At 43.8% G+C, this 72089-nt stretch overlaps 1 protein-coding gene across 6 annotated transcripts; it reads right to left on the bottom strand.

Moving 5' to 3' along the window:
* Positions 1-14100: 14100 nt before the first annotated feature.
* Positions 14101-58019, bottom strand: MYB (MYB proto-oncogene, transcription factor). 6 transcript variants are annotated; one of them, XM_084827595.1, is made up of 16 exons: positions 57655-58019; positions 50318-50435; positions 46060-46131; positions 43115-43207; positions 41251-41471; positions 39040-39274; positions 36581-36661; positions 35670-35774; positions 33685-33909; positions 32217-32579; positions 30824-30966; positions 29580-29694; positions 29339-29464; positions 28435-28545; positions 26840-26947; positions 14101-15565 (listed from the first exon to the last, which is right to left on the bottom strand). In XM_084827595.1, the coding sequence occupies exons 1-16, from the start codon at positions 57675-57677 to the stop codon at positions 15449-15451; spliced, it is 2256 nt and encodes a 751-aa protein (XP_084683721.1). In that variant the 5' UTR covers positions 57678-58019; the 3' UTR covers positions 14101-15448. The 6 variants fall into 6 exon arrangements, with proteins under 6 accessions (XP_084683721.1, XP_084683722.1, XP_084683723.1 ...); XM_084827596.1 differs by lacking the exon at positions 57655-58019 and adding an exon at positions 57101-57475; XM_084827597.1 differs by lacking the exon at positions 57655-58019 and adding an exon at positions 56818-57253.
* Between the last annotated feature and the right edge of the window lie 14070 nt (positions 58020-72089).

Here is a 72089-nt window from a genome sequence, read left to right as displayed (position 1 = left end):
CACTCTGCAGGGAGTTCCAAAACCTAGGAGCAGCCCCCGAGAAGACCCTCTCTCATGTCCCTATAGAGATGGAAGGCAGGAGCTCTGAATAAATCCTGGCTGTGTAAGGCAGAGTTTGCTGTAGGATAAACTGGCACATTTCAAATGTTCCCATAGCTGAGGATTTCAGGATAACTTGAGACTCTAAAGCAAAACAAACAAAAAGGCAACATCTTAGCTCCTTGTAACTTACAAAATTTTGATGTGAAATTGTGTACATGTGCCTCAACCAAAACACTAAGCTGTGCATCTAAGTGAGGATCTCTTACCCCCATGAAACTTTCCCATTCATTTCAGGGGCTTGTCTGCGAGCACAAAGTAAATGTACGTATATTCAGATTGATCCCCCCACAGAATGCCATTCTGGCTGGAGAGCTCTGTGCATGTGCTGGAGCTCTTGCATCCACAACAGATGGCTAAACTGGGACAATATTTTGAGGGTAATAATTTGCAGACTCATCCATGTTTTTTTGTGAACATCAGCCCCATGGACACATTGTAAAATTAATCTGAAGATGCAGCGACTTGATTTCCTTGTCATGGACATGTTACATGATTGGACTAGCATCATAATGGCTTAATGTGGTGTGTCGTTTCTCCAGGGCAACTAAAACATTGAGGGATTAAAAAATGGCTGATGTAATGCTGGGAGCATAAGCACATACTTGACAGAGGGCTCTGTAAAAGCATGCCTGATTAAGATTAATCATCACGCATACATATGGAAAGTAGTGACATCACTTTCTGCACATGCTAATGTTCTCCACAGGCATAGACCCACAAATGTTTACCTAGATGATTCACCATGAACTACGGAGATCAAGTACCTCCTTTACTACAAATGCACCTTACTGCGGTGTGTTGTTGTGCAGTAGCCCTATATGTGATCCGCAGAAGCACTACAATATGTGATACGCACCTCCTCTTCTGTGGGAGAAGCCAGAAGGAAGAGTCCCTGGTGCTCAGACAGGAAGACAGGTAGGTGGCCCTTAATGAAATCTGCAGGCTCGTCCTCCTGACCCCTCCCTCACCAATTTTAGCCAAATCATGGCCTCCCTTTAGCTAATGGGTGCTATCTCAAGGGCTGGGACTCTTCTGTCCCTCCTGTAATTTGTGAGGTGGGTCACAGGCACACACTGTATCTCATAAAGAGTGTGGTATGGGATGATCAACAGGGAGCATCGTCCAGTGCAAAAAGGGTGCCTACGTATTCATCCTCAAACAGGAGGACAAAAGAGGGCACATGTTTGCATAACATTTGCATATGTAAAATTTATATGTATAGACACACATTTTAAGAATAATTACTGTAATTTAAGCAGAAATAAAATACATCTTACCAGTGTCTGACCAGGTGACCTACGTGCCTGCTCAGTCTGCTGTCCAGGTGCTAGGTTTTGATGGGCAACTTCAAGGCTCCTGCTGCTCTCCCTTCATAGGGTCATCTTTAAACCGGACTTGGACTGGACAGCCAGAACTGTCCTCTGTAAAGCATACCACATGGCTACGCTAATTGCAAATATGAATATTTGTGTATTAACACATATGTAAAATAATACCAAAGCACACATTTGTACTCAGGGTGGCACAGCTCTATTTCTGGCAAAGCAGGAGAGGATAGCATTAATAGGGCCTCTAGCTAGATCTCTCAAATCCTACTTTGGGTGGTTATGAATTAGTGACAGGGATCCCCAACTTTGGTATTCACAGATCTGTTTTTACCTAGAACCACTTTTCCAAAATTCTTATGCAACGCTAGTGGTATGGGAGCCACAACGGCACTGCTATTTACCATATTGCTGGGTGTGCAGAACCATGTGGTAGGAGCCCATGTTGTGACTCCTCCCACCAGCATTAAGGCTACTAGTCCGGATGACTATATGGTATATCCAGTACCTGAGGCCTATGTACACCAGTTGCAGGGGAACACATGCGGGGGGGCACTCTTGCACTCATGTCCTACTTGTGGGTTTCCCACAGCCAACTGCTTAGCCACTCTGTGAACAGAATGCTGGACTAGATGGACCCTTGATTTGATTCAGCATGGCTGCTCTTATGTTCTTAAGTTAACCAAGTTACCTGAGGTTTCACACTGGTGTGGGAAAGCATTGGAGTATTGGCTTCTCCAACATACTATGGGGTTTCTCATATTACTCTGGACAACATAGGAAGGAGTGGCCTTCCATGGTGCTGGGGTAATATGAGTAATGGGCCTTAATGTTGCTAAACTATCGCTGCTGAGGACTGTTCTTCAGCTTAGTCCCAGGATAACCTCTCATATATTCCCTAAACTTTTTTGGTCAGTGGGCACATTTGTAATGTTGTCCATTCACAAAATGGCTGTCATGGTGGCCATGGCTGGTCACAAAACAGTGAAAACACCCATTTCCCAGAAGGCCAACTGGAGAGACTAAAAGAAAAGTAACATGCCTACAAACCTAACTACAAGGCAGAGGTGGGGTCTGAATGTCTAAACACAAAACCACTCTTTTGACTCCACATTTTTCTGCTCCAACAGTCATTTGACAGACAACAAACTGTTGAGGCTCAGAGACACGGGACTCAAAGGCTTTTGGGTACTGGAGGCTGATACTTAACCTTGCAGCTTGTGGGTCCCTGTCACACATCTGACTATTTATGAAAGCCCTGTGCAGACGACTATGGGAATAACCAGTGTATTGGGGGTGGGGGAATGGTGCCCACTGCTCCCACCCTTGATTTCCACATGTTGATCAGCTCTTCAGCAAACTGACTAGTAGATTTAATCTGGCTTCCTCTTCCATGTGTTATCCCCCCTCCCCCTGCAATGTAGTTGTTTCCTTAGAACTCAAAACACTCATCTATCACTATTTCCAGGTAGCTATCTCTACACATATAACTGGAGTACATGGAGAGAAACATAAAATAAGCAATCCTGACAGAAATAAACTGGCTAGCTAGCTGTGAGTGTGATAGGTAACCCTCTGATGGATGACAAGCCAGAGAACACTGATTTCTGCCAGGTTCTCTGAGTGTGCCTGGGAGCCAACCAGGAAGCAGATGTTCTAATGCCCGGCGTCCATGCTCTTAAAAAAAAGAAAAAAAAAGTCTGATGGAAGACTACTTTGGTCCTTCAGGATCTGGAAGGAGCCTCTTAAAAGTTTCCTGACAGGCCCAATGTAGCCTGGGAGGGAGGCCAAGGAAGTAGCCTGTCTGCCATTTGGGGACTTCTGTGGGACTGAAAAACAACACCTCTAAACTGAATGTTAGAGAGCCTTAAGGCGGGATGGATAAAGCAACATTTCCAAGTTCTCTAGGGAAAGGAGGGAAGTTAGGGAAAGCTGTGAAAGCAAAGACATGTTTATATGGGATGTGAAATGGAAATCAATGAACTGAAGAGCAACTGAACATGGTGACTGTCTAGTAAAGTGAATAGCAGTCAGGACTTTATGCCTTTCAAGTCCTGGCTGTTTTTGGCCATTTATGAAGGCTCCTCCTCCCTCAACTGTAACCACCAGCAGCCATTCCAGGCCAGCAGGCTGAATTGAGGGAGATGAGAAGAATAGGGTCATTCCAACAGCCCTGCTGAATTGTTTCCTTTTTCTCTTGTGTGCCATGTCTTTTTAGATTGTAAGCCTGCTGGCAGGGACTAGCTTGTTTAATTGATACGTACGCTGTTCTCCCCTTCATGGATCACTGCCTTGTTGTGGCGAAGGGGCTTACGTAACTCAGTGAAGCCATAAGCTATGCCGTGCAGGGCCACCCAAGATGGACAGGTCATGGCAGAGAGTTCGGACAAAATGTGGTTCACTGGAGAAGGAAATGGCAACCCACTCCAGTATTCTTGCCAAGAAAACCCCATGGAATGTATCATTAGGCTAAAAGATATGACGCTGGAAGATGAGACCCTCAGGTCGGAAGGTGTCCAATATACTACTAGGGAAGAGCAGAAGGTATTTCCAAGTAGCGCCAGAAAGAGTGAAGCGGCTGGGCCAAAGCCGAAAGGACACTCAGCTGTGGATGTGTCTGATCATAGAATCATAGAATCATAGAATAGTAGGGTTGGAAGGGGCCTACAAGGCCATCGAGTCCAACCCCCTGCTCAATGCAGGAATCCAAGTCAGAGCATCCCTGACAAATGGCTGTCCAGCCTCGTCTTGAAGGCCTCCAGTGTGGGAGAGCCCACCACCTCCCCAGGTAATTGGTTCCATTGCCGTATTGCTCTGACACTCAGGAAGTTTTTCCTGATGTTCAGTCGGAATCTGGCTTCCTGTAACTTGAGCCCATTATTCCGTGTCCTGCACTCTGGGATGATCAAGAAGAGATCCTGGCCTTCTTCTCTGTGACAACCTTTCAAGTACTTGAAGAGTGCTATCATATCTCCCCTCAGTCTTCTCTTCTCAAGGCTAAACATGCCCAGTTCTTTCAGTCTCTCTTCATAGGGCTTTGTTTCCAGTCCCCTGATCATCTTTGTTGCCCTCCTTTGAACCCTCTCCAGCTTGTCTGCATCCTTCTTAAAGTGTGGTGCCCAGAACTGGACACAGTACTCCAGATGAGGCCTAACCAGTGCTGAGTAGAGGGGAACTAGTACTTCCCGGGATTTGGAAGCGATGCTTCTATGAATGCAGCCCAAAATAGCATTTGCCTTTTTTGCAGCCACATCACACTGTTGGCTCATATTCAGCTTGTGATCGACGACAATTCCAAGATCCTTCTCGCTCGTAGTGTGGTTGAGCCACGTATCCCCCATCTTGTAACTGTGCATTTGGTTTCTTTTTCCTAGGTGCAGAACTTGGCATTTGTCCCTATTAAATGCCATTCTGTTGTTTTCTGCCCAGCACTCCAGTCTATCCAGATCACTTTGAATTTTGTTTCTGTCTTCCAAAGTATTAGCTATCCCTCCCAATTTTGTGTCATCTGCAAATTTGATCAGCATTCCCTGCACCTCCTCCTCCAAGTCATTAATAAAAATGTTGAAGAGCACTGGGCCCAGGACTGAGCCCTGCGGTACCCCACTCGTTACCTCTCCCCAGCTTGAGAAGGTCCCATTGATAAGCACTCTTTGAGTCCGATTCTGTAGCCAACTGTGGATCCACCGGATCGTTGTTTCATCTAGCCCACTTCGAGCTAGTTTGCTCATCAGGATATCATGGGGCACTTTGTCGAAAGCTTTGCTGAAGTCGAGGTATATGATGTCTACAGCATTCCCACGGTCTACAAGGGAGGTGACTTGATCAAAAAATGAGATCAGATTTGTCTGGCAGGACTTGTTTTTGACAAATCCATGTTGGCTTCGAGTAATCACGGCATTGTTGTCAAGGTGCTTCCAGATGGATTGCTTTATGATCTGCTCCAGAATTTTCCCAGGGATTGATGTCAGACTGACTGGTCTGTAGTTCCCAGGTTCCTCCTTTTTACCCTTTTTGAAGATAGGGACAACGTTAGCCCTCCTCCAGTCATCTGGCACTTCCCCTGTCCTCCATGATTTCTCAAAGAGAATAGACAGCGGTTCTGAGAGTTCTTCTGCCAGTTCCTTTATGACTCTAGGATGCAGTTCATCTGGCCCTGGAGATTTGAACTCATTCAAAGTAATGAGGTGTTCCTTGACCATATGCCTGTCGATCTCAAGCTGCAATCCTGCCCCTTCAGCCTGTACTTCGCCTTTGCCAGGGGGGTGATAGACCCTCTTTTGGGAGAAGACTGAGCCAAAGTAGGAATTGAGCACCTCTGCCTTTTCTTTGTCCTCTGTTATCATTTTGCCATCCTTATTTAATAGCTGAACAACCATTTCTTTCCTCTGCCTTTTACTATGCACGTAGCTGAAGAAAGCCTTTTTGTTGTTTTTAGCATCCCTCGCTAACCTCACCTCGTTCTCCGCTTTAGCCTTCCTGACGCCATCCCTGCAATTCTGTGCTACCTGCCTGTACTCTTCCTTTGTTACTTGGCCTTCTTTCCACTTCCTATATGTGTCCTTTTTTGTTTTCAGGTCATCCCTAAGCTTTTTATGAAGCCACATTGGCTTCTTCTGTTGTCTTCCACCTTTTCTTCTTGTTGGAATTGTTTGTGATTGTGCATTGAGAATTTCCTTTTTTAAAAGTTCCCACCCATCTTGGACTCCTTTTCTCGCTAGCATTGCTTGCCATGGGACCTTACTGATCATTGTTCTGAGTTTATTAAAATCAGCTTTCCTAAAATCCAGGGTACGCGTTTGAGTACACTCGGCTTTTGCTTCCCTTAGAACCAAAAACTCAAGTACAACATGGTCGCTTTCCCCCAGAGTTCCTGTAACTGCTACTTTATCCACTAAGTCATCTCTGTTGGTTAGGATCAAGTCAAGGATAGCCGATCCTCTAGTTCCTTCCTCTACTTTCTGTAGGAGGAAGTTATCCGCCACACAAGTCAGGAATTTCCTGGAGGGGCCATGTTTTGCAGAATTTGTCTCCCAACAAATATCGGGGAAATTGAAGTCCCCCATTACTACTACATCATGCTTCCTTAAAACATTGGCTATTTGCTTTTCAAAAGTTTCATCCTTGTCTTCTCCTTGATTGGGTGGCCGGTAGTAGACTCCGACCACCAGGTTCCTTTTATTCTTTGCTCCATTTATTTCAACCCAGATGCTCTCGATGGGGCTACCAAGCTCCTCCTCCTGTATTTCTGTGCAGAGATATGTATTTTTCACATACAGTGCAACCCCGCCTCCCTTTCTGTTCCTCCTGTTCTTTTTGAACAAGTTATATCCTTCAACTGCTGTATTCCAGTCATGAGAGTCATCCCACCAAGTCTCAGTTATACCTATCAAGTCATAATTTCCCTCCTGTATTAAGAGTTCAAGTTCGTTCTGTTTGTTTCCCATACTCTGGGCATTAGTATATAGACATCGAAGACCATGTGCTTCATAGTCTGGCTTTCTTCCTACCTGTGTCTGAAAACTATTATTGGACGCTATCAGAGCTGTTCTCTCCATTGCAGTGCATGCGCCTACGTCCATTGTTACCCCCAACATTACATCTCCCTTCCCCGTAGGATTCAGTTTAAAGCCCTCCTGATGAAGTTCTTCATGCTGTGGCCAAACACATTCTTCCCAGCCTTTGTGAGGTGCAACCCATCCCTAGCCAACAGCCCATCTTCCAGGAAGTATAGCCCGTGGTCCCAGAATCCAAATCTCTCTCGTCGGCACCACCTTCGTAGCCAGTCATTCACCCGGAGTATTTTTCGTTCCCTTTCTATCCCTCTTCTAACTACTGGAAGGATGGATGAGAAAACTATCTGGGCCCCAAAGTTCTTGAGTTTCCTTCCCAAAGCTTCAAAGTCTGACGTGATCTCTTCGTAGCTCCGCTTGATGGTGAAAAGAAAACCCGATGCTGTAAAGAACAATATTGTTTAGGAACCTGGAATGTAAGATCAATGAATCAAGGTAAACTGGAGGTGGTCAAACATGAGATGGCAAGATTGAACATCGACATCTTGGGAATCAGCGAATTAAAATGGACAAGCATGGGCGAATTTAATTCAGGTGACCATCATATCTACTACAGTGGGCAAGAATCCCATAGAAGAAATGGAGTAGCACTCATAGTCAACAAAAGGGTGGGAAAAGCAGTACTGGGGTACAATCTCAAAAACGATAGAATGATCTCAGTACGAATCTAAGGCAAACCATTCAACATCACAGTAATTCAAGTCTATGCCCCAACCACTGAGGCCGAAGAAGCTGAGGTTGATCGGTTCTATGAAGACCTACAACACCTTCTAGAACTAACACCAAAAAAAGATGTCCTCTTCATCATAGGGGATTGGAATGCTAAAGCAGAAAGTCAAGAAGTCACCGGGATAACAGGCAAGCATGGCCTTGGTGTACCAAATGAAGCAGGACAAAGGCTAATCGAGTTTTGCCAAGAGAACACGCTGATCATAGCAAACACTCTTTTCCAACAGCACAAGAGGCAACTCTACACATGGAGATGTAGATATGGGCAATATCGAAATCAGATTGATTATGTCCTTTGCAGCCAAAGATGGAGAAGCTCTATACAGTCAGTAAAAACAAGACCTGGAGCTGACTGTGGCTCAGATCATGAGCTGCTTCTTGCAAAATTTCGGCTTAAATTGAAGACTGTAGGGAAAACCACTAAACCATTCAGGTATGACCTAAATCATATCCCTTATGAATATACAGTGGAGGTGAGGAATAGATTTAAGGGATTAGACCTGATAGACAGAGTGCCTGAGGAACTATGGACAGAGGTCTGTAACATTGTTCAGGAGGCAGCAACTCAATCCATCCCGAAGAAAAAGAAATGCAAGAAAGCAAAGTGGCTGTCTGATGAGGCTTTACAAGTAGCTGAGGAAAGAAGGGTAGCGAAAAGCAAGGGAGAAAGGGGAAGATATATCCAACTGAATGCAGAGTTCCAGAGAATAGCAAGGAGAGACAAGAAGGCCTTCTTAAATGAACAATGCAAAGAAATCGAGGAAAACAACAGAATGGGAAAGACTAGAGATCTCTTCAAGAAAATCGGAGATCTCAAGGGAACGTTTTGTGCAAAGACAGGCATGATAAAGGACAAAGAAGGCAGGGACCTAACAGAAGCAGATGAGATTAAGAAGAGGTGGAAAGAATACACAGAAGAACTATACAGGAAAGATCTTAATGTCCCTGATAGCCATGATAGTGCGGTCACTGAACTTGAGCCGGACATCCTCGAGAGTGAAGTCAAGTGGGCCTTAGCAAGCATTACTAACAACAAAGCTAGCGGAGATGACAGTATCCCAGCTGAGCTATTTAAAATCCTAAAAGATGATGCTGTTAAAGTGCTGCACTCAATATGCCAACAAATTTGGAACACTCAACAGTGGCCACAAGACTGGAAAAGGTCAGTTTACATTCCTATTCCAATTCCAAAGGACAATGCCAAAGAGTGTTCAAACTACCGTACAATTGCGCTCATTTCACATGCCAGCAAGGTGATGCTCAAAATCCTACAAGCTAGGCTTCAGCAGTATGCGAACCGAGAACTACCAGAAGTACAAGCTGGGTTTCGAAGAGGCAGAGGAACTAGAGATCAAATCGCCAACTTTTGCTGGATCATGGAGAAAGCAAGAGAATTCCAGAAAAACGTCTCTTTCTGCTTCATTGACGCTAAAGCCTTTGATTGTGTGGATCACAACAAACTCTGGCAAATTCTTAAAGAGATGGGGGTCCCAGACCACCTTACCTGTCTCCTGAGAAACCTGTACGAGGGTCAAGAAGCAACAGTAAGAACCAGACATGGAACAACCGAGTGGTTCAAAATTGGGAAAGGAGTACGACAAGGCTGCATATTGTCGTCCTGCTTATTTAACTTATATGCAGAGTACATCATGAGAAACGCTGGGTTGGATGAATCACAGGTCAGAATTAAGATTGCCGGGAGAATTATCAACAACCTCAGATACGCAGATGATACCACCCTAATGGCAGAAAGGGAAGAGGATCTAAAGAGCCTCTTGTTGAGGGTGAAAGAGGAGAGTGCAAAAGCTGGTTTGAAACTCAACATTAAAAAACTAAGATCATGGCATCTGGCCCAATAATTTCCTGGCATATGGAAGCAGAAGAAATGGAAGCAGTGACAGATTTTATTTTCTTGGGCTCCAAGATCACCGCAGACGGTGACTGTAGCCATGAAATTAAAAGATGCTTGCTCCTTGGGAGGAAAGCTATGGCAAACCTAGACAGCATAGTAAGAAGCAGAGACATCACCTTGCCGACAAAGGTCCGTCTAATCAAAGCTATGGTTTTCCCAGTAGTAACGTATGGCTGTGAGAGCTGGAATATAAGGAAGGCTGAGCAACGAAGGATTGATGCTTTCGAACTGTGGTGCTGGAGAAGACTGTTACGAGTCCCCTGGACTGCAAGGAGGTCAAATCAGTCCATCCTAAAAGAAATCAACCCTGAGTGCTCATTGGAAGGACAGATACTGAAGCTGAAGCTCAAATATTTTGGCCACCTAATGCGAAGAGAAAACTCTCTGGAAAAGACCCTGATGCTGGGAAAGACTGAAGGCAAAAGGAGAAGGGGATGGCAGAGGATGAGATGGCTAGATAGCATCACTGATGCAATTAATATGGTCTTGAGCACGCTCCGGGAGAAAGCGCAGGACAGGAAGGCCTGGTGTGCTATGGTCTATGGGGTCACGAAGAGTCGGACATGACTGTACGACTGAACAACAACAACAATGCTGTTCTAGGAGCCTTTCTGGCTGAGGAGCAGCAAAAAATACATCAAATAAATAAAATCCCACCACTCAGGGAGCAATCCTATGGCCACTAGACAGTGGCTAGACGGCCATAGGATATGCCATTTTCTGGGAACCGACCTCAGAGCCCACACTCCGAGGTCGGTTCCCAGAAAACCGACCTTCCTCCATGTCCGCACTGCCTTGCAGGCAGCACGGAGAAGCCCTGTGTTACACGCTTGGAAGAGGAGCTCGGAGTGGCTGAAAAGGGGTGGGGCTGGGGCGTTCTGGGCCGCGGAAAACAGATCTGCATGTATAACACATCCTATGTGTCGTACAGCAGCCTCCTCTCCCGCTCAGCCCCCCTGCGTCTAGACAGCCAAAATCAGCTGTCTAGCAGAAATAGCAGGGCAGGAGAGGTGTGAAGGGAACGATCCCCCTGTGCTTCTCCTGCCTTGCTTTGGACAGGTGGTCGCCTCCGAGTTCGGAGGCGGCAATCTATCTAGATAGGATTGCGCCCTTAGTGACTGTTGCCATGTGACAGTACTTCACCATGTAAGACATCCCAGTTCCTGGCCACCAAATATGATGAAACTTGAGGCAAAGCCTCCTCATGTGATCCTAACTGCGCGGTAGATTCCCATGAGACAACATTTTGGAAGAGTATGCCCTAGCTGGCATTATCTGTTGTGGGGAAATATCAGCCAGCACAGCTTTTGTGACAGAGGTCGATGGCCATGCTGTGTCATTGGCACCTGTTGGGTGAAAGCAACGTTCTCCCTGTCACCAAAAATTGTTTTTGGTTTTGGTCTTTTGTGGTGACATGGAGAAAGCTGTCCTTTCCCAGGTGCTTTTCCCAAGCTAGGAATGCCCTTCTACAGGGTGTGGGGTTTGGCTGCATGTTTTGAATGTTTTGGGTGGTTAACTGAGTAAGAGACAAAAGTGGTATATAAATTTTGTAAATAAAAATAAGATAAATACAATCATGTGAATGGCTGCTACGTAATCCCTGCACAAGCTTATTACTGTATAATCAGAGCAGGGGTGTTGAACCTTTCAGTCCAGGGGCCACATTCAATTTCAGAGAAGCTCTTGGGGAGGGCCAAAGGCAAAGGGGGAGGGCCAAAGGCAAAGCCTTTTTTTTTTTTTTTTTTTAGCTGTTACTGCCAGTCACTGAGCCTCAAGAGAGGCATTTCAACCTTTTACAATGGGGAAAACATGCACACAAAGGCTGGGGAAACACCAGATCATCAGCAGTCAGGGCAGGGCCAGATGGGCTGGATTTGGCCCATGGCCCCGAGGTTCTGCACTCTTGTATTAGAGGATTTAAATGGCACACCTCATGCCTAAAAAGGAAGATACTGGACTGAAAAATGTAAGGGAAGTGTGTGGTTTAAGAAGGGATACGTAAAGAGACAATTGTGGTTATGTTGTTCCACTAGGGACTCTACTGGGTAGTTCTAGGTTATTCTGAGAACCTGAATCTTTTCTGAACATCTAAAAGGTAGCAGAGAAAGGACACAGTTTGTAGCTGTGCTTAAACATTCCTTCCACCTTTTGCTTCCTCCACTTCCCCAACTGCTTTTCCCCAAGCAGTGTCTCCCCACCACACAACACACACACACGGCTGGGGAAGTGCAGAGAAGTGACCAACAAGAGTTAAGCACCACGCTCTCCCCTCCTGATTTCCAAAATGCCTCTTCCCAGCTGCTTTTGGGGGTCTCTGCCAAGCACCTACTTTTATCTACTTCAAGCATTTCATATAATAAAAAGGACTACATAAATAAGAATAAAAGGAGCGGCAAACAGTTTATGGCATGTGGCTTGTGATATTTTCTTGTAAAGTACTATAAATATATTTACTTGTTCAGAGGATTATGACAGGCTCTGTTGAAGCGGAGACATGCCTCAAACTTAATTTTAATTAAGAGGTAAGCCATATCATAAAATCTTTTAGATGCAATTTTGTGGTTCAAAGTGCAGCTCATATTCCCATTCGGCTTTCATTCTGTTGCAAGCTCTGGAGGCAAACAGAACCCATTTAAACTGTGAGGAATGCCACATTTTAAATCTCCTTCCCACTACCTTAATGATCTGTTGTTGTTGTTCAGTCGTTAAGTCGTGTCCGACTCTCCGTCACCCCATGGACCATAGCACACCAGGCCTTCCTGTCCTCTGCTCTCTCCCGGAGTGTGCTCAAGTTCATATTCATTGCATCGGTGATGCTATCTAGCCATCTCATCCTCTGCCGTCCCCTTCTCCTTTTGCCTTCAATCTTTCCCAGCATCAGGGTCTTTCCCAGGGAGTTTTCTCTTCGCATTAGGTGGCCAAAATATTTGAGCTTCAGTATCTGTTCTTCCAATGAGCACTCAAGGTTGATTTCCTTTAGGATTGACTGATCGGACCTCCTTGCAGTCCAGGGGACTCGTAACAGTCTTCTCCAGCACCACAGTTTGAAGGCATCAATTCTTCAGCGCTCAGCCTTCCTTATAGTCCAGCTCTCACAGCCATATGTTGCTACTGGGAAAACTATAGCTTTGATTATACGGACCTTTGTCGGCAAGGTGATGTCTCTGCTTCTTACTATGCTGTCTAGGTTTGCCATAGCTTTCCTCCCAAAGAGCAAGCGTCTTTTAATTTCATGGCTACAGTCACCGTCTGCAGTGATCTTGGAGCCCAAGAAAATAAAATCTGTCACTGCTTCCATTTCTTCCCCTTCTATATGCCAGGAAGTGATGGGGCCAGATGCCATGATCTTCGTTTTTTTAATTTTGAGTTTCAAACCAGCTTTTGCGCTCTCCACTTTCACCCTCAACAAGAGGCTCTTTAGCCTCTTCGCTTTCCGGCATGCTACAATCCCTGATGAGCAAGACTCTTGTTGAAAATGATGCTTTAGAAATGGATGCTCATTTTGCTTTTTGTATTCAAGTATGCATACCCAGCTACTAAATCACCATGAGCTCTACGAAGAGTGAATGACGCTTGAGTTCATTTTTCATTGGGCTGCTGTTTAAAATGCATGTGAGGTGCTGACTGGACTTCCACTATGTCTTTTACAGAAGAAGAATGGAGTGCAAAATACAAACATATGCCCTTGATACCTAATGGGTCATGTGCATTTTGATAAGCATTATTTATCATCAAGGAGAATTAACTGCTAACATGTGGGCAGGCACCCCTTTACAAGTTGAGCCTGGATAGATGTAAGACTGTTGATTCTGGACACAGGCACCAAGCAGCCTTTTGCTGTATTGCACCATGAACCCCATTCTTTTCTACACACACCCTCACACTAAATGGAAGAACATGTTATATTTTAGTTCTAAAATGGCATACACAAACCTTATAATTTAAATTAAACCCAAACATTCTGATTTTTCCTCTTGTTTAAGGCAGGGGTGGGGAATTCAGTTTTGGAGAAGCTCTCGGGGGCCGCATTCCGTGGTGGGCGTGGCTAAAGGCAAAAAGGGGTGGGGCCAAAATGCCAGCACATTGTAGCTTAAAGCTCTTACTGTCAGTAACTAAGCCTTAGGAGAGGCGTTTTAGAATAAGGGAAAAACTGCACAAAAGCTGGGAAACCAGCAAATAATTGGGGACATGGCCATCTGGGCACACCCAGAGGTTCAGATTTGGCAGTCAGATCTGAAGCTCCTGACCCCTGGTATAAGGCGTGTTCCTCAGTCACTTGCTAGGCTCCTTGGCTGGCCAAGTCCACAGTTCTACCCATTTCTATAATACTGTTCCTGGGTGGATGGCCTGTTTTGCAAGTTTGCAGGAACTGCTCACTAAACAGATGGATAATGTGAGAACATTTGACAAATGTGTTAAAACACAAGCACGTTTAAAATTATTACACAAACGGTAAGTTTTTACAAAATGCAACACTTTATTTATCTACAAGGCAGTACAGTATATAAAAAGTTAAGTGCAGACAAGGCTGCACCTAATTCTATTAAGGCAGCAGTCAGAATCCATAGTAAGAAAAAGAAGCAACAGCCTTTTAGTATTGGGAAAAGCTTGATACAGCAGTCCAAAACACACTCTCTTGCTTAAAAAAAAAAAAAGATTTTGTGCATGGAACTCAAGTTATGGATTATTTAAACATCAGACAAAAATGGAAGACACAAGCAAGACTGTGTTCTTCTCCTGAATGCTTGAAGTTTGCATACTATGTTGTTGCAAACTCAAGAGCATACAGACAGACAGGCACATTAAATCTCCCAAAAAGTGTTTCAAAGTATTGCTTGTAAAAAGTAAATAAAAGGCGAAGGGGGAGGGTAAAAGCAATCATCTTTCAGAAGTCAGAAATGCTAGTGCATAGTCAAGTTAGCTAGCCCCCAAGGTTTTTCTTTCCTTTAAAAACCTCTATGGCCGATATACATGCTATAAGTCGTAGCAGCAACAAAACAAAACAAAAATGGAACAAAACCCAGAGTATCCATTTGGCATTTACAAAATTAAATTACTGAATAAAAATATAATTTGTTCTCATAAAACTATGTTTCATACAGTAATAATTTTTTAAAGCAAGCTAATTAAAACACACAATAAAACACAGGTATTAACAGTCTAGAGCCCTAATGAGTGGAACAGTACTTCAAATGGCATAGCTGCTTGAGCATTCATAATCGTGATATGCCCCCCCGCCCCCGTCTACACCTTGAGATTAGCATTTGCAGTAATGCTTTTCTTTCAGTATTTTATACCAAGGTATTTGTTCAATGATTTAGAATAAGCTACTGATTGAGTGCCAGCTCTTAAAAAGAAAAAACAACAACAACATTGGAAAACAACTTCACTGGCATGCGGACTTGTATAGCAACTCTTCACTGAATTAATACTGGTGCATTTGATCTCCCAAAATGTTCCTTAAAAAATCATTTAAAAATCATTGCGTATACTAAGAAAACAAAACAAAAAACCCTTGCATTCATATTATTAATAATTAATTGCATAAAACTCAATACCTAATAATTTAGGTAAGCATCATCAATAAACAGAATTCTTTTCTTTTTTTTTAAAGTTGGGTGAAATCCAACATGAATCATATATACATTTATGCTTTTGTGACTGTATGCACTTTGTGCTGCTCCCAAATGTTGTACCACCACAACAACAACAACAAAAAAGGCTTTTCTCCCATACAGAGGAATGGTATATCCAAATCAACTGGAAGTGTTTTGAGAAGAAAACATAATGCTTGTTGGAAGACCCTTTTACATGACCAGAGTTCGAGTCGAGAATGCATTCATATATTTGCGTGCTGGATCTGAGAAGGGCAGCGGATCTTCTGTCTTCCCACAGGATGCTGAATCCCACATGTTGCTAAAATGCTAAAAACAAAAATAAACGAGGGAGAGAAATTAGTAATACACCATCTCCTCCCAGGGTTGTCAGTTCGCAGGTTATTTGTCCTCCAAGCGTGATACACCTGCGTATGACGGCGTTCAGAAGGGGTGCCACTGGATCTACAGATGGGAAGCAGAGATGCAGATAGGCTTACCATTGAAAGCAATGGCCAAGGACATTGTGCTTAGCGCTACCCATGCCCCAACAAGGGCCAGCTGGAAAGAGAAGGGAAGAGCTCCATTATGACCTACAGGGATCTTGTCCCTGAAGAAGAGAGACTGCAACACTCCACTGTTGCTGGCCAGCACTGTAACCAGTAGTGTAGTGGTTGTTTTGAAGTGCAGGTGCTCATCACGACAGTCTCAATAGCCATGCCCCGAAGGAGTCCAAAAATGCAGGCAGCTGTGCTAATCCCTGTCAACAAACCAGTTCTAGCAGTTTTTCATCTCCACTAGGAGCAGTCCTTTAGTAAGCTAATTCAACAAACCAGTTCTAGCAGTTTTTCATCTCCACTAGGAGCAGTCCTTTAGTAAGCTAATGAGTCTTAAGTGCCTACGTAAGAGCAAGCCACACCAAAATGCTTTGCATTACAACAGGGACAGCTCACCATATATTGCTCCTGGGAAAATCCATCCCCATCCCCCAGCTTCTGGGAGGATTGCAGCTAAGCCTAGAGGGAAGTCTGAGGGGGTGACAGATGACATAATCATACCTGCTAATCAAAGAGTCCCCGTGCTTTGGCCCACTGCAACACTGAGTCTAACGTAGCTTTTTTCTACTGGATATCCTCTACAAATCTGCTTGTTAATAGCATAGTAGTGAAACTTCTGACTGCATGATCAAGAGCAGGCCATTCAGGTACTTCTTGATTATTTCGATATATTTGGATACATTTCCATTACAGTGCCTGAAGGCTTCTGTTGATTGTCACAATTAACAGGACAGCAAATCAAGCCTTTCCTGATTGTTACGTCAGTGCTCATTGCAAGGAAATCCAAACACGTTAATACACATGCGCCATTCACCCTTGGTAGCATGCAATATGCGTTTTACCATGTGAACCCCAATGTTTTTCTACCCAAGTTTAAAAAGTAAGGTGTGAATTGGTCAATTAATATATTTTTTACTTGGGCATGCTGAGGCAGGGGCTGACAGAAGATAGGTCAGGATCCACTGGTAGATGTCTGGGGAATTTGCAATAGATCAGCAAAGGGTTTTTGACTCACATTTAACAATAGCAAGTAAAGATGAAAGTTAACAACAAAAAACATCTTGCTGTGACTGGCCTTATGCTAATTACTAATCTTAGCCTCAGTGTTCCTTACCTGTGAAATGAGTGTTAATTGGCTGCCTTTGACCAGGTCTTTGTCCACCATTTTTCTTGTTAGAATCCCTGATTGACAATAACTTCAGTGTAGATTTGTATGTATATATTCAGCATATGGATCATGGGGTGCACTAGGTAACTGACTCCACAGGCCCCCAACTAATTTGCACCTAGCCCTGATTAGTGGACTTTGAGGTTCTAGTGAGAAACCCAAAGGAGATCCCATAAGTTGGAAGTCTCCCCACCCTGTGGTAAGGAGCCTGGCAAACCTTAAGAACAGCCTTTTCCTGCTGGACCTGCCTGGAAGTTAAGATCTTCTGAGGCTCTCCTCCAGATCCCCAAGACAAGAAAGAAAAAAGTACAGGTAGATAGAGTTCCCAACGAGTTAGTTTGCTCAGTGTGTTGCAGCACAAAACTTGTCCCTAGCAGTTTTTACTAAGCACGAACATTTTCCCTTGAAAAAAGAGTTCCCCTCAAATGCCTTGGCAACTGTATGCACCTGCTACGCAGCGGTCTTTTTTGTTTTGTTTTCGGTGCTTTTGCTCTGGCTGCATTTGATCTTCCCTTTTTGCGCCTTCTTCAAGCCCGTCTGCCTTCAGAGGTGAGGTGCGTGGTGGCCTGAGGTAGGGCCAGTATTAGGAAAGCCCTTCCTGGGGAGGTTCTGTTATCTTTTCAATACCAAGGTAAAGACTTTTTTTATTTGCCCAAGCCCTTTAAAATCTTCTATTTTAATATTTGTGCTTTTAATCCTGGCATGACACTTGTTGCTAATGCCATTCCACGCTGCTCTGCTGTTTTAACATACTGCTATGGACTGCAAGGAGGTCAAATCAGTCAATCCTAAAGGAAATCAACCCTGAGTGCTCATTGGAAGGACAGATACTGAAGCTGAAGCTCAAATATTTTGGCCACTTAATGCGAAGAGAAAAGTCACTGGAAAAGACCCTGATGCTGGGAAAGATTGAAGGCAAAAGGAGAAGGGGACGGCAGAGGATGAGATGGCTAGATAGCATCACGGATGCAATGAAGATGACCTTGAGCACGCTCCGGGAGACAGCACAGGACAGAAAGGCCTGGCGTGCTATGGTCCGTGGGGTCACAAAGAGTCGGACACGACTTAACGACTGAACAACAATTGGTTTCAAAACTACTGTAGCCATGGAGCCCTTGGACTGAAGAGTGGGGAAGAAATACGCTAGGCAAGTTGATAACTAACTGGCTGACTGATGCCAGGAATAGTCCAAAACCAGCCAAAAGTATAGGCCTTGTGAAGTATCTTAAAAGGGATGCAACTGGCACTTCGTAGATTTCTGCTGGACTTGTGGGCCAAGCATAGCATTGCTTTGCTCCACTTGCACAGGTTGGTCTGATGGGAAGATTCAGATGGCTGGCCTTGAACTCAGTTAACGAACAGTTTGGTATTTTTAGGTATCTTCAATTGTAGATGAGTACATAGCCAGAGGTAAATCTTCTATAGTGAAAGGTAAGGGAAAAAAACAGGCTACTGACAGAAATGCATTTCTTAACCAAAATTGAAGATTGTTTTGTTCTCATGGTATTTACCAAGATTGGAAGCCCTACTCAGGACTGTGCTGCACAGAGATAATCATATCTGTACTGAGGGCTGCATCCAGGTCATGTGCTTGTTCTCTAATCTAAACATTCTCTAGAGCCAGCGTGGTGTAGTGGCTGGAGTGTTGGACTGGGAGTCGGGACACCCGGGCTCTAGTCCCCACTCAGCCATGCAAGCTCACTGGGTGACTTTGGGCCAGTCACAGACTCTCAGCCCAACCCACCTCACAGGGTTGTTGTTGTGAGGATAAAATGGAGGAGAAGGAGGACTATGTACGCCGCCTTGGGTTCCTTAAGGAGGAAAAAAGGTGGGATATAAATGTAATTAATTAATTAATCTCTCTCTCTCTCTGTGTGCCTCAAACCATTAGCAGGGTAAATTTCAGTACTCCGTGAAATTTTTCACTACAGGTATTTTTTTTCTGACTTTTTTAAAATTTACCACTTTGCTATCAGAACTTGTAATTTTGCTACAGCAACTCACTCGGTTCTAGCCATGCAACATTTAATCTTTTCAAAATTCTACATGGAATTAGGTCAGATCACAATCCTCAGGGTATAAAATTTACAAGCGAGGAGGTGGGGGGAGAAGGGCAAGACCTTTGCGACTCAACTACTTGCCTCTGTGAAGAGCTTACATGGGCACAATGCATAACCAGATGATGGGATGGGCATTTTACAGCATGGAGATATATATCCCACTATATTCCATAAACGTGGCCAACAGCCACTCTCTTAATAATTCCAGTGACCAAATTCAGTTCTCAAGAACCATACAGGAACAATTGTGTTTGGTGTTCCATACGTCTAGATTCTACTTCTTCCACACATTTAGCAGTACCCTAGCTTGAACATGTCACCCCCACTATTGAAATTCAGGTTTTAAGTTTTTGGAGACAGGGACTGTTTTCCTCCTAATTGTACTCTGTAAAGCAGGGGTGGGCAGAAACTAGATCTCCAGATGGTTTGAATGTCAACTCCCAGCATTCCTGGCCATGCTGGCAGTGGCCTCTGGGAGCTGAAGTCCAAAACATCTGGAGATGTAGCTTCTGCCCATCCCCGCTGTAAAGTACCATGTATATCGATGGTGCTACATAACCAATAATACCTTTCTAAAGTAGAGATGCTGCTGTGTGAGCAGGATCTCAGTGGCTTGAATTAATTCAAGTAGGGATGTTAAATAAATTATGTTTGTAGTATTTCCTGCCTAAAGACTACTGGATAGCTCAAATATACATTCCTAACATATGTTACTGCTGGAGCTTCTGATATGGCCAAGCTCTTATCTAGACACATGGGTGCATATATAATCAAGTTTCCAGCCAAAGCTTAAGCTCCCCAAAGAAGAAAACAAATTATATATGTGACGAAGAGGTTTCCTATTAAGGTGAATCTTCTAAAGGAAAAGGCGTATGAATTACTTCTCTTCATATATACCTTTGTTTTTTTTGCCTTTTAGTCTAAGAGACAGGTGAATTCCGACAGTCCTTACAACGGAATTCATCTGTTACCCCACCAAAGAGGTACAAAATGACATTCCAAACTGCTTGACTACCAAACAGGACCGGAATGTGTGCCTGTGAATTAAGAGATACAGCACACCCCATTTTATTAGCTTTTCACTTAACATGGGCCTCTGTAAACCACAACCAAGGGCAGGTGTGACATACTTTTCACCTCACAGACATGCCACACAATGCTGTTTCCTCTTTATGATTTCAATAAACAGTTTCCACCCTCTTGGGAAGCCTGTCACACTTTTGGCAATTTTAATCTTCTGTGCAAGTCCACCAATTCAGATCTGCTCAAGGCAGAGTGAACAGCTGCTGCCAAAAAGGAAGAGTTGTTTTAGTAAAAAAACTATGAAAACAAAAATAGGCCCTCCTGCTGAAGGTGGCAAACTGCTGGGATAGTTTGTGATGGCAATAGATGTTCCTTGGCCAACAGCACAGGCCAAGTGTTGGGTGGGTGGGCTGGCGAGCTCCTGGTCTTTTCTAATATAGCCAGCTAAAATAACTGCCAGGGAGAGAGAATATGTTCCCATCTTTTAGTGTACAGGCAAGTATAGGAAGCTAGTTATCTCATTAAGGCTGCAATCCTATGCCCACTTATCTAGGACTGTGTCCTGCTAAATGTGATGGGACTTACTTCTGAGTAGACATATGAATGCACTTTAAGAAGTTTACATATTAAATGGTCCCCTGGGGAAAAATATGGGCAATAAACTGTCGTGTTCACATTCCCCCTAAAGCAGGGGTGGGCAACTTGCAGCCCTCCATCTTAAAATGATGGAACCAATTAGCCACTTACCCAGATATTATGGCAATTACACAATTTGCCTAAAGTCACTGACAAAGCTTATTCTCCACTAGGGAATGTTTACAACTACAGATGTAGGAGAAATTCATTTGTTTTTGCTCAGGATTTACCCAGTTCTCACCTTCCGAACTGAACATGGACTCAAATGCAATCTGTGCTCAAAATCCATACATATCCAAGCTTGCAATGTCATTTACGGTACAAAAAAATGTATTCAAAAAATACGCATGAAAAAATGCGTACTTTTGAAAAATGTACTCAAACATGCTGTAATCAGTGGGAGAAGGTGTCCATTTCAAAGATGTGCACAACTGATGAAGACATTTGGAAAAATATGCACGAAATTACACACAAAAATACACTTTTTCATGCAAAAAGAAATTATCTCAATCCGATACAGATGCGGGATAGAACAAGCTTCAAGGTGGAATTTGGAGAAATTCGACAAGCTCAAGTTTTGCTTGTATGCACATCCCTACTTATAACCATTGGACTCTCTCAAATCTTTTATTTTTTTGCACATCCCGGGGATTAATGAGAATGACTCTAAATGCTTCAGGAATACATTATTACCTTGAATATTTTGAACAGCTTTATGGACTGATTTATTGAGGAGTTAATGTTTTGTAGGTACTCTGCAACCTGCATTGGGTCCATTATTTTGGTTGACGGGAGTTGAATTTGTTCACATAAATACAATATGCTGAAGTAAACAAAAAATGATAGAGGCTCTTGTCTGGTTGCTGCTGCTTCTCATGATAAGGTATCATATAAACAGTGGGCTGGTTCCATTATCTAAAATATGCAGAAATGGCTGGTAGGGATGAGAATTCATTGCACGCATACAGTGACCTGATAGTAACCAGAAAGTCACACCCCATTGCTCACTACAACTCTCTGGGATTCTCTCCATATGTAAACAAAGGCTGTTGATTCATGAGAACAATCCTGAACAGCCACTTCTGAAACTACTTTGGTTCTGTTACCTGCTCCCTATGCGTAGTGGGAGAATGAGATGTTGCCTTCCCACTCTCCCTTAGAGCGACTTTTCCACCTCCAAAAGCCCCAGATGATTATGGGTAGGTGCATATTTAAATAGGGTCACATACAACAAATCCAATATGTATGGGCCCAAATAACACATCTATTACCATATGAGAATATTGCTACAGGGGAAAAAAAATCACACTGCCCGCACTTGGTAGCTAGGTTTGCTTCCAGCTATTTGTGTTCTGCCAGGTTTCAAGGCTGGTTTTGCAGACACATGCGAAAGTCCTTGGAATTCAAAAAGCTCCACTTCCATACTTGGGGCAGTATCCAACAGCACCACTCCACCTCCGCGGGTACTGTTGTGCTCATGGGAGTGACTGCTGGTGCAAAGGGGCTTTCGTGCTTCTAAAAATAACCCCGGAAATGAGCAGAAATGCTCATTTCCAGATTGCGACAGGTCAACGGAGCTCCCTTCTGTGAGCTTCACTGATCTGACCCCTTCTGGAAATGGGTGTTTCCACTAATATCTGCGAACACATGGGCACAACAGGATACTATGCTTGGTACAGACACGCAAACACAGACAGGCACTTCTATTTCTGGACTAGGATGCCTAAGTTAAACACTTTATCCTGCGCTGTGGCTGTTGTTTTCATTGGTTTATTTGTTTTGTAGTATTTCTATTTTTTTACTGTTTTGTAAAACCGCCCAAGGGAATGTTGACCAGCCACCGAAGGGCAGGACATAAATTTTAGAACCTAAATAAATAAGTACATCCAGGAAACCACAGTATAAAAGAGGAAAGCCACATAAGAGAAGCCCAGTAGAAAGCTACTCTTGTCACACCATCAGATTGACAACTGTGTTGTCGATGCTTAGGTTAAAAGGAAAACAAAGCCCAAAATACACATGGGAGGAAAGGACAGGGCATCGAGCAGAAATCAAGAATAGAACAAAACTTTGCTGAAGACTGAAGCCCGAGATGCAGGCAGGTCTACTGTAACGCTCCCTCCCTTTGAAACCATGACTAGAAACCTACCTGCTCCCAGTTCGCACATAGGATGAGGCTGCTAATGCTGAAAGGCAGGCAAGGAGAAAGTGGCCCTGTGCGGTGCCAATGGAAGATTCCCTCCCAGGGCAAATAGCAGCTTCCACTGACACCACACGGGGCTTCCTTCTCCTTAGACTGTGCTGCTCAGAGGTGGGGGAGCCACCTCCTATGTGCCATGTCCTCTTGCAAACAGTTTTATTAATTTATTTAACAATATTTATGAATTACTTATATTAAGGAAATTTCTAAGTGACATCCAAAAACAAGTCTTCATTCAGAGGACAAGATTATCTTCCTGGAAATGCCTGTTGGAAAATGTATGTTTTCAATGGGCACCAAAAAACCCAGAAGGATTGGTGCCTACCTAATTTGTAGGGGTAGGGAGTTCCAGAGTGTGGGCACTATGATACTGAAGGCGCTATTCCAAGGCATGATGGCCTGAGCCTCTGAGATCTTGGGTACCACCCGAGTACCAGCAGCTTTGTGGGATTTGGTCTGGCTAGCACGCCTGGCCAGTCAGCAGAGGCATCCAGATGCCCCTCTGCCTCCTCATGATGCTCACCAGTGACAGGACCCCACTCCCTTTAGGTTACCATCGGCAGTGGCCTCTTCCAACATGCCATATCTTTTGTAAGCTGCCATTTATCCATAAAGTTGTCACTAATGTCCATGAGGATGTGCTGCACAAAGACCACAGTACAACCCAGAAAAAGTTGGTCACAACTCCTGCTCCATTGATCTCAATGGAGTTCAGTTATGACTACTTTTTGCTAAATTGTGCCACAGGAGGCTGGGCGCATTATTAAGAACACTTAGTCCAACGCCCACAGAAATCAGTGGCTGCCTGTAGGTTTTTAATCAGGACCCCGGATGACATGAGGCTGTGAAGTCTTTTGCTAATCCACTACAATTTTTTCTAAATCTTTCATATCAGATTTCTTATTAGCCATTTTAAACGTTAAAATTATGGATAAGGAAGGCAACTTCTCTATGTTTACATTAAGTTCATATAGAATTATCAAACCATGGTATATTTTCAGTTGTGTCACTCTTAGTTCATTTTGTTACATCAGTTAATCCTACCAACACATCCTTCTTCTGGCAACACAATTATCTCACTTATCCTGTAACGTGCCTTCTGTTGCCCCAGGCAAGAGTGAACAGTAAACAAACTGTCAAATCTTTAACTGGGATATCCAGTTAAAGGACTTTAAATAAAAGTGAACCCTCTAGGGAAAATAGAGTAGTAAAGGCAAGGCTGTGCAAAGGTACTTTCTTCCACCCACTTGTTGAAGGGTCAATTCACACATTATGTTTTCCTGTAAGGCAACACTTAAGAACAAAACAGTGTGTGAATGTACAATGTATGTTTCTGACTATAAGATTCTGAATCCTAAATTAGGAGTACGCACATATTTTAATTTATACCAGTCGTGTGAATTCCACTTCCCAAATGATTGTTTCAAATACAGGAATCAGTTTTTAATTAGAGGTAGATTTTACCTCTGGGCAGCACAAACAGTTTACTGAAATGACTGCAATTACTGCATTGTCCTCAGTCACACTGTAATTGAACAGATGCAAATGAGAAGAGCACTGACCTGATAGTTTTACAATCAACCAAGTCCTGAAAACAAAATGGCTGCCATCCATGCTTCCTGAAGTCAACAGCAAAACTACTATTAAAAGTTCAGGAGTGAGACTGATAGCTCTCCTTTTTCCTCAGTTATTGTAAGTGGCCATCACATGCAAACCATTTATTAACTCGGGCCTTGTTCTACCCCAATGTTTCCAAGATTTACATACAAAAAGGTGATCTCTGGATCTTCTAGAACAGTATTTTCGCAGACACTTAACCCAGAACAGTATCTGACCCATCTACCTCACTCCAAAGTATGATTACTTTGATGTCAAAATCACATCCGCATGGTCAGGGTCCTGAAGCTGACAGAGATAACTGGGAAGTCAAAGCTAGCAAGCATCATCCTTCAGTATAGGGTTAATGGAACAGACCACACAATCATATGGTCAGGATCCCTCACCAAGTTTTTTGTTAGTTTACTTCTCCAGAGAAAGTGGAAACAGCATGATGAATCTTGTGTAGTCATTGTCCTCAAGAGTGTCAGAGCTCATCCTTAGAAAAAGGGCTAAAACAGGAACAATGCAATGGATGCCCAAATAATGAAACACAGCGACCACAATCCAGAAATAGCAACTCATGCAGTGGTCTGCAGCATAATGACAAAAGTAATGTGCCTGGAACAGCTAGGAGAGGGAAGGAAACCCAGCTTTTGCATGCATTTCCCTTCTTCTGAGAAGCAATGCTGGTCACCACCTTTTTAGGTTAAGGAGGGGACGAAGCACCATGTAGACTCGAGGCCTTTCCTCCCTTTCTCTGCTCTTGCCTGCCTATCAGCTGAATGGCCTGACTAATGGCTCCTATCACCTATCTGAAAGGGAGGGAGGCGAGTTCTAGGAGCACACAGTGTTTTGCCGCATTTGCATGTCTGTGGCTCAGAACAATTACCTGTACATTAATCTACAACTCCAAGGTTTCTAGCTTCCTGAATATCTGGAGGAGGAGCAAGCTCGGTTACTACAGCAGCCATTTATCAGCTCTAGCTTAGCAGGTAAAAATCCAATGCAAATTTCAAGTTAAGGCAATAAACCAATTCTACTTCATTTACTTAGGGAATAATTAGTCCTGCTGTGTTTATTTGCCTAAGTAGCAGTAAAAAGTAGTCTAAGTTTCTTGTTGGCTTAGCTCTGTAGAAGCATGAGTGATTTAAAAATAAATTCTTATGCCTTTGGCCAGGGGGTATTACTCACATATGGGCAATTGCTGTCCAATTTATCTCTGCAGCTATAAAAGCCTGTGACAAGCTGCCATGCTTTACCCATACCAAGTCACACATTGAAAACTTCACCCTACTAGCATTATTCTTTCACTGGTGTGTCAAACAATCTTTCATCACTTCAGATAGAGAATATAATCACAAGAACGTAGTACATGAAACTGGTCTCCCTAAAGTATGGATCAGCAGGCCTCAGAATACCAGTTCCTGGGAAACAACAGTGGGAGATGGTTGTGGCCCATTATGTTCTGTTTGTCGGCTTCCCAGAGGCCTCTGTTTGGCCATTGCAGGCTGGTGGACTAGTTAGACAGCAGGGCTCTTGGGACAAAACATTTTTGCATTAGTAACTAACCTTTCCTTCCATATAGTAGAGCACAGCAAGCTGCCTTATATGGAGTCAGACCATTGGTCCATCTAACTCAGCAGTCAGTACTGTCTATGCTGATTGGCAGTGGCTCTCCAGGGTTTCAGACCGGAGTCTGTCCCACTCTACCTTCATTTCTTTAACTGGAAACACTGAGGATTGAACCTGGGACCCTCTGCATGCGTATCTTATGCTTCACCACGGAGTGAAGGCCCTAGGCTTGATCACTCTTCCATTCTGGAAGACAAAAGCTTTCTATTGAGCTGCCTTGTGAGACTGGGCTGAAATTAATAAGGCTAATTATCTTATAATCTTATCATCTTGACTGTCCGAGGAAATGCTCATGTAGAAGTGCATGCTTCACCACTATAAAATGGGCTCTGTAGCTGTAATGGGAAGGGGAAAATATCAACATCTCTTTCTTTCTTTCTGTTTACATCTTGACAGGATGCCAAATATCTCTTTTTCAGGTTGCAGAAGAAAAAATGCCACCTTTCGAGTACTGTACCAAAATGTCAGCAGGTCAGCTATCCTGTTTTCTTCACAGCTTCTCGTTCTTGGAATTTCCTAGTCAGTAAATAATATGGCATCTTATAGTGAGGCCACTTTGTACTCAGTCCATAATCAAGCACAACTGTAACATTTTTTTCCTTGCACAATAAAGTGAAATTTTCAACTTTTATAATCAATGGATTCTCTTAACTGGAACAAATATCTTTCTATACATCTGCAAGTATGTTACATCATTAATAAGGAGCCTTTTTAAAAGATGAATTTTACCTGAAGTGGGCTACCCGATGACCTATTTTTATGTAATGCGAATAATTTCTGAGTGTTGTCCTCTTCTTCTGATGCAGACATCTCTAAATCAGAACTGGTAAGCAGATTCTAAAGAAACAATAAAAATAGTCATAATTTAAAGAAGAAGAAGAATGGATGAATGAATGAATATGGTGAATGAATTATTTGAATTAATCAATAATATTTCAAGGATTTAAAAAAGGTACTGTGCAAGGAGAAGACTTCTATGTATTGCCACTGACAACCTGATTCTAGCTCATTTACTGGGAAGGAATGCACAAATGGGACTTTTGTTCATGTAAATGTGTGAACTGGCTTCATGGTTATGTCCCATAACTGAATCTGATTGGCTGCAGGGAATCCTGACATTTTGTCCCTGAAAGACCCAGGAACCAGAAGAGGAAGTTAGATGGAGAAATGATCTTGGAGTAACTGAGGAGAGAGGCTACACATACCAGTGAACAGGCAAGAAAAAAAATTGTGGGGAGGGTTTAGGGAACATTTCAATCTCCTAGAATATATTTGTGCAGCAAAAATCTGCGCACGCACATTGGAGACTAATCTCTTTTGAACTTATGGAACTTGTGTAATCCTGATTAAAGTATATATAGTATAGGGCTGTTAAATCACAACGATATTAAATGAAATATAAGGTTTATCTTTAGCAAACTACTTAAGTATAAACTTAATATTAAACACCTGAGCAGCACATTGAATAGACAGGGATTAGAATGGAGACATGTATACTGAACTAGTACTTTACTTCTCCATTGGTTGACGATACTAACATGTAGTCTGACTCACACAACCCAGTAAAACTGAAAATGCATATACGGCTACATTTGGTACCTCTAACTCTACTGGAACAGCACAAAATAGAAGCTAAATAGCAGTAAAATTTGCTTAAGTACAAGTACTTGGCTAAAATGACTTGCTGATTGGGCTACATTACGTTCTAATCCCATTTATATTATAAAAAATAGATTATGCCATTTACAATGGATATTACATTTCCATTGTAAATATTTCATTGCCTAATAATTCCACAGACTTCACTAAACACTCCAGTGATCCAATTAAAAGCAGATTTTTGCCCCAGCTTTCTACACATGTACCATGTACCAGCTTTTTTGTATAAAATCAAAAGACGAATTGATGGACTTATGGGGGCAGGCAGGGACATTTTGGCACGATCCAGTCTTAAGTTAAACACTTTGGTTCCTCACTGATTTCAATGGGGAGAATTAAACAAACTGCCTCATGTTGAAATCCATGAGATTTCAACATGCATTTCTTGAACTATGTGATCTGTATATTTCTTGCACTTTAGAAGCAGGGTGGGCAAAGTAAGAGCAGTGGGGGGCTCTATCCAGACTGCCAAGGCCTTTAATCTGTGAGGGAGTGGGGAGGAATCCTCCCTATTTGCAGAACGACCAATCTGTAGGCAACTCGCCGCTTAGCAGCAGCATGGTAATATGGCAGGAGAAGGTCTTGATGTTGCTAATTGTCTACCTCAACTTCCAAATATACAAGTTTATAAAAAACAAGACAATATTCATGGCACTAACACATACCGGCACATCTTCCACAGCAGGCGCATATGTGAAGAGCTGTGTGTTCAAACCTTCCCCTTCCCAACTGCTTGAACAAAAGAAGTTTCCTGTTTTACCTGTTGGAGACTCCACCTGTGAGCAGAAAAAGGAACCATATATTGAATGGCAGCAACCAACATTTTCTATGCCTACTCAGCAGTAAATGCACTTCCAGATGAGCTTGGCCTATACACAAGTTAGCGTGGTGAGGAGAATAGTTCTTGAACAGTCAGTCTCTAGATGATATACGACGGAGTTCCTGCATTCAGGATTCATTAGTTCGTTTTTAAAATAATTTAAACCAGCATTTAAGCTCTTAGTATTGGAAGATATTCTCTTACAACACTGGACATCATTGAGAAATGACGTATGAGATAACACTGTGTAACCAGATTTCTAAGGCTTGATTTGGTAACTTTCCTGTTCCTGAAAAATGCACCAAATTCAATGTGGCCATTTAAAGACTGCATCAGAACTATATAACAAAAGGTATTTTTCAGTAATTTGTTTAGAAGGCCGGATCTATTAAATCAGGCACCGACGGCATAGTATTTATAGAAGCAAGAGACTTCTTTGAAAGTGGAAGACAGGAAAAGCAGTACAGTCCCTGTGATAATACTATGGTTCATCCAACTTACTATCCTTTTTCTGATAATGGCCTTCCTGGATGCTTCATTTAATATTGTTTGCTTCCAACCATCTATGATTTAGAAACACTTCTGATTTATTTCCCGACCATCTTGACAAATGGAATATGGCAGGTTCTTTTCTGAAACCAATTTGCCAAAACTGTTTTTCTGCTGCAGTGAGTGAATTGATTTACAGACATTTCTTGGCAAATGGAGTTGAGTTTAATGTGGCCTTAAGTAAATAGGATTTAACTTGCCTCCTGCTTGATTTTCTTCAGCAAAGGGGATCCACTTTCACGTAGGCCAGATACAATGCTGGATTCATCAGACTCTTGTTTAATAACGTCTTGAAGATCATCTACAAGGTGAGTCGACGTTTGAGGCTAAAAGGAAGAGACAAATACGTATGGAAGCAACAGGGGCGTCCTTAGAGCATCCTCAAATGAATCCCATTTACATCACTGTAAATGGCCTTTTTTCACTGGCCTTTATTCTTACCAGCATTTTTAAGGGTCCATATTTGAATTCTTGAGCTGCAGCTACATTTTTAAATGGAGTGGGTGTTCTTGGAGAACTTTCCAGTATTGATCTTTTGATAGCTGGAGTTCTGAAGCTGAGCCCATGGTATGAACAAAGGGAAAGAAAAAGAGAGAAGTTACAGAAAATAGTCTGAATCTTTTTGCTGTGATCCTAATTTAGTGTAATAGCTAAAAGGATGAGCTGTGTGCTATATCTAGAGTCCTAGGTTCCAGTTTCCCATCTTTACTATGGGGATAATCATATTGGCATGCCTACTAGTGGTGTTCTATGAATTACTGAGATAATGTTTTCAAAGGTCTTTGAGCACTTAGGAAAGATGCTATATAAACATGAAATATTAAGTATTATTTACAAAAAAATTAGTCTGGAAGAGTATTGTTTAAATAAGGTTGCACTGATAAGGTTGCATCCACTTATGGTGGATGCAGAGTGAATCTATGTTCTAATGATTATGACCTTTAAGAGATGATAGTACTAAGACATCTCTCTAAACCAGTCTTCCCCACCATGGTGCCCTCCAGATGTTTGGACTTCATCTCCCATCTGACCTAACCTGAATGGCCAGTGGTCTGGAATGCGGAGAGTTAGGAACCTAAGAAGAGCCATGCTGGATCAGACCAAGTGTCCATGCAGACCAGCATTCTGTTCACACAGTGACCAACCAGCTACTGACCAAGAACCCACAAGCAGGATACAAGTGCAAGAGCACCGTCCTGCCCATGTTCCCCAGCAACTGGTGTGCATAAGCTTACTGCCTCTGGTACTGGAGGTAGCACATAGCCATCAGGTCTAGTAGCCATTGATAGCCTTCTCCTCCAGGTATTTATCTAACCCCCTTTTAAAGCCATCTGAATTGGTGGCCATCACGACATCTTGTTGTGAACTGTAGTCCAAATCATCTGTAGAGCACCAGGTTGGGAAGGCTGCTCTAAACAGATGCTAACTCAAAAGCTCCCCTAACACATCTGACCCGCTCATTCATGTCAGGGGCCAGGCCCAAGTCAGCAAAGAAATTAATGCGTTGAGCTACCCTCCACTGAAGTGAATGGGGAAGCTCACTTACACAGCAACTCCACATGCACACCCAAAAACCAACAGGCTCTGCTCTGGATCAAGGTGAAATAATCCATATGCATGTGTATAGCCAATATTAGTGTTACAATACAGCAAACATGTGGTTGTTTTTTAAAGTTAAAACTTACATATTGTTTTCCTTCTGCATCTTAAAAGCTTGCTCTCTGTGAAGAGGTGTTGTAACAGTGACTTTATGAGAACAGAGGGGAGTGGAGGTTAGACTGGGGCTGTCCAGGTCCAGACTTTCTTGGCTACATGAGGTGTTGAAGAACTGCAAAGATTAATAGAAAAACAGCAATATAAAATACAGATTTGGCTTTTCAAAGCAATCTTACCAAAAATGAAGAAAAGAAAAGAAGTAATCTCAAGATAAATTAACAGGAGTGCTTCTACTGATTCATAGTGCAACTATGTGCATCAATCCTAGTGTCATATCATGCGGCAAAATTATTATGCTGTATTTTGGTTGCAATACTCCCAAAGCAAAATTTTGCATTTCTAGTGCTTGAGCCTATACAAACACGTTTCTTAGGTTCTGTTCAGGATTATTTATAGAAACAAATATTTGTTGTATCCCACTGGACTTCAGTGGGAATTTGCCTATGCAAGGAATGTTTAATAATATGGGGAAAAAAGTCTGGAATTTTTCCACTGGAAGGTACTGAATCCTATAGCACAAAATAAGATAATTCAATTTTTTAAAAATGTGAAAACAGAAAATGAACATTCTTATTTTCTCTATTAAAATAGAAATTGCTTCACTTTCATGGTACAGGAAGTAAAGAATGCACAGAGCTTTCATTCTTGATGGAAATGCTGAGCTTAGTGAGGAGGGGCTGCTGCTGCAGAATTTAGGAAATAGAATGTAATTGGCAATAAAGATGATTTCACGAACCTACTGTGCTGTTTCAGGCTCTATAGTTTAAAGCAGAAGTCCACAGACCACTTAAACCAACACACTTGCTCTTAAATCTCCTTAGTCCTATTGACTTGAATGAGATGAAGACAATTTATGTATGTCTAGTTAACTGGTCTGTAGATGACACTGTGCTGCTCCTCCTATACTACCCAATTTTTTTTCATATCATTACTAATAATTTAAAGTCGATTTTTAAAATCAGTTGTTAGTTTGCAGCATATCAATGCCATTTATTGTCTGTTTAGTCTGAATTTGGGGGGAGTTAGCGAACCATACTGCGAAAAGGATGGAATATTAAAAAAAATGTTTATAGGAAATGGAAACGTTAAAAGGAATTAAAAAACAAGAGCAAAGCAAACAGATCATACCCTCTTCAAAACCACCAAGAATTAGACACACAGGCAAAAGAAAAGGATCAGTTAGATTGTTGGCAGTCTAAACCCAATGGTGAAGAGGAAAAGCTAAGAATAGATTCAAAATTGGACAGCAATCAATGAGTGCAACAGGAATTAGTCATTTGTTCCAAAGATTAGTTTCTCTACATGGTTAAAACTTTGCTGACTTTGAGAATTAGTAACATCTGTGCAGAAATCTTGCTCTACCTGCGAGGGAGAGAACGGCAGGCTTTTAACAGGGGAGCGCTTAGAAGATGAGCTGCTGACATCAGCAAGTATGAAGGACTTATTATGACCACTGGCTAAATGGCTGGGATGCCCTCTCTTTGTGCGCAGAATGACCAACGGAGCTGTGCCGCACTTTGAGCCAGTCAAGGACTTTGCCGAGGTATGGGAATCCTGACTCGACATGGTTTTGCTCAAGTTTGGGAGAGGGAGTCCTTCAGGCCTACAAGCAGTGGCCTCTGTTTGCTGAAGCTGTGGGGCTTTGCCTGAGGGATTGCGGCTAGGCAAGGTGTCTGCTTCTTCAGAGAATTCAAAACTGCTGAGATCACCCCATGATGAAGGATCCTGGAAACAACGGGGGAAGCCACGAATCTATGAGACAATGCGTGATGCTCCCTCATTAAAATTAAAGATGCAAAGTAACTACAGCACTAACATAACTACTTTGATCGAAGGGAAAGAAAGTAAAGGGGGGGGGGGAAGCAATTGTTCCTCATTTAATTCAGTTCTGATATATCCCAAAATGTGAAAATTAAATGCAAACCATCCTAATGGTGGATTCCTAAAAGGAGCAAGCCTCTTTCCTTACCAATCACTGAGAAGAAAGCTGTTACATAAAAATGTGCTGAGTGACCAATCTATTCTTACAAGGGAGCTGGATTTTAAGTGAAAAAGGATATATGTGTTTGTGTTTGTTGTAATGAATCTGTTTCAATAAACCTTTGGGTTCAACCTGCAGTGCCTAATGATGCTGTTAATCTCCTCAGTTCTACATAAAGATCTTCAAAAATGCTATGTGGTTTCTCAGAGTTTTCAGAAAAGAAACCCAATCATGCTATGTATGTTCCACAAAAACAAGAACCAGGAATCCAACTAAGGTATATAGAAGTGTACACAGTCACTTGGAAGAGAACTAAAATTATATTCCATTTTAGTATTGTTATTTTTAAATCTACAATTTGATTTCACTGTTAAAAGGCACAGTATATTATTTAGAAATAATTTTAAAATTGGACTTTAAATGTACCAGCTCACATAGCATAAATGTATTCTTTTATGTTTAACATGCACATGGAGAATAGCTGCAACAGTGGTTCTGTGCAAGCTCATTAAAGACAAATGTTTATCGGTGCGCGATAAATATTAGAACCCACAAACAACCTATGCCAACACCCTGATCCTACCCACATTTACTCAGTAATAAGTCTCATTTATTTCAACAAGATGTTCTTCCAGTTAGGCATGTACAGGATTTGGGCTGTGGGTCTCCTTAAGTGTTTTGAAGCTTGGAGCCAAAAGACAAAAAGGAAGCATGCGGCAATGGTGACCCTACTGCCTATATTTATAACTTGATATCAGATCAGTCAGTAAAGAATGACGTTGGTGTAGAGGTAGCACACGCTTGCAGCCTCATACCAGCCACAGCTTAGAAGAGGACCATTCTACTTACTGAGTCTATTAGCTGAAGTGCTTCTGCAAATTCTAAGAGATTCTTAACATTATCCAGGAAGTTACTCTGGTGAACGATCATGCACCTTGCAGGGGATGCGCTTTCTTCAGGCAAGCAGCCGTGGTCTACTGGTGGAGATGGAGTGCAGTGATTACCACTAGTTCTGGTACTGTCCGCAATTGTGGTGCTGTGCCATCCTGGGTAATCTGATGTGTGATTCTGTGCCTGAAGGAAGGAGGGGAAGGGGGGGGGGGAGGAAGAAAGAGAGCGGCAGAAGGAACTTAGCAGTGAAATTGCACAAGGTGTCAGATGGCTGTTGAAGGAAAAGATAAAAGTGGTTGCATCATCTAAGCACTTAATGCCTATGAAACAGTTGTCAAGATGTTTCCTTTCATCAGTGCAGCAAGAGCTTGTTTGAAAGGATAGTAAATTTATAGCTCTCGTTTTGGCATTACCTCATCTTGTGCAACAACTCTGCATCCTGGGCAAGTATCTATAGCACAATAAGCAACACAGCTATGCTCATACGCTGTCCTTCCAAAGTCCATAAAGCGCCTGAATCTATTTTTTGTCGTGAGAAGTAAGGAAATGGCAGGATTTTTCTAGTGCAAGTTCAGCTTGATCTGTACCCTAAAGGATTTAAGATGGTGAAATCCACATTGCATTTGAGGTCGCTGAGAAATTTTCTATTGATTTTCATGGATCTGGGTTAAAACCAGAGTTGCTTTTTTGTTTTCCACCTCCCTTTGCTTTCTTCCTATGCCTGTCTAGTGCTACAGCTTACACCAATGCAATGAAAAGGCTGTAAAATCAATGTGGTTAGGAAGGCAGAAGAGCAAATTAACAGAAGTCTCTTTCCAGTATAACCATGCAAGAGAAGAAATTGCAAAGCGTAAACTAAAAATTAGAAGGTGGCCAGAACTAACATGTCATGCACACAGTCGTTTTATAATTAACTAGAAAATGAATTAATTATTAATATGAATTAATTATACATAGATATCTCTGCTGGCTACCACCTGTGTTTTTCTGAAGTTCCCATATTAATTTATTACATAAGCTGCTTCTTACAACCTACACACTAAAATACATACATTTATAGAATTAAGTAATAGCCAGCTCTGGTTTCATACATGCAGTTACAGAATCTAACTTTCCTCAGAGAGAGACATTACCAAACATGCAAAAAATCTTGACATTACTTAGGCTGTGATTCCCAAGCCACTTGGAGCTGGAATGGTTGTCTCCCAGGCCAATTCAACCAAACTGTGTCCAACTTGCGGGGTGTGTGCCACCAGTGGCAAAGGAAGCAGGGGCTTGTGGCATTCCAGAAAGGAGCAGATAGCCCCCTAGGTGTGGGTAGACAGCCATGGATGGGGGATTATGGGACTTGTAGTCCAATACATCTGGAGGGCTGGCATAGCAGATCAGAAGCAAAACCACTCCAAGACTTGGCAGTGGGGAGGGTGTATTCGCACTTGAGTACTCTTTAGAGTGGCATCATCTCATACTCTGGACTTGAGTTATGGCACATTTGCTCAAAAGGCCGGCTCCTAGCCAGCTAGACTGTCTTCTGTGGCTTGAGGATCACAGGCCAAGGGTCTAACGTACAGCTGAAGGTAAGGAATACAGCACAGAGAGAGGGGGGTGGGAATGGAAGAAACAGGCACTACATTTTCATTATGCAAAATATTGGAAGTTCTCAGAAACACAGATGTCCCCTTGGCATAAAACCAGGTGGGGACTGATTGCTGCTATTCTGAAAAGGTAAACCAGTGGGTGAATGCTATTGCTAACAACTATGTACTATTGTAATTTGGAAGGGGAGGGGGAGAGAGAAGCAAATGCATCTGGTGGGGCTGTCATGTTGTGTCCTGTTCAAATGGAAATATAGGGCCTGGATTAGTGTCAGAAGTAAAAAAGGAAAGAGAAGCACTGGGGTAAAGCTGCTATCCCTCCATCCAAGCACAGGGTGACATTCTTACTGGTAATGCCTGCTGCCCTTTCAGTTCATTCTCAGTCGACATTAGTAGCAACTCTAATTCCTTTATTCGTTTTTCTTTCTCAGGGTCTTCATCATTATAGTGTCTCTGCAATTAAGAGTTAAGGGAAAAGAGAAGGTAAAGGCCTGGTTGGATGCTGGAATCATAACGATAACGATGGTTCGTTTGCCCGTCTTGCAGAATCGCAGCCAAATTAGTCTGAAGGGCTCCTCCACTGTACAAAGATCAACATCTCTGTTGAGTTTCTGAATGGACATTAAAATGGAAACCATGAAACCGATGATAATATTCTGGATATTGGCTGATGTGGTAACAGTTCACCCTGCTGCCTTTGATTTAAATAAGTAAACATTTCCTCCTTGGTTCCATTTTATGGTTGCCAGTTCAAATTAACACTGGCTTCCTGCTAGCTAGTTGGACGACCGTCTCAGGAATGTGTACTCGTTCCCTTTCCTACAGAAATTCCATCTCCCTCCTGTTTAACTGCAGTTCATCCTCACCAATTATAACTGTGATTAAAGCTAATCAGGGTTTCCCTTAAACCCAGATCTGAAACCTTCTTCGGTGTGGCTTCAAATTTTGACAGAGGGAGAATCCTGCTTTGCCCTAATGGCTGTGAACAGTGATGACAAAGTTGCTTAATCACCTGGGTAGCAGATAATTTACTTCAGGGAGGGGACAGACCATCAGAAGGGAGTGTGAATCCTCAAGTCTGGCACCCAATTTGTTGGACCCATGGTTAGCCAGCAGAGCATCTGTACGGGCCCTCCTTCATCATTCGCCACGTTAAAGAGCTGTGGCTTTGTCCGATTGGAAAGTAAGGCATTTGCATCCAACTTGCACATGAAAAGCACAGCGAATTGACTCCTCAAATGAGCGTTACAAATATCTACCTGAATAGCTGCAGCAGCTGGCTGAGGAACATTAACAATATTTACATGAAGTGCTACTGGATATGGGATATGAGCAGAGACCTAGACCAAAAAGAAAAGAAAAAAAGAGGCCACATTATTTATGCTGTTTACATTCTTCTCACTAATATGGCTGGTTTAAACAAACACGCTAAGTGCTTCCTTCATCAGTCATTTGACTTCCTTGAAATAAAACCAGGCTCTCATTTCAAATGAAACAATTTCAGTAGCCCTTTAAGATGGGAGTTCTCAAACCACACTGCAGTAAGCATCTATTTATCAATAAAAACAACAATCCACTACCCATAACAAAACAGACAGATGGTTAAACATGCCCAAATAAAAGTAGAGAACAGGTCCATGGCATGATCTTAATTCTCCAAAGGAGTTTTTAAAAAAGGAGAAGTCCTATTTGTAGGCTTTGCTTCCAAAAAGCATTTGACTGGGTGCTGTTGGAAACAGGCTGCTGGGCTAGATGGACTTTTGATCTAGACCAGCTGGCATTTAACAAGCCACCTTTTCCCATCCTTTAGAACTGATTGGTGGTTATAACACAGACCACAATCCATCAGTTCTACTGCATGTATGTCTTCCCTATAATTTTTTTTAAAGAACAAAACAAAAACAACTGAGAACTTAAGAAAACTATGTGGAAGCCATACATTCAGTGCATTTGACTGATCTTGGTCTATGTTATAGTCCACATATCAAGTATGAAAAAGATGGCTTGTTATATTGCACGAAAATGCATAAACATATTATGCTTCTTATGTCTCGTGTAGGAACCCGTCACCACATGTCCCTGTGAGTTCTGAGGTGCAGTTTTGCAATCAAGAAAAGCCAGATGCTGTGAGCAGACACCTCAAAATGCTGTGAGAAATCCAAAATTAAAAGCACAAGGAAAATGTGCTTAAATTGCACCCAAATGTCCTACTGGCAATATTCTGAAAGGGCTCCCCCCCCCCCATATTATCGTATTCTGCCATATTCCCTAGGGGCTGCTGCATTCTATAATCACAGAATTGCAGCTTAAGTTTAATTGCAGCTTAAAAAGAGATGGTCCCTGCTGGGTTTTTGGAGAATGAATACTGTAAATTTCCTTAGATTCATATAATCTAATAAGTAATGGCCATTTATTTATAATCATAGGCTATATGATATCCTATATTATATTTATAATCATAGGATTGGATCCAGATTTAGACATTCTTGGAGTAGACCCATTGAAATCTATGGGACTCAGGTTAGTCATGACTAACTTAAGCCCATTGTTTTCAATGGATCTACTTGAAGTATGACTAGGAATGTACAGACTTTGTTAAATCCGTTCCATCCGTGTTTTGCAGATTGTCAGGCATCTTTCATTCCATCATCTGCTCCTTGACGGAACTAGATATTTTTTTTAACAGAATTTCGTTCTACTTGAACTAATTCACACTAGCACTAATGCACATTAATTAATTGCTTACTTTGCATTAGTGCTAATTCACATTAGCTAGTGTGAATTAGCACTAATGCAAAGTAACAAATGCGCATCAGCACATTTGTGCTTTAGCGTTAATGCAAATTAGTGCAAATGCCCCTGCAAATGAAAAACTGGTCCACAAGTCCACGTGACTCAGAAAAAGCCGGTCTGCTGTGGAATCCGCAGATCGGATTCATAGAAATCCAAACTCATTTGACTCCATTGCAGATTTCTCCAACATCCCTAAGTATGACTACTTCTGCATCCAACTCATAGTACATCTGTTATAACTAATTTGACCTGTAGACAGTTTGCAAATCAGTGGAAGTCTAGAATAGGAGAATGCTGGAGATTTAGATCCAACAAAGGAAATACATGTTAAATTTAAGGTACTAAAAATGCTTTATTACATAAATATAGTAACAGGTGCTACATATGTATACCACAGTTATCTAAAGCCCAGGTTCATTGAATCTTGAGCCATCTGAGTAGCTCCACTTATTTAAAATTAAAACACTGTTTAGAACAGGGGTGGGGAACCGACCTCTTTCAGGCCAAGGACTGCATTCAATTTTGGGGAAACTCTTGGGGGCTGCATTCCAATGTTGGGCAGGGTCAAAGGCAAAGGGGGCGGGGCCAAAAGTACCAGCATATTGTAGCTTAAATCCCTTACTGCCAGTAACTAAGCTGTGGGGGAAGCTTTCCGCTTTTTAGAATGGGGGGAAAACTGCACAAAAGCCAGGTAACTGCAGAATGATCCATGGTTGGGGTAAGGCCAAAGTAAGGGGAACCCCAGAGGATTGGGACCGCAGGCGGGCCAGATTTGGCTCATGAGGCTGAAGTTCCCCACCCCTAGTTTACAAGACGTTGTGGCCTCCTTTCCTCCACTTCAGTGATGGCTATGGACGATAGTCACATTATCTCAATTACAGGGAGATCTGGCTTTCAACCTATTGAACTGTTTCTGTCGGCTTACATTTTGTGTCTCAGAAATATGATAATAGGAGTAGTCATTGGTAGTCGGGGTTGGGGTGTCTGTTGGCAGATGCACAGAAGGTGGAGTATGGGCAAAGCCCATTAAATGGTTATTCTTCGGAAAGCTTGTGGCTAGCGAGGGCTGGCTGACTTTGGAAGACTCCTGGAGATAACCTTCCTGTTCAACCTTTCGACGCATTGTAGAATTCCAGTGGTTCTTGATAGCATTATCAGTTCTGCACAAGAACACAGGCATATGAAAAAAAAATTGTACAAATAGAATTTTCAGGCGCGATTATGATTAACTGGCAGGAGACAGTAGTTAACGTACAACTTTTCCATAATCATCTAGGAATCTCCCATCCAAATTCTTGGTACTTCTATCATAAGATACCATTCTGCTCACACGGCCTGAACTTGTGCTACAAGTTCACAACAGGCTGATCCTTACTGCTTTCAAAACAAGCAACTATCCACACTCCATTACAGCAGGCCTCTGCCTCTTCAACTGGCAAGAAAAATGAAATAAACAAAACAGTGGCATGCAAAAAAGCCACTCCATATTCCTGATTCCAATTCTCCAGCTCCTATTACTTTTCTCTTACACAGCATTCCACCTAGACCAATCAATTACTTCAGTTGTACCTCATCCCTAGCATGTGATGCAACAGGCATGTGGAGCAACTTCCTGGTCCTAGGGTGTGCCAGGCCCTTCAGCCGGTGAAATACATCCTGCCATTCCAAAAGGAATTCTGCTGCATCCCACTGCTGAATGGAGATAATGCAAGAACGGTCACCCTCTAAGCAAATTTCCTAGCAACGGCCGAGGGTTGGGCAACTATTGGCTCTTAAGATGTCATTGCCTGTACCTCCCATAATACCTCACCACTGGCTATGCTGGCTAGGGATGATGGGAGTTGTAAGCCAAAATACCTGGGGGGCAACAAGTTGCCTACCCCTGACCTAGAGAATCGAAACAATGAAGGAAATACTTTCTTCTGACATTCAAGCTCTACATGTGGTTTCCCGCAAATGCTTGAAATTCATTTGAGGATTGTATACACAAACCCCTGATACCAAGCAGTTTGCAGCCTCTTATTATGTTAAAATCAAGCCACACTCCCCGCAAATGAGTGCAAGTCTACCCACTCCCCACAGGGAGCTGAAAGCAGCTTTGAAGGAGAAGTGAGATTTAGAACTGAAAAAGGGCAAGGAAAAGAATGGTTCCACACCTTCTTCCAAATACCCTGATCTTCAAAGCACCTCCATGGGGTCATTAATTAGTTGTAGTTGTCTTTCTTTTTAGGTAGGAGATCACAATCACAAATCTCCTGCATCACTTCTAGTTTGGTCCTCAGTTACCTTTGGAAGTCTTAGGACAAAAATCTAACTCTTGTGACCTTAGTGTTCAGGCTCAGCGAAAGGAAGGAGATACGATAATTTAAGCCTTAAATTTTAAGGAATAGCCAGATTTTTATTTTTTCCAATATTCTTCAGAGGATTCGGAAGATGTTTAGGTGCTTTATTAATAATTATTATAATTACCTTATTATTATTCTCCAGGTTATTATGAAATAGTTTTTTATATTTCTACTATCTTGTTATATAAAATACACTTCTATTCATGGCAGGTTTTTTGTGAAAAAGAAAAAGGGAAGTATTAAGTCAGTTATACTTCCTCCTTCCTCACTTCTACAGGAATATGGGTAATGGGATATGGATCTCCATACAGAGCTCAGAATAATCTCCATATAGAAGATCAGCACATTTTACTTCCCACATGATCTATAGTATCGCAGAAATGGTAAAGACAATGTTTCCTTCTTTGTAACATATGAAATTTTCTACTTGATTATATGGCAGGGTCTCCTGGGTCATCAGGGATTCATTCAGCTTTAAATCATCTGGGACAAGTGTTTGCCCAGTCCCTTTAGAGATGACATCCAATAAGGTCCTTAAACTACTTGATCCACTGACCAGATACACGTTAGAAAATTTCCACTAAAAATATAACTAAAAGGTAAGCTGCTTTAATAATATAACACACTTCTCTCATTTGGCTTGGACCTGCAGACAATTGCGTACATTAATTAATTAAAACAAAATTTGACTTTTTATATGTATTGTTCTGTTAAAGATGACAAAAGACTGAACCTCCCCCATCCCTCCCCCCATCTAGCCTTTCCTTTAAACTGCTATTCCCTGTCATTACCGTCCGGGCAGCAACTTCGCAATTTCTGCCCATCTGTTTCCCAGCCTCTTGTGTGCTTGGTAAATGATTCTATCTTCTTCTTCTGTCCAGGAGGTTTTTTTAACTTCTGGATTCAAATGGTTGTGCCACCGCTCCCTGCATTGTTTTCCGATCCTTCCCTTTAAGTGCTTAGCAATGACAGACCAGCGCTTGGGGCCATATTTCTGCACAAGCTCTATCACCTTCAAACAAACACAAAAACACCACCTCTAACTTTTGCTTCAGTGAAGATAAGGACTGTCACCTGATGAAGCAATTAATCATATGGGTAAATCACACAAACAGATTTCCACTCGTGCAACGGGACTTCCCCAACCTCTCCTCCCCGCCTGCATCCAACCCTCCAGAGCAGATTTTGGGGGCATGAAAGGCGAGGGGGAATTTCTTCCACTGACGATGTCCATTCCATTGGCAAATGGACACAAGTGGATTTCACCATATGTTTTTAATTGACTGATAAATTAAGGGTGCAATCCTATGCATGTTTAGACAGAAAAAAGCCCTTGCAGACTTTTTTTTCTGTCTAAACATGCATAGGATTGTGCACTAAGGTTGCAATTCTAAACATACTTGTAGGTGAGTAAGTCCTATTGAACACAGTGGGACTTACTTTTGAGTAATATGATCATGCTGTACATTTGACCATGACTAAAACAGTAATTCTGAAGGGGGGAAACATTCTTTGCTGTCAGACGATGCAAACATCACAGTGGGCATCATTTACTTAGAAGAGGTATTCCCCCTTGTATGAAGGAAGGAAGAACGCCTCTTCTAAAATGGAACCTGAAACCTGTGGTTTTCATGTATTTGTATTAAAAATGATATAAAAAACAACTAACTGCCACCCAACTAATTGAGGCAACCTTTTTAATCGTTTGAAAAGTTTTAAATTAATATAACTGATTAACCAACTAAACATTGAAGCCTTAATGAAAATTCTTGAAACTACTTTCCTTATGGAGTAGTAGTGATAATTTGTCATGATCATAATCATTGATCAGTACTTTCCCAAAGTCCCGAAAACGCTTCATATAAATCATTTCAATAACTCTTAAAACAGTCCCATAAGGTATGCCTGTATTATATGGAAATAACAGCAGGCATGAAAAGAAATGCAAAAAATATGAAAGAAAAAACCCAAAGGTAGCTGTGTAGGAAAAGGAAGTATCTTTTTTACTGTCCTGTCCTATGCAGCCATTCTAGCATTATTACCCCCAAATTAAAGGAGGCGGGACTAAGGCTGAAAGAGAGAGGCTTGCCTAAGGCCACCTAATGAGATCATGGTTGAGACTTGAGTGAGAGACTTCCTGGCTCATAGCTGTCTTTCAACCTACACTAAACCAGCGCTCATATGGGCAGTTCACTTGAGCAGTGATTTCAAGCAGAGGTGGGCAAAAGGCAGATCTCCAGATGTTTTGGACTACAATTCCCAGAGGCCCCTGCCAGCATAGCCAATGCTGAGAGATTGATGTTCTAAACACTGGGACATCTACTTTCTGCTCACCCCTGATTTAAAGCACTTCCGGATTACAAAAGAAATGTTAAGTGTTATAAAGATCAACTATATAACCATGTGGAAATAAATCGAGACTATTAATAAATGCAGATATTGGGTAAAATCTAACTTAAGTTCTATTTAGAGTACACCCATTGATGTGAATGGTCTTAAGTTAGTTTAACAAGTCCTATTCATTTCAATGGGTCTACTCTAAATAGGACTTATGTTGGATTCTACCCATTATTTCAATACATATGAATGTATGTTGGCTGGACACAACATTTAATGCAAATGAAGTGACTAGATTAAAACCACTTTGTTATTTACCCGTTGATCTTCTTCTTTTGTCCATGGGCCTTTGATAAGCTCTGGATTTAGTACCTTCTGCCACCGATGCTGGCACTGTACATCTGTCCGATTCTAATGGTACACAAAAAAATAAAAACCCCAACGAATTATGTACAAGCTACTGATACATGAAAAATTGTAAATTTTGTTATGTAATGTCCCGCAGATGTGCTTCTGAGTCATAATATGACACTATTTATCAGCTTGTGGGCTTCCTCTACAACTAATAATTCCTGCTAATACCAATTCAAATCTTCTTGTGTTTGTGTGAACGTGGCCAAAACCTCCCCAGACATGCACAAGAGGATGGCATATGCAGATTCAAGAGTAACTGTGAGGTTTGCAGGAGTGTGAAAAACCTTAAGAAAAGCAATCGTAAGTGGGGAGACCCCCCAAACCGCCCCATGACAACTTAATGGCACAGAGTGTTAACAGAGAAAAAAATACACACTGACAAATGGGTGGGAGGGGTAATGAAATGGAGTGCCTGGAAAGGGAGGAGACAGAGATAAAAAGGAGACAAGAGAACCCTCTCTTTGGGCATCTCTACACCAGCCTAAAATCCCGCATTTAAAATTGGGATTTCTGCTTCCATTTTAAATGCAAGATCACAACGACTGCCTTTTTCATGTGCTTCCTTTCCCCCCACCCCTTCCCCCTCCTTCTCCCCATATCTGAGTCTTCCATTATCTTTCACTGATCTTGCTCCTCTTCTTGCCGCCTTTCCTCTGCCTTTCCTCTTTTCACGGAGGAAACTGAAGCAGAACACAATGGGGTAATTCGATAGCTCATGATCTGCGATCTATTTAAAAATGGAACAAAGGGCATTTAGTGCAGGAGACGCCTTGAATGATCACAGCGTCATGTAAAGAGCCCGCAAACTTCCATGAAGGAACAACCTCAATCGCAGGATAAAAGCTCAGTGTGAAGGAGCCCATTGTCTGGAGAGGTCAATCCTTGGTTCACACTGTGAAGTTATTTTTAAATGTCCCCAGGCACAGAAGTGAGAACTGTTCATAAAAATTAATGGACCAATCCAAGACCTTACCATAGTTGGGACTGGGCACCAATGTGTCCAACTTACCCAGTAGCAGTAGAGATAAGAGTTCCTGCTCTTTCTAACTTAGTTCTTATTTAGTATGAAACTTAAAAGAAAAACCTGTTAGAACTGAATCTTATACATGTTTAGACAGAAAAAAATCCTACGACTCCCAGCATTTTGGGAGTCGTAGGACTTTTTTCTTTCTGAACATGCATAAGATTGTGCCCTTAATGTAAATTCAAAAGCAAATGCATTTCACTGTCCCCACATTGCATGTTGGAAAGAGCTGTGGCTGAGCGAGAGTAATTTATGACAGGAATACTTCAGGTGAGGCTCTGCGTGTTTTACAACAACCCTGCAGTGTTGTCCAGTGGTATCAGATGTCTATTACAGGTTGGGCTGGAGCTGAGGGAGTAGATTACTACAACCTTGCTTGTTATCCATTGCTTTTATTGCAATTATTATAACATTGCAGGTTGGGCTGGGAGACTGGTATACAACAATCATGCAGAATAGTTCGCTGCTATACTGCTACTGCAGGCTGGAGGGCTCTGTTGAGAAAAATTACCTTACAGCAGCCCTGCTATGAAGCACACTGTTATACACTGAGGCAGAGCTACTTAAATTGCCCCCTCAGACTTCCTCCCAGGCCTAGCCAAACATTCAGTTGCATGTAGTAGCCTCATGCTCCTTTGAAATGCATGAAGATTGGATCCCCTTCTAAATGTTCAAAAACTAAAATAAATAAATAACTTTTGCACATGATGTAACACCAAAGTTGGAGCAGATGGTGCAGAATGTTGAGACTGAGAGATGCCCCCGCCCTGCCCCGCCCAGCCCACACACTGACAACTGAGTGAGCGGGGTAATAGAACAGAGTGGCTGGAAAAAAGAATTTAAGCCAGCAGGGAAATGGAGTGGCTGGACAGCAAGGAGGGTAAAAAGGGGAGAATTAACCATTTCATTGTCTGGATGGGTCATTTCCTGATCCACACTGAAAAGCCATTTCAAAATGTCCCCAGGGAAAAGAAGTAAGAGCTGCCCATAGACATCAATGTAGAAATCAAAGATATTAATGTGGCTGGGACTGGGCACAAATGTGTCCACCCCACCCCCCAGAAAAATCCTAAAATGGAGGGAAGAACCCAAAATGGAGGGGGAAACAGCTGGAATCTTGAATAGAAGCATTCCACATTGCAACTTTTTGTTGCCAGGCCTCACTTGTCTTCTTTGTATTTTATTGCTCGCATTACTGCCAGATACATAGAATAAGCACAAGGCTATTGACAAGAGGTAAAACTGAACTGTGGGGTCCTCAGTAGGAAGGGTCAGGTGCTTTGGCTGTTTCAACTACAAAAGTTTTGTGGCACCTTTTCCTAACTGATAACATTTTAATTTTTTATCATAGTTATCATACAGAGAGATACACCCGTAGTTACATCTTAGCATACCAGCTATTATTTAAAAATAATAATTTATTTATTTATTTATAAATAAATAAATAATGTCACCTGCAGCATTTCAACAGCTACATAAAAAAATCACTAGCAAAACTGTACATTTAATAAGCAGCAGCAACTACTGATCAGAAACAGTTTCTATTCTCCACTGATGCTTTTTTGTTGTTGTTCCATTGATACATATGATGTACCATCTGTTAAATATAAAATCCCCCCCAAAGGCTTTTAGCATTTTCCTTCCTCCAGTCATATGAGAAGTGAAAGAAATACATTTACATGTGAACATACATGGTAGAGAGTTCTGCAAGACTCCCAAATTGCTGTAATTGTATTAAGTCCGCATCTGTAATTATGAAACAACCTCTCCCCTTCTTGCCCACTGATAAATGTGTGGTTATAAACAGAAAATGAGGCCTACTTACAGGAAGGAAATTGGCAATAACTTTCCAATCTTCTGTGCCATTCTGTTCCACAAGTTTCTTTAGCTTCTCATCCTAAGACATTTTGAGAAAAGGCAATTTAAGTTCAAGTCACTTTCTTATTTCATTTCAAAGGTGTTTTTTTAAAAAAGCCAATACTATGCACTGCTTAATATCACTGCCATCTGTGTTGTTCACAAATATGGAAGGGGAAATCTCCAGTTTGTTCTATGTATATTACAGTCTTTTTTTCTGAGTTATCAGCGGGATATTGTTACTTCACTGAAAATAATGTGAAATTTTATATTTGGGAGTTGTGAACTGGTAACCTAAGTTGGAACCAACACTGGAATCCTAAACTATTAGCATACTGTACAAAGACTAAAACTGCCATAGACAACTAGGCAGATTTGAATAATTAGATTCCTTAGGGAACAATTGTATGGCCACTAGACACTGTCTAGAGGGCCATAGGATACACTCTTTTCCGGAAACCGACCTCAGAGCCCGCACTCCAAGGTCAGTTCCTGGAAAACTGATCTCCCCCCACATCCGCGCTGCCTCACAGGCTGTGCGGAGAAGCCCTGTCCTCTGCGCTCGGAAGAGGTGCGTGGAGCAACTGAAAAGGGGCAGGGCTGTGGACGTTCCAGGGTGGGGAGAGCGGAGCTGCGTGTACGACACATCCTATGAGTCGTACATGCAGCTCCTCTCCTGGTCGGCCTCCCGTGGCTAGACAGCCAAAAATGGCTGCCTAGCAGAAAATAGCAGGGAAGGAGAGGCGCAGAGGGAACGATCCCCCATCTGTGCCTTCCTTAGGATAGGCGGTCGCCTCCGAGTTCAGAGGCAGCTGCCTAAGTTGATAGGATTGTGTCCTTAGGCTTCTTTAAGAGTCACATCCTTGTATTTTACTATACTAAGGATGCATGTTTCCAAGTAAGTGTCACAGACTGCTACCCACAGCCAAATAAGCCAGAGTTCTGAATCAAGCCTATGACCTGCCATACTAGCAGACAAGTGCTTAAAATTGCTTAATGTACCAAGGTGGTATAATGCCATAATTTCTTATTTTCATTTGGGGTGTTGTGAATCAGCATAAGGCACTATCTTGGATGATATTTTTAACATTATATACTAATAGTGAACTCAATTATCTGAGTGCCAATCTTTCTGTAGCCAAAGTGGCACTATTCACATATAATTCCCAAAGTTTGCAAAAAGTACACAAAAACCTTTAGAACCCCCCCCCCCAAACAGCTCAGTGAAGACTGAGCATATTTAGTGGCCACAGACTACTGCTGCCTTGCTCAACCTGGTGCCCTCCAGACGTTCTGGACTACAACTCCCATCAGCCTAGCCAGCATGGCCAATGGTCTGGAATGACAGGAGTTTACATAAGCTGTCTGTTGGGGGGCGGGGTGGAAAACCAGCAGGGAGGGGAACGCAATGGAGCATCCTAGAAGAGGGCATGGGTGGCTGGCACCCTGAACAAGAGCCCTTCACACTGCAACGTTTTGTTGCACTCGTTACCTTTATACCCTCACCTCTCCTCCAAGAAGCACGTATCTGTGTACATGGGGTTATCTCATGTTGTCCACAGAACAACCCAAGGAACTACATTAGGCTAAGAGATAGCGGAAGAACTACACATGATGATAAACACAAGTCTGACACTGAAAACAGCAGCTCTATGTTGAATTTGTCCCCTCTATAATGTGTAAAAAAAAGTATCTGTGTTCTGATGTCCTATCTCTCCGACTCCTATCACTGGCTAAAGATGGCAGGGAAACACACAATGTGATAATGTCAGGACACAGATAAGTTTTTCTGCATGCTATGGAGTGGACACATTCAGTGTACAGGTGTTTTTTTTGGCAGCAGCCCCATCTTTACTGTAACATGCAGTTTCACTCATAGTGACTTGTCCAAAGCCACCCAATGAACTTCACAGCCAAGCAGGGATTCAAACACAGCTCTCCACATTCCAAGCTCCACACTCTATGCACTACCCTACACTGGGACCCCTGAAGCATAGGTTACCCATTACATATCATGGAAGTGCATAAGCATAAAGGCACAGTTCACTAATACACCATTTTGGCAGCCATGAAGTCATCTGTATTTTACAACTTAAACATGTTTGCAGGCTGTTACTCTGTGACTCTCTGTGACACATGAGAGACCAGCCTTCTCTGTGATGCGGTCAGTGTTTGTCATCCTTTGAGCCATGCCAGGTATGTACCTCTTTAGGATGAGATGCTTCATACTGTTGGGCCACAACAACCATTCAAATCGACAGGATTGAAGGTTAATTTAATATATTACTGTCCTCACACAGATGCTGTTGAAAAGTGATCACGCGTGGCGTTGCTCATGTTCGACAGCCTCTCACACGTGTTGGCGAAACTGTGGTCATGTGATATGGAATGGGGCCAAGGGACATAGTACGGGACTTCCAGACATTATGCCAATGATACAGAGAAGGCTTCCCTGACCTGGTGCCCTCCAGATGTTTTGAACGACAACTCCCTTCATCTAACCATTGCTGGGGCTGATGAGAGTTTTAGTGCAACACATCTGGGGGGCATCGGGTTGAGGAAGGCTGATGTAGGGCACCACCGTGCAGAAGTGCTTTTCAGTGGCCTCCCCTTGCAGTAAGAGTGTAAAGTTTTAATGCACACCTCAGCCATTATATTCAACTACTAGCTTAATTAGTTTGCCGATTTGATCAACAAGATAGCAATCTCCACATTACTTATGAGTAGTCGCACTGACAAATGTATTAATCAGTGAAACGATTTGAGAACTGCTTCCTTGTCATAACTTGACCCAATAACCTTTGGCAAGAGCTTAAGAAGCAAAATGCTAGGCTGAAAGGGCTATTTAGCAGGATCACAGAATACTGCAACAGCCGAAGCTTTAACAAAAGCATTTGGGAAATGACCTGCTAATGTTTACATACTAACATCAGTTTGTGATGTTAATTAAGCCAAAAATAGTATTATGGAAATTGGACTACACAGAAATAGAGCCAGCTTAAGCTATCACTGACTCTCAGTACTGAAAAGTAAATTTTTCAATACAGCAGTCTATGCTGAAAATAAACCTTAAGGGTGTTGGAATGAGTTGAAGTTACTAAAGTACCCAACTTCTTACATTCAGCTTTCCAAAAAGAAGACTACATATTTAAAAACGGGTCGGATGGTAAATAATCCTTCGTATCTTAAGAACTGCTGTTCTATAAGCGTGCTTCAGTTGTTCAGAAGCTTCAGCTGACCACATTTGTTTGGAGGATGTGTTAAACCAGAGGTGGGTAACCTATCCAGATGTTGTTGGCTGCAACTCCCATCAAGCCTCACCACTGGCTATGCTGATTAGGCCTGATGGGAGTCCCAGTCAAACATCTTCAGGGCCACAAGTTGCTTGCATAAGGGGATCAACAGTTTGTGCTCAGGTAACTGCAGCTGTAAGATGCTGCTGCTTTGTTCCTGATGAGGCACAATATTCATCAAATAGAGTTTTAAAAGGGTGACTTCAAAATGTTCATGCTTCATCACTTTACAGCTTGACCCTATGAAACAGTGTAACCCATCCGTAGCATAGCATATAAATCTAAATAGCAAATAATGTTCAGTGATGTTTTCAATGGCTTTAGTAAACTTTGGATCAGGTGCATAATTGCAGTTTGTACACCTGTCCTGCACGGTTGACCTACTGTCTGAAACAGGACTTTAGCTGTGACTACAAATTCAGCCCCATAACATAAAAGGTGCCTGCAGGTGTGTCCCATTCCAAAACCTTCCCCTTTCACAGTATGAGTCAAAGGAGTGATTACTGCTCAATTGACCTGCATGGGGAAGGTCTCCCTTTCCGCCCCCATTGCAGCTGAAACCAGTGTGAGGTATAGACTTCCTATCGCCTTCACCTCAGAAGCTGCCACCTGCAAACTACCAAGTGGGGGCAACCAGGCTTCTATTAATGCTTCTCCTGATTCTTTCTCCTAATGAAGCCACCCTCTGTGCTCCTATATCTTCCAATATGCTCCCATTTTTACTGCCACGGCACAATGGTCACATCAAAAGTACCTGGTAGCGGCCATATGTGAACATCCATTCAGTAGGCCACAAAGTTCACTAATTATACATGTCATTTTTTTAAAAAAAGAATTTCCCTCAAAACTACTCTCATGCTTGGGAAGCCTGCGACACCCGATATAAGAATTTTTGTCCACACCTTTGTTTTTTGAGACATAAGCTGCTATTACCTCTTCCCGTGTCCACCGGGTTTTCCCTAAATGTCGCTTTCCGCCCTTGGGCATCAGACCATCATAATCGTGATCATACACCTCAATATCTTCATCTTCATCATCGCTGCTGTATATGCTGGAGAAATAGAGCACAAAGGCAAAATGGAACAGAACACCAAGGCTTTTTTTAGAACAACAGGATTTTCAAATATCTAGGAAAACATGAGAATCTTTGAAAAGGTTATGAGGGTAATTGTTTGGAAACTTGCAAGGCAAGATTTTGTTCTACATTCTGTTCTAGTATTCTGAACTGGTTCTGCTGTTTTTGGTATCCACAGATACAAGCAAAAGGTTGGCAACCTTCTTATTACTGTGCATGTTTAGACCTGCTCACACTGTTAGATCAGTGGCAAATTACACATTTGGCAGCTGTTCAACCAATGATGGTTTCAAATTAAAATACAATGTCGAGGACAATACGAGAACAGAGGCTGTGTCCTTTGCCCAAGTACATACTCAGAATCCTTAACTTATGCCAGATCATTTGAAGAACACTTCATGCTTTCACCTAATTGATAAAGAAGCTTGCATATTCAATTCCCAGATGAAAAATAGCATCTTAATACTAAAGTGCTAAGTATTTTTTAAAAAAGAAAAAAAAATCAACACTATACCCTGTCAGACTATTAAAAGATGAATTGCTTGATCCTATACATACTTACTCAGAAGTCCCACTGAGTTCAACTGGACTTCTGCCAAGTAAAATTCCTGTGAACACTTACTTAGGAGTATGGCTGCAAGTCCAAACATACTTACAAGGAAATAAGTTCTACTGAATTCAGTGGGGCTTGCTTCCAAATAAACATGCACATAGGGTCGGGCTACATATATGCATAGAACTGCAGCTTAGAAATATCTGAGAGCAAAGGCCTCTCAAAACAAATGAAATGTACGGACATCAAGTGATCAGTTTGTTTTGTAAATGAAGAACAGTATCAACAAGCCCACAGTTCTTGGCCAACTTCAGCTATAACTAAGGAGAAATGTACAATCTAAAATCTTCACAGCACCGAAGTGAAGAGCCACACTACTTGCTTCATTATAAATAGTTTTCTTATGTCTAGCCCATCTGATGCATTTTTAATGCTAATTGATTGCCCCAGGATTTCTCCAAAGGCAATGCAGGAGTAGAAACAATCACAAACATCCAACTTAACCCATCCAGTTTAGTGAAATTAAAACAAAGTGTTTTGCAACAGAGGTTGCTTTACTTCAATTCTATTGTGCAATGTTTTATGTACAACTTTAAAACATAAACATAACTTTTGAAACCTCAATTTACAGATTATATCTACAGTAGCAAAGAAACATAGATGGTTTAGCGCTAATTATGGTGATACACAAATGGGATAAACTTCAAATACAATTTAAAGATGTGTTTTGCTAAACAATGGCACTGGAACAATTAAGTATCTAATATTTAAGACTCAGAGCCCCAAACTAGTGACACAGAAGGAGTGACAATGAGGTCAATGGGATTACTTGAAGTAGTGAGTTAAAGGCTGTAACGGGATTCCTCCAATACCTGACAGCAGGTTGCTTTTCTGCTACGATGCAAAGGTAATGTGGGAAGATTTAAATAATAAGACATTTTAAAGCTATAAAATCTCTGGCACATGGCACCCATCATAGGCATCATGCTAATTTATGTACAAACAGTGGCTGGTTTCGAAATCTACGGAGATCTTTGTGCTGAAATTGAGAGCCCATCCTTAAGTGCCTTAGCGGGGATACAAAATAATGTCCTCAATTCCACTCAACCCTTAATATCTACTATCACTAAACTAACATGCCAGTCATTAAGTAAGCCTGCTATTAGGACTACGTGGCTTATGAAATAAGCTTTACATATGTGAGGACTCAACTTAGATCAGCTGAAATTTACATCCAAGTTCAACCACAGGCTTAGAGCCAAAACATATCATCAGCAGCTTCACAAGATATTGCTGGACTGTACCATTTTAGAATGCAGGTACTGTACATCAAATGTTACTTTAAGTGCTTCCTCAGGGTTAAAAAAAACCCCTCCTGGTATGTTAGAAAGCTGCTCTAGAACTCTTCTCCCTTGCCTGCTAGCTTGTATGTGCAGGGAGAATGTTAACACTCCATCCCTCACCCAATCTAATGCGGTACAGTTCAGCAACAGATACATCATGTCTGGTCATGTAGCTTAGCTGTTACAAGATGCTCGCCCCCAGACTCAGTTTCCCATGCATAAAATTGGATTAGTTGTGATTTACTTTACAGGGCTTTTAGCATTGTAAAACTGTTTGCACATTTAAAGTGCTATATACATAACTAGTGAATGGAACTGGCTTTGCATGGGTGGGAATAGCCCTTACAATGATACACTGAAGACTTCAAGCAAACTTAACAGCTGTCAAGGGTAGGACACATTGTGCCCGCCCCATCTGAGTTAAGCCATGCCCACAGACACCCATAGGCACAGCCCCTGCCATGATGTACCCCCATAGCCCCCTGAGGGAAGGGTCTATCTCCGAAGGAGTATAACGGTGCCCCTCGACCTACTAATCTGCTCTGGCTTCAAACTCTATGGAGTGAAAGTGATGTCCTAGCTAGTGAGGTTTGCCCCTAGTGGCTGAAAATCTAACTGCAGGGTTCAACCACATGGACACAATTGAAATTAATGCGTTTTAAAACAAAATAACCCTGATGTGCACATTCCTGGGGGTCCCCTTAGTATAAATGCCACATTTCAGGTGTCTAGCTTTCACTGCCTCGAAGCTATGGCAATGACAGACAGATAGAAAGAAGGACAGAGACACATCCTCTTTTATGATTATAATCATATATGCTTAAAATCTGCTTGCTGCAGTGCTGAATCATGATGCAAAGTTTGGTTGAAATCGATCAAATGGTATTGAAGCAGTAAATGTTTCAAATTTTTGATTGGCCGCCATTTTGTTTCAAGATGGTGGACAAAATTTTCACTATGCCTATAACCATCCCAGAAAGAGGTAGAACAATCGTAACAATCGGATGTGTGGTTTTCCAATCCATTGAGGACATACAGAAGATAGAAGATTAACACTTGAGGGTAAACTCTTGTAGCATATAAAGCACTCCAAACTACAGATGCACCAGCGATTACATCACCATCCGCCAGAAGACCATTATATTGTACCTTTGTATGCATTTTAACTGTAAGATGTTTTGGGAGACAATCTTGGCTGAAAAGCAGAGTACAAATACAATAAATAAATATGCCATTGGGTTGAATAGAATTTCTCCAGAGTAAACTGCTTGAGAACGCCTGGTGATACTGCTCTCTTGTTTGATCACTGATCCTAAGCAAGTCTACTGATACGTCCCACTGATATTAATGACACTTACTTCTAAATGTGCATGCTTAGGATTGCAACTGAAGCATGAGACTCATTGGGTGGAATCCAATGGTGCTCCACCTGCACAACAGGACTTTCTTCTCCTGCCCTGCAGCCCGCTGTCCCCTGAAAATCTGCTCTAGAGGGTCCCCCAACCTTCCAGAGCAGATTTTGAGGGCATGCAGGGGGAAGTGGAATTCCCTCTCCCGCCCATCCCCAGTTCTGTTGACAAAAGTAGCCCCATCCGCAGAACAACTTAACTGGATTTCGTCCATTACTTGGAAGGCCCAATGGTATCAATGGCATTTACAAACAAGCGAGTGCCGTTCAAGTGGCAGCAACTGGCCCAATACTACTGAACTGGCCCAATACTACTGGCATGACTAAAGTTGCAATCCTATGCACACTTACCTGGGAGTAAGCCTAATTGACACAATAGAGCTTACTTCTAAGTAAACAAGCATAGGATTGTGCTGCATGTCCCATTGAAACTAATGAAACAAGTCAGTTGTGACTAAAGTTAGTTGTGACTAAAGCCCCACTGATTTCAATAGAGTCGTCGTTGTTAATGTTTATATACCGCCTTATCTGCTAAAAAGCCATCAAGGCGGTGTACAACTATTTAACACAATAAAAGCTTGCGACAACAAAACAAAAACATGAAAAACAGTAAAACATTTTTAAAACTACATATTTTAAAAGGCTAAACTGAAAAGATGCCCTTCCTGAAGGCCAAAAGAGCAGGGGCCAATTGTAATTCTTGAGGGAGCGCATTCCATGGTTTGGGGGCAACACAGGAGAAAGCCCTTTCATGCTTGCCTTCAAAAGAGCATCTCCTGCAGAGCTTAGTACTCAGGCAGGTTCATAGTGAGACAGGAGGCCCCTTAGATAGCCAGGTCCTAAGTCGTTTAGGGCTTTAAAGGTTAAGACCAACACCTTGAATTGAGCCTAGAAAGCAACTGGCAACCAGTGCAGGTCTTTCTGGACAGGTGTAATATAGTCCAGATACCATACACTGGTCAGAAGCCTATGACTGCTGGATGGGCCTTTACAATTACGCCTGTTTGGGCCTATGCATGTTTTTGTTGTTGTTCAGTCGTTAAGTCATGTCCGACTCTTTGTGACCCCATGGACCATAGCACGCCAGGCCTTCCTGTCCTCCGCTCTCTCCCGGAGTGTGCTCAAGTTCATTATGCATGTTTACCTAGTCCTAGGAGTCCCAGCGATTTCAACTGGGAGTACACCAGTGGGGATTTATAATTTATTTATTTAATTTATATCCCGCCTTTTTTCCTCCAAGGCAGCGTACATGATCCTCCTCCTTCCTCCATTTTATCCTCACAACATCAATAAGCGTGACAGCACTGCAGCCTTAACTGTCAAGCCATCTTTGCAACCTGTTCAGCAGAGCTGCAGCTACATTTCCATTTTTCAGACAGAGACTTCCATGAGACTCAAGTGCTTGCATACTCTGTCACCAACCAAAGTGGATTCAATAACAGATCCACCGCTGCCTGCCTCCCTTTTACTCTCCGCACCAATAACAGTGCAACCCCCCCCCCGCCCCCTTCGGTGCACCGCGCTTGCAGTGACGTGTCAGGCTAAAGGAACCGAAAGGGTTAACAACTTCAGACACTTCGCACTGACGACTGCTACACTTAGGCCAAGGGAGCCAAATTGCGCAACCAGTTTAAAGAAAGGAAGGCGGGAGGGCAAGAGGGAGGCGAGGCGGGCTGGCGGGCGAGCTGGTGGGGGGGGCGGGGGGGAGTGATTTGTTGCTGCCGCTTACTACTACTATCAGTGACGCTGTGATTGAAGAAAAACCGAGCAGCACGCCAGGCAGTCACCCGAAGGGCGGCCACTTTCGTTGCTCTGACGCGACTTCACCTCCCCAAGCCCTCCAGCCAGGTGGTGGAAAGTCGCAAGCTCCGAGGGTTTCCCCTTCTGTCTCCCGCCTTGCCACTTTCCAACAGGGGGATTTATCGGCCGTGCCACAGTCCCCCCCCCCCCATCCCTTCCTGGAGTTCAGGACAGATCTCTTAACTCCCCCCCCCCCCGCTCCATACAGCCTCGCGCTATTCAACTCCTTCCCGTACTGGATGTCTTCTCAGGATCATGGAAAGAAAAGGGGGGGGGGAGAGAGAGAGGCCCGCGTTGCGTTTTAAAGGCCGCGCCTCTGACACCAGCGACTTCTTCTCCCGGGTTCCCTCCGCCTTGCAAACGGAAAGCTGGCCCCCCCTCCCCCGCCGGTCTGCAGGAAGGAAGCGAGCGCGGGGGCCTGAAGCGTGCGGCGGCGGCGCCCTGGCCGGCGCTGCAAACGCTGCAGCCCAGGCGGGGCGCAGAATCGTCTTGCAGACCCAGAGCAACCGCTTCGGCTCCACGCGAGCATGCCTGCACACACCCGCGCCACACTGATCCGTGCCCGTCTCCTCCACCCCACGCCCGTCCCCAACGATCCTTTCTCGAGATCAGCAAACAGAAAAAGAGGCATCGTTCGGGGTGGGACCCAAGGTTGGGACTTTGCTTTCCGTGCCAAGACGAGCCGAGGGGAAAGGGTGGGGGAGAAAGGGAGAGATCGCGTAGGAAGGGAGGAGGAGGAGAAGAATCGCGGGCGCTGCACGGCGAAAGAGAAAGAAAAGTTCTGGCTCCACGTGGACGAGCGACTGTCCCGAGATAATTAGAAAACAATCCCACACTGTGCGAGCGTTTCTCCGACCACGAGGCGCTGCTTTCTCTTTCCCGTTTGCTCCGCGCCACGCTAGCCGGGTGGGAGGGGAGCAGCAGCGGGTAGCCTCAGCAGCCTCCACCGCTCCCCACAACCACAACCCTTCCCAGCCCCGCACGATCTCTCGGGGTCTCCCCACGCCACCGCACGCGCGCGCCCTGCAAGATTTCCTGCCAAGTCCCGGCATAAGAAACAGGCGATCGTGCAACGCTCGCTGAGCAAGACCAGGCTCAACATGAGCAAACGAGTGACAGTTCTTGGCAACCACCCCTTCCTCTCTCTCCCCGTTCCACTGCATCCTCTCCTGCCGAAGCTGCCCCGCACAGTGCCACAAAGAATGACCGGGGCTTCTGCCTGTGGGGAGCGGCGTGTGCATTACGAACACAAACCTCGTTGCAGAGCGTTTGGGGAGCGGCGTTCGTGTGCTTTTTTTTTAAAAGGGGGAGCTCCACAGGGCTGTGGATCCGGAGTCCCAAAAGAAAACGCCCGGCAGTTGCAAAAAGGGAGCTGGGTCTTCTGGCGCGCCGCCTGTCATCCACCTGACATCCACACATCCACCGAGAATGAATGAGAGGACGAATGAATGAAAAGGGGCAATCGAGTGCCTGCAGCTCCGCTGAGCGGTTCCGACATTTTATCCCCTCCCTTACGTCCCGCGTGCCATTTGCTCACCTCGTCCAGCCCCGAACCCGACCGATCGCGGAACGAGGAGACTCGCAGGCAGGGGCACCTCCTGGCAAGTTAGGAACGGGCTGCCACTCCTATTTAATTATTTGCAACGCGTGGCCTGGGAGACCACCACCACCCGCCCCGCGCGCCTCTCTGCACAACTTCGACGCTGCAAAGATCAGTTGCAAAGATTCGAAGATCGTACGCGGGGGTGGGGGGAAGCGATGTGGCTAGCGGAGGAGAAAGTAAGTTGCCAAACTTCGACCGATTCGGTCCTGCATTTTATTTAAATGCACCACTCTAATGCACGCTCCGACAGGTGTGCAAAGGAACTGACACAGATCGCTCCCTCTTACGCTTGTACGATACCTCCGAATCGCTGTCTCTCCCTCTCGCACACATACACACACACACACATTTTCTCCGACTCTTAAATGTTTCCCCCAAAGAACCCTACCGCTATGGAACAAGACAAGACGCGCGCGCGCGCACACACGCCTACAGAGAGAAAAACGCACTGTGTTGCAAAGAGCTTTGCTTTTTTCTTCCCCGTTTACCTGTGCCTAGGTCTCCTGGCCATCCTTGCATTAGTCACTGGGGGAGAGGCGAAAAGTGGGTGGGCGGGTGGGGGAGGAGAGGGCTTTATGCTGCTGGAAGAAGCGCCTGGCGTTTCTCGCCGCTTAAGAAGAGCTCCTCCGCTGTAAAGTTCTCAGGAGCAGGAGAGGGGAGGAGGAAACAGGTTGAGATGAAAGAGTAAACTGTGTAAACAGATGCCATCAAACAAAGGGCTTTTTGGACACTCCCCCTCCCGCCAAATCTGGCGCCCCTGCAGTGCGCAGGCGCTTCTCCAGCCGCTGGCCGTGGGTCTTGCTGGCACCGAGGAACTCCTTCCAGCCCATTCTGCGCTGTGTGTGGCTCTTCTAAGCGCGCGCGGCTGAGGCGGCGGCAGCCGGGAGCTGCGCTCGCGGGGGGAGAGCGAGCAGGCGGGAGAGGCGCCTTTTGCTGCACAGTACCCGCTCAGCACAGCCGTGTCCTGCTGACACACGCGACAGCAGAAACACTCCCCCGCCAGACCGCAGGAACCCGGGCCGACTCGTGCGCGCACGCAAGCGGGCTTGGGGCGGCTGGGACGCCATGCCGAGGGAGGCAAGCGTGGAGGGGGCCCCTTCGCTTTCCCCTCAGCCCCTTGGGGCTGTGATAGTACAGCGTTCGGCGGAAACTTCCTCTGGCTCTATGCCCGTTTTGCGTGCCAAGGAGGAAATTGTATTCTGAGTTGGAAGTTACCGCTGCCAGGTCCACCTGTCTGGGGCGGGTGTGTTAGGATTGCCACCGTCATGGCGGGGCTTCCCTGCCTTTTAATAGCTGTCGGACAGGTGGGCATTCAGCAGGTTCAGTGCAGCTTCCCCTGTCCATTCCCCCCATTGGGAGAAACTTCGCCTGTTGAATAGCTGCCTGTGAAGCTACTGGGAAAAGCCCAGAAATTGCCGGGGGGTGTGTGTGTGTGGAGTGGTGGCAGCCCTATCTGACGCTTGGTAAGAGAGCAGATTTTCGATTTAGGATATCTTAGAGAAGAGGAGATGGGGGGGGGGGGGCTGAGCTTAGCACTCAGCTGCTAACAGATTACCTCCAGAGTTTTGAAATAACACGGCCCATCCAGATTGTTACAGTTCAGGAGTGGCCTCTGCTAGAATGCACCCGTTGCACATGTGTTAGGAGTAGCTGTGGTGTGCGCATAGGGAGTTTCTGCATATATCTGTAATGCAAAAGAGGAAATACAAGTCACCCGCGTGTCTTAGTTTCTGCACTTTATATATGCAAATACGACCTGCAACAAAAGGTTGCAGTGTGGAGTGCTCCTGCCCAGCCTGTCAGCCATGCCCTCCTCCATAATATTCCACTCCAACCACCACCACCCAGGCGCTCAGCGTTTATATACTGCCTTTCCAGTAAAAATGGTGCCGAAGGTGGCGAACAATTATAAAGTACAGTTTTAAAACAAAATCTAATGAAAGCACAATATAAAAACAAATCAATTAAAAACACAGAAGCAAAACAATAAAAGAAATAGGCTGTGCACTCAACCGGGTAAAAACCTCTTTAGCAGCAGACCAACTAAATGCCAAAGGCCTGCCTGATTAAAAATGTCTTTGCCTGCAGGTGGAAGGACAACAGAGCAGAAGACAGCCTAGCCTCCCTCTGCAGGGAGTTCTACAGCCCAGAAGGGGCCACATGAGAAGGCCCTCTCATGTCCCCACCAAATGTGCCTCTGATAGTGGTGGCACAAACAGAAAGACCTCTCCAAAAAATCTCAAAACCTCTGCAGACTCATATGGGATAATACAGTCTTTCAAATAGCCTGGTCCCAAGTTGTATAGGGCTTTATAGGTCATAACTAGAACTTTGAATTGTGCTTGGAAACAAACTGGTAGCTAGTGAAGCTGTTGTAACAAGGGAGTCACATGCAACCAGTCTAGGGATGTTGGAGAATTCCGCCATGGATCTCAGTGGGGCCGAAATCCATGGCGGAATGAAGCCCCCCACCCCACCACCCCGTGAAAGGCACGCGAAATGGAGCACTTACCTGGTGCTGTTTGCGCTGCTTTGTGAATGGCAGCCGCGTCTGCGGCAGCCATTCGCTTCTTCATTATTGCCGTGATAGGCTATGTAAATATTTACATAGCCTATCACGGCGAAAGACAGGGGCACAAATACGCCATTTGCGCCCCTGTCTTTCGCCGTGATAGTCTACGTAAATATTTACGTAGCCTATCATGGCAAAAAAAAGGAACGCAAATGGCGCTGGCTACAGTGGCCACCATTTGCGTTACTGTTTTTTTGCCGTGGTAGGCTATGTAAATATTTACGTAGCCTATCACGGCGAAAGAGGCGCAAATGGCGTATTTGTGCCCCTGTCTTTCGCCAGGATAGGCTACGTAAATATTTACGTAGCCTATCACGGCAAAAAAACAGGAACGCAAATGGTGGCCGCCGTAGCCGCTACCATTTGTGTTCCTTTTTTTGCCGTGATAGGCTACGTAAATATATACATAGCCTATCATGGCAAAAGACAGGGACGGAAATGGCGGCCGCTACAGCAGCTGCCATTTACGTCCCTGCGCAGCCCAGCAGTCGGATGTCCGGGTGTGGCCGGCCCTGGCTGGCAGCTCCGCAGAGTTGCTGCGGAGCAGAGCCAGGCAGGGAGAATTTTGGGGGGAGGGAAAGAGTGCCTCCCCACCACGGATGTCCCTGAATGAAACCAGGTAAGTGTTTCGTACGTCCCTAATCCAGTCAAAAGTCTGGCCACAGTATTCTGGACTTGCTGACATTTCCAAACACTTGTCAAAGGCAGCCTCACATTGAGCACTCTGCTGTAGTCCAAATGGGATGTAAAACTAAAGCATGTGTCATAATAATCCTAAACTCCTAATGGCTCCTGAGGGCGCAATCCAATGGGGAGAGTCAGCTGCCTCCAAACTTGGAGGTGATCACTTATTCAGTGCAGGGTGAGTGGAGCGTGGAGGGGATCTCTGCTCTCCGGCCACCCTGCATTTGCGGCTAGAAGGCTGATTTTGGCTGTCTAGCTGGAGTGGCTCAGAGTGCGGGGCGGGGAGGAGAAGGACAGCGCATAGGAAGCATCATACTGGAGCATCCGCCCTCCCCGCCCAGAGGAACACCCCCTGCTCCACGCTGCTCTTCTGAGCATGGAGCTGGGGACGAACTGCATATGCTGTGAGGCAGCAGGGGCAGGGGCAGGGAGGCGGTTTTCTGGGAACTCAGCTTGGCGCGCTGGTTCCGAGGTTGGTTCTTGAAAACCGAAAAATCCTATGGCTGTCTAGCTGCTGTCTAGGATTGCGCCCTAACTTGCTCAGTCTTCATTGGGCTGTTTTGGGGGTGGTTTGCCCCTTTAGGGTCCCCCCCCCAAATATTGTACTTCTGCAAACCTTGGAATTTTCCTGGGGATTCTGATACCTCCCTCTTTTTACACAGTAGCTCTGTTTTGGCTACAGTCTTGTCAGCACTCATCTGAATTTGCTATAAGAGCAAGTGATGTGTAGGACAGGTGTGTGTACCCATTATCCATCCCTATGAGACAGGCCTGACCCAAGGTGTTTTTTTTTTTTTTTGCTGCCCTGGGTGAATTAAAATTGTTTCTATCTCACCTGTAACTTGTCTTATTATCTGCTGAGAAGGATCAAGAGTTGACCAGCATACTATTCCCCCCCCCGCCACCCCATTTTTCATGTCTAGCAGTGGTTTATTTCCCTGTTTTTATAATTGTGTCTATGCCCAGGAGGCCAGTGGACATCAGAAAGCTCAGTTGTGTCTCCTGGCATACAGCCAACAAAGCTGCTAAGCTGTTTTTGTGTGCCTTCTCTGAAAGTAGAAACAGTGGCTCTCCAAGATATTTACTAGGGATGTATGAAACTTACCTGGCTCCACGCCAGGCAATCCACGGTGGGGGGGAGGCGCTCCGTCCCTCCCCCCAGAATCTTCCCTGGCTGGCTCGGCTCCATGGCAACTCCGTGGAGCTGCCGACCGGGGCCGCCCACAGCCGGACATCCGGCCGCTGGGCTGTACAGGGACGTCAATGGCGGCCGCCGTAGCCGCCGCCATTTGCGTCCGTTTCTTTAGCCATGATAGGCTACGTATATATTCACGTAGCCTATCATGGCAAAAGACACGGACGCAAATGGCGGCGGCTATGGCGGCCGCCATTTGCATTCCTTCCTATTGCCGTGATAGGCTACGTATATATTTATGTAGCCTATCACGGCCTCCGCAGGGACGCAAATGGTGTCCCTGCATTAGCCGTGATAGGCTATGTAAATACGTAGCCTATCACGGCCTTTCAAAAGAGGCGAATGGCAGCTGCAGACGCGGCCGCCATTTGAGGAGCGCTGCAATGGCCAACAAAGGTAGGCTCTGTTCCGGGCCCATTTTGCGGGGTGGTGGGGTGGGTGGCTTGGTTCCACCATGGATTCTGGGGGGCCGAATGCACTGTCATTTGGCCTCCCTGGAATCCGTGCGGAATTCTCCAACATCCCTAATATTTACATTGATGAGGCAAGTACCCTAGAATTTTGGCACCCTAGGTGGTTGCTTGGTTTGTGCCTATGATTGGGCCAGCCTTGCTGTCAGAAGCATAAAAGTAATTGGAAGAGCTTCTCTGAGTCTGTAGTGTATGTCTTTAAGTCCCAGGTATATGACACTCATGCACTTTATGCATGGCCATGTTCACGCAATCAGTTACTTCAGTTTAGTCAATTAATTGTATGTATTATTAACTGTATATACCACAACCTTCAGCATCAACACTTTTTTGGGGGGGGGGGATACCAAAAAAATAAAAACGGTATCAATCAGCAAAAATCAATAAAATATAAAAACTAACACAATAAAGGAGAAGGAAAAAATTAATCTTTGAAGGGATTCTAAAGGGATTTAAAAGATCTAAAAAGCCTGGGAGATTAAAAAGGTATTTCTCCAGTGCCAAAAAAGATAACATCATTGATGGGTGAGTCCCCTGTGCGAGGCCATTCCGAAGGTAGGGTGCCATATATAACTGAAAAGGCCTTACTAGTCGCCACCTAGTCATTCTTCCTAGTCACCACTTCAGAAGATGAGGGGGAGAGTTGGGATGGTAACTCAGTGATTGGGCAGAATGGTGAGGAGGAGGAGGATGACCCAACAAGTATACAGGACTTTAAAAATATGCATTAGCATCTTGAATTGAGTTCAGAAGTGGCCCTGGAGTCAGTGATGATGTTTTAATGCTGTCAAGACACAATCCTACTATCTGACCCCAGTTAACCAAGAAGCTGTGTCCTGGAATGACTGCAGTTTCCAAACTGTTTTCAAAGGCAGCCCCACACATTTCAGTGATCTAATTTTACACTTACCAGAACATGGGTAACCATGGCTATCTCCATCCAGGAGGGGCTGCAGCTGGTACACCAGCTTAAGCGGATGAAAAGTGGTCCCAGCTACTGAGGTCAGGTGGATTAATGTGTCAGTTTAATGCTCTTTAATTCCTATATTGTTTACAAAGAAGGCAAATTTTCAAGATGCTATTGACTATAGTATCCAAAAAGACATTCATCTAGGAATACCACACATGCTTTGGGCTACAGATGGTGGTGTATGATGATATTGATATATGATAATTTAGGACAGTGAGAACAATTCCCAGGAAATGTCCCAGTAAAGCTGGTGTAGCCTCTACCTGATTGCAGGTGGTATCCGAGTGGTCTGAGCGCTCCTTCTGGGTTTTATATTGGGAAGGTCAGAAGTAAGGATGTACGAAAGTTCTGCCACGGATCTCGGGGAGGCCAAATGCCAACGCATTTGGCCCCCCGAAATTGGTGGTGGAACGGCCTGCCCCCCCCGGGACGGGACTTACCTGGGGCGGATCTTCCTGGTGGCAGCGGTGGTGCGGCGGCAGCGGCGGCTGGTCTTCTGACCGGCTGCCGCTGCCGCCATTTCCAAGTAAAAAAAAAAACACGTGATAGGCTATGTAAACATTTACATAGCCTATCACAGCTAAATTTTAAAAAACAGCGTGATAGGCTACGTAAATGTTTACGTAGCCTATCACGGCTGACAAAAAACAAAAAAACGCGCGCGTACGCAAATGGCGGCGCCCATGGCTGCCGCCATTTGTGTTCCTTATTTTGGGACGTCTAGTCTACGTAAACATTTACGTAGACTATGGCGAAAATAAGGGGAACGCAAATAGCATAGTGTCTATGCTATTTGAGTTCCCCTTATTTTGGCCGTAGTCTACGTAAATGTTTACGTAGACTAGAAGTGCCAAAATAAGGAACGCAAATGGCGGCGCCCATGGGTGCCGCCATTTGCGTACGCGCGTTTTTTTGTTTTTAATCAGCTGTGATACGTGACGTAAACATTTATGTAGCCTATCACGGCTGACTGCAGGGACGCAAACGGTGGCGGCTACGGCCGCCGCTATTTGCATCCCTGCTAGCCAGCGGCCAGATGTCGGGCCGCTGGCCGAGCTGGCTGGCGGCTCTGCGGAATTACTGTGGAGCGGAGCTGGCCAACCAGGATTCGGGGGGGGGAGGGACGGAGCGCCTCCCCCCCCAGCCAGAATTTTGGGGGGAGGGACGGAGCACCTCTCCCCCAGCATCAGCATAATCCGCGAACAGGTAAGTGACTTTCGTACATCCCTAGTCAGAAGAACCCATCAAAGAAGTACTAACTTTCTAGCAATGTTCCAGACAGCATGAGGATCACGCTCTCCCCTCAAACCAACTGCTTGAAAGGGCAAGCTGGTATGTCTACTTGCAAGTAAATTTACTTAAAAGTAGGCAGCCTAGCCTGCAGTGTCAAGTGACACTTCTGTTGTCCCTCAATCCTGTCATGATCTTTGCATATATTCACCCTGTAAAAAGCAAAATGGAAACAAAGACAAAGAGATGGCAAATATACATTAAAGGAGATGCAGTAGAGGAGCTCTGATTTAGACATATCCGGATGAAAGCGAACATTATAGGAAACGGGACTGCTATTGAATAGGGTAGTTTCTGCCTGCTCACTCTCTGGAATGTCTAGCATAACATGCTTTATGTCTTGACTGACATCATTATGCTGTGTGTTACCTTACTTCCATTCTACATGACTGACCAACTGCTGATGATGTGGGGGCAGGGGGTGAAAGGGAAAGGAAATGCTTCACGTAATTATATCAGGGTACTGGGGTAGGTTTTACTAGATGTTACAGTGGGGAAGACCTTGACACAGTTCTGTTTTTTGGCCACAGTCCCATGTTTCATACAATATGTAGTTCCACCCTGTGATATTAACATTAGGAAGGAACTCCTAATTTAAAGACTGATCTTTAAAAAAGAAACTACCTAATCCTCTGCATGTTTATTTGGAAGGAAATCCCATTGAGTTCAATACAACATATTGCCAAACAAGCTTACATAGGAATGCAATCAAAGTTTGGTTTGTTTTCACATTTAACTGGACTGGTTTCTGCTCTTCTTCCAGGGTCTCTCACTTTACCACAGAATGTACTTGCATACTAGAAAGGAAAGCCATGAAGAATCCACGAATATCTCCACTGCATTATCCTTCAGGAGGTAAATTAGCTTGCTATACCGCTGTTCTCAAAACGTGTGTGAGCTGTACAGAAGTAGAGCACGCCTCAAATCCTGATTTCATCCTTCACTTTAAAAGGAACCAGTGTCTTGCATCAAAAAAGGTTTACAAATAACATGTTTACATTTGGGAAGGGGAGGTGTAATTTCTGTATTTACAAGGCAGTAATGTGGGTAAATACATATCATGTACATGTAGAAATGCTCATATGCATGCTCATATTTATAGTGGCTTGTATGTATGTATGAGCATGTATACAAGGAAACATTTCACAGGAGCAATGTTGTATCTTTATACTTATAGGCACTTCCTTGTTATCCAGAGCTGAATCCACAAAACGGGACTCAACAAAAACCTGGAGGCCTGCTCATATGTCCATTTGAGGAAACTCATGTAGATAACGATTTACAAATAACGTGCAACATTTGGAAAGGGGAGCTGTAATTTCTGTATTTACAACCCTACAATGTGGGTGAATAAATGTGTCTGGGGGATGTGTGTGTAATGCACGAGTAGGGAGTATCTGGGTTTGCAGGCAAGTGTAACTAGAAGAGTGTCTGGGCATGTCTTATATGCACAAAGTTTTGTAGTACCTATACTTGTCTGAATAGGTGTTTGTGTGTATAATGTGTGCATGCATGTAGGAACTTCCCTTTGAGTTCAGGCTAGGGATGGCAGAGAATTTCTCCACGAATCTCCGGGAGGCCGAATGCCAACGCATTCGGCCCCCCGAAATTGGTGGTGAAATTCTCCGCCCCCCCCACACCCCCCCCCCGGGATGGGACTTACCTCCTTCGAATGTCCTTCTTGGCGGCGGGTCCCAGCGGCGTTTCGGCGGGCGTGGGGGCGGCGGCGGCTCCCGCCGCCATTACAAAGTAAAGTAAAGTAAAAAAAAACAAACACACGTGATAGGCTATGTAACGATTTATGTAGCCTATCACGGCTAGATTTTCAGTCAGCCTTGATAGGCTACGTAAATTGTTACGTAGCCTATCACGTGTTTTTTTTTTTTTTAATTTACTTTTTTATTTCGCGGCCGGGGAGACGGGGCGCTCCCCCCCGGCCTGAATTTCGGCGGCGAGGGATGGGGCGCCTCCCCCCCGGCCTGAATTTTGGGGGGAGAAACGGAGCGCCTCCCCCCCACCCCACCGAACACAGCTGCAGGACCAGGTAAGGGACTTTGGTCCATCCTTAGTTCAGGCACAACTGCAGTGTGGCGCACTTTTGTACTCACTGCTGTGGACATGTCTTTGCATGTATGCGCCCATATGACAGGCTTGAGGATTATTTATTTATTAATTACATTTATATCCCACCTTTCTTCCATCATGGAACTCAAGGTGGCTACATGTGGTTCCCAGGTAGTCTCCCCTCCAAGCACTGACTAGACCCAAACCTGCTTCCTTCAGCAAGGTGGCTGCTTCATGTGCCTTCTGACTATATTCTGTTTGTTTCTCTGGAAAACTACAAATTGCATAGTGTATTTTTTCCTATTTAGACAGGGGTGTTTTTTTAGTGGGGGGCGGGGTAGTAGTTAAGTTGGCAGGGATAGCAATTTAAAACCCAAGCCATAAGGATGACATTATGTTTAGGAAGAGATAGTGATCAGGATGTGCTGGTGAAAAAAGACATGAGTTTGCTTGACTTTGTACGATAGATTTTTACTCTTATTTTTCTGTGCTTATGGCAGAACCCTTCTGCTGTTACTGCTGTTGTAGGAGGGTGTTAGATACATCCTACCGTGGTTCAGAAAATACTTTTTAAATACAGAAATGAGTCACATTTTGGAAGAAATTTGTGAAATATGCAAAGTTCTCAGTTTAAGTAGTACATCTCAGAATTTAGCACCATACTTACGTGAAAGTAAGTAGTTCCCCTGAAATCAGTGAGACTTTCATCCTAGTAAATGTGTCTAGGTTTGAGATGTTAATTCCATGGAGGTCAGTGGGTATACAGTTCCCTTAAATAAGGCAATAACAACATCAGGGCAGGACTTGGAGTAAAAGTTTAAGGCTTCACTCAGCAGAATGTGCTGCAGGGCTCCCAAGTGCAGCAGGTCTGGCTTACCACATTTTAAAGAAAATGAAACAATAAATATTACCATCTGAGGCAGTGGAGGCTGGTGACTCAGATGTCAGTGGAGCAGTAAATCCGCTCCAGGTTTCAGTCAGAACTGTAAAGGAGTTATCCAAAGTGCACCTTGGATAGCTCCTTTAGGGTTGTGACTGAAACTCGGAGCGGATTTACCTCTTCACTGACACTGGAGCCACCAGTCTCCACTGTATATTACCATCTGAAGACACCCCCGCCCCACGTAAGACCATTAAATCTAGGGTCTAAAATTCCCTAACTGCACCACTGTGTTCATGTGAACTGTTAAAAATACATCTTTTTTAGGGATGTCAGAGAATTCCGCCATGGATCTTGGTGAGGCCGAATGCCAGTGCATTCGCCCCCCTGAAATCCGTGGCAGAACGAAGCCCCCGCCTCACCCCATGAAAGGCGTGCAAAACGGAGCACTTACCTGCTGCCGTCTGCACTGACTTGCGAATGGTGGCTGCGCTGCGGCCGCCATTCGCTTCCTCATCATAGCTGTGATAGGCTATGTAAATAATTACGTAGCCTATCATAGCTAATGCAGGGATGCCATTTGCGTCCCTGTGGAGGCCATGATAGGCTACGTAAGTATTTACGTAGCCTATCACGGCAAGCTAAAAAAAAACCAGCGTACACAAATGGCAGCGGCTACAGTGGCCACCATTTGTGCTCCCTTTTATTCACTGTTTTAGCCTACGTAAATATTTATGTAAGCTATTACGGCGAAAAAAAGGGGAACGCAAATAGCGTAGTGGGCGCTATTTGCGTTTCTTTTTTTTCTGCCGTAATAGCTTACGTAAATATTTACGTAGGCTAAAACAGCAAAAAAAAGGGGAATGCAAATGGTGGCCGCCGTAGCTGCTGCCATTTGCGTACGCCGTTTTTTTTTTTTTTTGGCTGCAGGCTGCCCAGCGGCCGGATGTCCGGCTGCGGGCGGCCCTGGCTGGCGGCTCCGCGGAATGTCCGTGGAGCGGAGCCGACCGGGTTAGGATTTCGGGGGGAGGTGCGGAGCGCCTCCTCCCCACCACGAATCACCCCGTCGAAAAGGTAAGTGACTTTCGTACATCTCTAATCTTTTTAAAAAGATCACATAAATGTTAAGATGGAAGAAATAAGAGTAATCTTAATCATACCTCAAACTTCTGAGGCTGAAATCCTAGACTAACTTACCAGGGGGTAAATACAATTGAACTCAATGGGACTTACTTCTGAGTACACATATATAGGATGGCCCTGTAATTCTAACCATTTTTAATTGACTCCAAACTAGATGTTATCAACCATGTATTGGTACTGATAAGAAATAATTAGACCCAGGGGATTCCTTTTCATAAGGAAACATCTGCCATAATGTCCACTTGTTGAAACTCAACTTTGCAATAATAATAACAACAACAACAACAATATGGATCCTGTAGTGCCATTATTTAGTGTCATCTTTTATTTCTCTCTGGCATATTAGGGCAGCGCAGCTTTATCCAAAACCAAATGTGGTGACAGGCATGGCATTCAGAAATACAAAACCATTGAAAATAAAAGCAACTTCACATGTTACACAATTTCTGCATGGAAGATGCAATGGTTGAAAGAGCTGGGTGTGTTTAGCACAGAGAAGAAAAGATTAAGGGGAGACATGATAATGGACTTTAAATATCTGAAAGCCAATGTTATTATGCAGAAGTTGGAGCAGAATTGTTCTCTCTTGCTCCAATGTGTGGAAATTGCAGGGAAGCAGATTTCAGCTAAACATTAGGAGAAACTTCCTAACAGTGAGAACTGTTCTGCAGTGATACAAACTGCTTTGGGAGGTGGTGGGTTTTCCTTTATGGGAGGTATTAAAGCAGAGCCTGAACAGCCTGCATTGACCAGTGTGTGTGTGTGTGTGTGTGTGTGTGTGTGTATACAGACTAGATGATCTCTATGGTCCCTTCTATGAGTCTATTATATAATTCATGTGTAGATTGTAATGTGCAGCAGACCTACACATGGGATTTCACTGTGGGTACAGAGATGCCACCAGGTTTGACAGAACCCCAGGCAAGGTGTTTTCTGTGGGCCTCCCTTCCCCTGGCGGCTCTCCCTGCTGCCCTACCAGTTCTGCTTTTTCTGCCTGGTTGTGGTGATGGCAGCAACATCCTCCTCACAAAGGACAGTGATGTGCAGCTAGCCCTTCAAAGCTGCAGTAGCAAGCGGTTTTAAACTGAAATATTTCCCCAAGTCTGAGTGGCAGTGAGCCGAAGCAATAAGATGCTGCCTTTGGGGCTTCATGGCCAATGAGGGCACCGGAATGGTGGGGGGGGGCGGTCTTCCTGCCACTCCAGTGCCTTCATCGGCCATGCACTCCCACAGGCAGTGTCTGAATGATTGTTTCTGCTCACTGCTACTCAGACTTGGGGAAATACTTAACTTGAAATGGTGCACAGCTGCAGCCTCAAGCGGCTGGCTACCAGCACAGCACTTTCCTTTACAGGCTGCATGTCGTGGCTTTTCGCCAATTGCCTGCTGCCATCACTGCCTGCCAGGGTCTTTTGAGGTAGCCTGGACCATGGGGCCCTGGACCTGAGCCCCATTGTCTGCCTTTAGAGGCACCACTGTGTGGGCACATGCATTGGGAAGTCATGCATGTTTACCTAGTCCCAGAAGTCCCAGCAATTTCAATTGGGAGTAAACCAGCAGGACTTACAAGTGTGACAGGACTGCGGCCTTAAATGTCAAGACGTCTTTGCATCGTATTCAGCAGAGTTGCAAGTATGTTTCCATTTTTCAGGGAAGGCCTGCACAATGTCTTCCACGCAGGAATGCAAAACAATTGTAAGATTCAAACACATAATTAAGAAGTAATGCCTCATGCTCCAGTCCTAAGCACACTACATGGAAGTAAGTTCTCCTGAAACCAATGTGACCTATTAGTATGTTTAAGAATCATATGGAAGAGTACCTTCCAGGCTTACAGCTGTTATGCACCCAAAAACGAGTCCTGTCACCAATAGATTATCATTGGCTGCAATGCCAGTATTTTGTGATGTTGTTGCCTTACTTCCTGCTTTGAAACTAACCCTAAACATTCAACAATTGGAAATGGAGATTGGAGGTCACAGGTTTAATCACGGAGGAGGAAATGGAGCAACGATTTAGCTTTGCACAATGTTGGTAGCCACTGTGGTCACACAATGATTGCAGAGGCAGTAAGGTATTTCACGTGAACCTTTAATCTTATTCTCAGATCGAACCTCCAGCCCTGTCCCCATCTCCTGTCCCCATCTCCACCCAATCCCTCCCTGTGGTTTGGGCAGCAGGATGGGGGCAGGGGGACCCTATTTTGCTAGGAACTGTCCTTAGAGCCTACCTGGGTGTCGGCTCAGTATCTCAGGGGGCCCAGGATGTCAAGGTCAGTTTCCCTCCTCCGCCTCGGTTATTTCTGTTACTTCTCCAAAGATTCAGTTTGTGAAGATGATCATAAGCAAAGAAACAAAGTGCAAAAAAATAAAAGAAAAAAGAAGAGAAATTATAATAGTTTTCCTCACAATGTATACATTCTTTCCTCGTTTTCCTGCTCAGAAACAACTTCTTTAAGAATCACACCCTTCCCACTATCCCCGTACCTTCTAAAAGAATTAATGGTCTCCATATCATGTCACCCTAAACAAAATGCTATACAAGAAGTAGTACACTGAGTTACCAACATCTGACCCTTTGGGTCAAATGTTGCTCCCTTTAAAAGATGGTTCTTTCTGTTAAACACAGGAGGGAATGCTTCTTGTACAGTCTGGCTATGCATGTGCTGCAACACATGTATATTATTATATAGACAAGAATCTAAAAACATGTATGGTTTCTTCTTCAAAATGATGGTTTGCTTTGTAAATTTAGTCAGGTATGATCTGAACTAGGTATGATCTACACTGATTTCTTTAAATAGGTGACAGCCCTAATATGTATGTTTTATCATAATCTGAGTTGAGGAAGATAGTTGAGGGGGGAAATGGTCTTAGGAAAGGCCACACATTTCCTGCAGAACCGTAGAAGTAGTTCTGGAAAATACATTGTAGTTCGATTCCAGTTTACTTTGCCATTTGTGTTTGAAAAATCATGTCTATGTTTTTGCTTCTGAGGAAGTGACTTGGAGCAGTTCCACCTCCTGGTTGCCTATTCCATAATTATGTTATATTTATTTTCTCATATGTTATTTGGACCTGTCATCAGTGTCATGAAAGCTGTCTCTGTATGAGAAATGCAAGACCTAAAATGTAAGGTGTGTGGCATTGTCAAAGACTATGACATGAATAAAAATGCATTTTAGTAATGAGACAGAATATGGAGTCACTAGGACTGGAAAGAGCTTGAAGATCATCTGCCCAACTAACACTTTGAATACCATATCAGTAATATGTATGTCAACACTCAACTGTAAATTGTATTGTGGCTTTGGACTGCACATCTCTCCCAAAATAAACCTACCTGTACTCTACGTTCAGCATCTAAAGTCCTCCTTCATGTGCCTCCTCCAAAGGAAACTTGGAAGGTGGCAACGAGGGAGAGAGCCTTCTCAGTGGTGGCCCCCCATCTGTGTAACGAGCTCCCCGATGAGGTCTGCCTGGTGCCAACATAGTTATCTTTTTGGCGCCAGGTTAAGACCTATCTCTTTTCCCAGGCATTTGGCAGCACATGATGAGTTTTAATCGGTCCTGGATGTGTCTTTAGTTATGACTGACTGTTCAGAGTTATTTTTAGTTATATGTTGTTTGTGTATATTGTCTGTGTGCTTTTATGT

The sequence above is a fragment of the Heloderma suspectum genome, chromosome 1 (genome assembly GCF_057233095.1).
Source record: "Heloderma suspectum isolate Gila_16-S chromosome 1, 16-S_ref, whole genome shotgun sequence".
Lineage (NCBI taxonomy): Eukaryota > Metazoa > Chordata > Lepidosauria > Squamata > Helodermatidae > Heloderma > Heloderma suspectum.
This window is presented reverse-complemented; position numbering and strand designations above follow the sequence as displayed.

Coding starts and splice junctions, on each gene's coding strand:
- MYB (XM_084827595.1), bottom strand. CDS start 57,677: ATGGCCAGGAGACCTAGGCACAG. Junction 50,436..57,654: donor GCCAGGAGACCTAGGCACAG/GTAAACGGGGAA, acceptor CTATTTCTCCAG/CATATACAGCAGCGATGATG. Junction 28,546..29,338: donor TGAAGAAAATCAAGCAGGAG/GCAAGTTAAATC, acceptor TTCTGCTCACAG/GTGGAGTCTCCAACAGGTAA.